This window comes from Bidens hawaiensis, unplaced genomic scaffold, assembly GCF_021521415.1.
Source record: "Bidens hawaiensis isolate Kalapana, Puna unplaced genomic scaffold, B.hawaiensis_p1.1 tig00002273_1, whole genome shotgun sequence".
Taxonomy (NCBI): Eukaryota; Viridiplantae; Streptophyta; class Magnoliopsida; order Asterales; family Asteraceae; genus Bidens; species Bidens hawaiensis.
In genome coordinates, this window is record NW_027491121.1 from 1894439 (window position 1) to 1966527 (window position 72089).

General features: G+C 36.8%; 1 protein-coding gene across 1 annotated transcript; it reads left to right on the forward strand.

Annotated features, from left to right (window-relative positions):
- The first annotated feature begins 27167 nt into the window (after window positions 1-27167).
- Window positions 27168-34205, forward strand: LOC143614398 (uncharacterized). The gene is made up of 14 exons (XM_077087850.1): window positions 27168-27322; window positions 28285-28664; window positions 29554-29728; window positions 29832-29915; window positions 30002-30243; window positions 30339-30558; window positions 30656-30735; window positions 31291-31375; window positions 31466-31597; window positions 31815-31928; window positions 32033-32080; window positions 32797-32881; window positions 33034-33090; window positions 33960-34205. Exons 2-14 carry the CDS (start codon window positions 28447-28449, stop codon window positions 34058-34060), a joined length of 1641 nt encoding a protein of 546 aa, XP_076943965.1. The 5' UTR covers window positions 27168-27322; window positions 28285-28446; the 3' UTR covers window positions 34061-34205.
- Window positions 34206-72089: the final 37884 nt, after the last annotated feature.

A 72089-nucleotide genomic window follows, 5' to 3' on the forward strand; every position in this document is an offset into this window, starting at 1 on the left:
GATATCAAATGTTCCTGGTGTAATCCTTCCTATAGCTGAAGTTCCTACTGATAGCCACAAGATATCCCGGTTCGTGCCATCGATTAGCGACGTGCAGATCCCAAAACGGTTTCAAACCCCAAATATGAAACTGTATGATAGCTCGACGGATCCTGAGGAACACGTCGCACAATACAGAGAACGTATGGAGATCAATCCAATCCCAATGGAAATCAAGGAAGCATGTCTTTGCAAAGGGTTTGGGTCTACCTTAACTGGGGCAGCCATGAAATGGCTACTGAGTATTCCCCCTAACACTATCAATTCATTTTCTCATTTAGTTAACATGTTTAATAACCAGTTTTCTTGTAGTAGAACTTTTGAGAAAATGACAGGTGATCTTTATAGGGTTACCCAGAATCCTGGGGAATCCTTGAGAGATTTTATTACCAGGTTTAGTAAGGAGTCGTTGGAAATCCCGAACCTAAACCCAGCTTCAGCAGTGGAAGCTCTCAAGTTGGGGTTAGAGAAGGGCTCCTCTTTCTATGATGATCTCGTTATGACTCCATGCAGATCATTAGATGAAGCAAGAATCAGAGCTCTGAGGTTTATCAGGCTAGAAGACGACAAGAAAAATTCTAAGGTCGATATCCCGAAGTATGATCAGATGAACAGGAAATTTGAATCCCCGGGAAAGTCTTTTCGAGCAAAGCCTTACCACAAGCCTGATAACCCCAGGATTAATGCAGTAGATGAAGAAGATGACGAAGAATATCCTAAAATCTCTTAATATTGTTTTTCTGTTGATATTGGTGGATTAATGTGTGCCATGTAGGATTAGGTGAAAAATCCAGGTGGCCAAGGAAGATGGAGAAACCAGGAGTATGGAAAGACAAATCAAAATGGTGTGCCTTCCACGAAGACTTTGGGCACTTGACTGATGATTGCATTGCACTCAGAAGGGAGATCAGCTATCTTCTCAGCAAGGACCACCTGAAAGAGCTACTTGGCAAGAAGAAGGGAAGAGAACAGGATCCCGAGAAAATTCCTGAAAAGCCGACTACTCCACCAACAGATGCAAGAACAATCATGTTAATATCCGGAGGATCCGACATCTGTGGAACCTAATATTCTGCTGCAAAGAGAAATGATGACCAAAGAAAATTAGAAGTGGTTGACAGGCCAACAAAGACATCTATTCTCACTCAAGAAAGGATTGTATCCTTCGATGAAAGTGATAGAGCCGATGTTCAGGATCCTCATCATGATAGTTTGGTAACAACTTTATATGTGGCTAACCATTATGTACGCAGGATCCTCATAGATGGCGGAAGCTCTGTCAACATTAATTAGACGTGCTGAAAAAGATGAATATTCCTGAGGATGAGATCGTCCTCCTCAGTATTGGTTGGATTCAGTGGAGAAACTAAAAACACTATTGGGGAGATTAAGCTCCCAATATATGTCGAAGGGGTAAATAAAATGCAAAAATTTTGTGTTATTGACTGTTTATCTTGTTGCAATATTATATTAGGCAGGCCTTGGATACATGATATGAAAGCAGTTCCCTCCACTTATCACCAATGTGTAAAACTCCCAAGTCCGTGGGGAGTTATCAAAATCATGAGTGACCAACAAGACGCCAAGAATTGCTACACCTCTTCCATGAAGTGTACTGCCAAACCCCAGCAGGCGTAGCAATTACAGAAGCCAGAACGAGGCGTAATGGAGGCCAGGGAAAAAGAAATTAAAGAAGTACCTTTTTATCCCGAGGATCCTGAAGCCAAAGTGCTGATAGGAACTAGCATTCCTGAGGATATTGAGTCAAAATTGCTCGATTTCCTCAAGTCAAGGCTATCAACATTTGCTTGGAAACATGAAGATATGACAGGTATTTCCAAAGATATTATAACACATAAACTTGGAATTGATAACTCTTTCAGGCCAATCCATCAAAAGAGAAGAAAGTTTGCACCTGAAAGAAACATAATCATTCAAGAGGAAGTAGAAAGACTCTTGAAGGCAAAAATGATTAGGGAAGTTCAATATCCCCGATGGTTAGCAAATGTGGTGGTTGTACAGAAAAAGAATGGCAAATGGAGAGTTTGCGTAGATTTCACAGACTTGAATAAGGCTTGTCCTAAAGATCCATTCCCTCTACCACACATTGATTCAATGGTGGATGCTACAGCTGGTCATGAGATGCTGACATTTATGGACGCATCCTCAGGATTTCAGCAAATCCAGATGGAGCCCTCAGATCAAGAAGATACGGCCTTCATGACTCCCACATGCATTTATTGTTATATTGTTATGCCCTTTGGACTTAGAAATGCAGGTGCAACCTATCAGAGGTTAGTTAACATGATGTTCAAAGAACAACTGGGGGACACAATGGAGGTCTATATTGATGATATGGTGGTGAAGTCCAAGAAAGCTGAAGATCACCTTTAAGATCTCAAGACAACATTTGATATCCTCGACAAATACAACATGAAGCTGAATCCTTCGAAATGCCATTTCGGAGTGAAGGCTGGCAAATTCTTGGGATACATGGTCACCAAAAGGGGGATAGAGGCGAGTCCGGAATAGATACAAGCTATCCTGAATCTAAAATCGCTAGAATCAGTTAAGGATGTTCAAAGGCTGACCGGCAGGATAGCGGCAATCAACATATTCATATCCAAATCCTCAGAAAAGTGCAAAGAATTTTATGATATCCTGAAGAAAAACAAGAAGTTCGAGTGGACCAGTAAGCATGAGGAAGCTTTAGCATCCTTAAAAGCTTATATTTCTTCTGCTCCTCTACTGGTAAAACCCGATGAAGGTGAATCTCTATCTCTATATCTTGATGTATCAAATAATGCTATAAGTGCAGTTTTGACGAAGGATCTCGAAGGTCAGCAACACCCCATATATTATGTAAGTAAAAGTCTTTTGGATGCTGAAACCAGGTATTCTTATCTTGAGAAATTAATTTTAGCCCTTATTATGGCATCTACTAAACTTACACATTATTTTGAAACTCACCCTATATGTGTTATGATGTGCGAAAATATATATATAAATAAAACATAAGTCGCAACTAAGCTTTAAAAACCAAACAATCTATCCTAGTTCACACAAACGGCAAGTGTACCGATCGCGTATAGCACAGATAAGGAAAGTCCGGATATCGAACTCGAAGACACGTGAAAACGTTTTTAATTACTAAACTCTAACTAAGACTCACCAAAATAATACTTAAATTGATTTTAGAATATTTAAGATTTATTAAACTACTTACTTAATTAAAAGAAAACTGTTAACAAAACTCTTTGAGAAAACTTCGGTTTAAATTCAATATAAAGAACGTCTACCTAGGAATGAATCATGTTGAAAGAAATAACAAGACAACGGATTGAAAATATTCAAGACACCGGTTATAAAAGATGACACAACTAAAACTTGTTTAAGAAAGTCAAATTATCTCTCAGTCTCTCTAACAATCTCTAACTTATTTTAATTGATTTTAAAGAATAAACCGGAAAACAATTATTAACGTGTTCAAATGACGACTCACCTCTCGGTCTCACCGACACACTATCCTAATGGAAACGAATACTACGCAACCAAGGATAGAGGAACAATTTAACTTAACCCAAATTAAACCAACTAATTGCACATAAACACTCAAACTTGACAAGACAAAAACCCGCTCTCGCGCGGTCTTAATTCTAACAAGTAAAAGCAACGAGACAATATTACTTCTTATCACCTCTCGGTCTCAAATAAGGTGTATTTTAACTGATTCTAGATGATTATATTACCCACTTATCCCTACGGTTGTACTTCCCGCAAATAAACCCAAAACACCAAGTAAAGAGCTTAACAAGCAATCAATTAATCAAAACCGATTCAATTAACTAATGCAAGAGGATAATAAGTAATAACAAATAAAACACAGCCATCACACACAATCTAATTTATGGTTTAGTTAAACTTTACATCAATAATTTAAGTCTTGAACATTAACAATCCATTAAACAAGTTAAAACCATTCAACAATCATCTATCCTAGGTAGAACAAGCAAGTTTAGCTACTCATTAATTTTGGACAGCCATGCATTCTCAAGAGAAACACCATAAACATCATCATAAACATTATAAAACTCATTCAAGATCCAAACTCAATCAATAACAAGACAAACAATCAATCAATTGCAAAACAATTCCAATCAAAAGATTAAATCAACTAAATTAGGGTTCTTGAACAAAAAAGAAAGTTTAAAGATTGTTTTACTAAGTATTATGGCTGAGATTAGGGGTGTTATTGATGCCTAGCTACCGCCCAAGATCCTCCTTAGCCTCCTCCAGCCGTCACAAGATCAACAGCCGCCAGCCGCTTCTCTTTTTTTCTTTCTTTTTCCGGCTGCTACTGTAGCTGCGATCGCAGCTGCTGCCCCAAGTTAGGGTTTGTGTATTTTCGGGATTAATTGATGAATTATGGCAGATTTCCCTTGTTATTATCATAATATAATATAATACAAGGCTTTTAAGATGTGGGCTTGGGTCGGGCCTTGATTAAACTTTGACACTTAAACCCTCCAAGTTCTCTTTTTCTTGCCTTTTTTCCACATCTTTCCATAACCTACACAAAACATTTCAACTTTGTAAAACTTTGCACTTAACCCCCTAAACTTACATAAATTTGATATTAAATCATTAAAACATTATAAAATTGTAAGGAAATATAAGTGTGTTATTCAACACATCATGTTAAAACTAACTATCCTATTAAGTCTGTTTTGAGAAAACCAGAAATGTCAGGTAGAATGGCAAAATGGGCAATAAAGCTAAGTGCATATGAACCTAGGACTGCTATCAAATCCCAAGCATTAGCAGACTTTGTGGCTGATTTCACCAGTGAACTTAAAGAAAAGGCAGACTTGGAAGTCCAAGAACTTGAAGAAACCAAAGATAAGTGGACTCTATATACTGATGGTGCTTAAAATGTTAGAGGAACAGGTATCGGGATTCTGCTGAAATCACCACAAGGGGACATTATACCTCAATCCATATCCTGCGAATTTCAAGCCACAAATAATGAGGCAGAATATGAAGCTTTAATAGCAGGATTACAACTAGCAATCGACATGAAAATCAGGCTTATTCAAGTACATGTTGATTCATTATTATTAACTAATCATTTTAATGGTTCATATACTGTTAGAGAAGAAAGACTAATGAAATATCTAGAGCTAGTCAAAAAACTAGCAAAGAGTTTAGAAATATTTGATATTTCGCAGGTACCTAGGGAAGAGAATGTTGAAGCAGACACCCTGGCATATTTAGCCTCATCCTTCAGGATACCAAAAGGTGTCAAGATCCCTATCGTACACATCCTGAGCCCAGCAATAGAAGAGCAAGGTGTTAATGAAATATCAAAAGACAACGAAGATGTGGGAGTCAAGAATCCTGAGGATAATGAAGATTCTTGGGTTATCCCAATCAGGAAATATATTCAGGATGGAGTTATCCCCAATGGTGAAAACCTAAGAGCTTTTCGCACAAAGGTAATCCCATATACTATAATGAATGATATATTATACAGAAAATCTCTTGCAGGACCATATCTTAGGTGCTTGGAGAAGGCAGAAGCTCAAGAAGTTCTTCAAGATATCCATGATGGAGATTGTGGGAACCACACTGGGGGCAGAGCTCTATTCTCCAAAATCCTGAGGATGGGGTATTTCTGGCCAACGATGAAGAGGGATGCTATGAATTATTCTCAGAAATGTGATGCATGCCAAAGACATAGCAACATTTTGCACCAGCCAGCAGAACCATTATATCCTATTATATCCCCTTGGCCTTTCATGAAGTGGAGGATGGATATCATGGGGAAATTACCCAGAGCTTCAGGAGGAAAAGTCTTTATGTTGGCTATGACAGATTATTTCTCGAAGTGGATCGAAGCGGAAGCCTTTGTTCAAGTCAGAGAGAAAGAAGTTATCTCGTTCATCAAGCGCAATAGACCAGATTTGGGATCCCGGCGGAGATAGTATGTGACAATGGTTCGCAATTCATCGGCAAGAGAACAACTAACTTCTGTGCCAGTTGGGGAATCAAGATGATCACATCAACACCTGTCCACCCTCAGGCTAATGGACAGGCTGAATCAAGCAACAAAATCATTATCAATAACCTGAAGAAAAAGTTGGGGTCTAAGAAAGGAAAGTGGGCCGAGGAACTACCTTTTGTTCTTTGGGCAGATAGAACCACTTCTAAGAATGCTACTGGTCAGACTCCTTTCTCATTAGTGTTTGGAGCTGAAGCAGTTATCCCCACAAAGATGGTTATCCCGACGGCCAGAATCACTCATCAAAATCCTGAAGATAACACTCGTAGCCTACTTGAAGATTTAGAGGCAGTAGAAGAACTCCGGGATTTGGCAAAGATCAGAATGGCTTCTTATCAACAGAAGATAGAAAAGTCCTATAACAAGAATAACAGAGTTCGGAGATTTCAAGAAGGGGATTTGGTTCTCCGAAAAGCTTTTCAAAATACTACAATCCTACAGATGGGAAGCTCGCACCAAAGTGGGAAGGTCCTTACCTGATCGATTCGGAAGCAGGAAAGGGGGCATACAAGTTGTCTACTTTGGATGGTGACTTACTACCAAGGGCTTGGAATACTATACATCTCAAAAAATATTTCATGTAAGATTTCTATCCCGAGGATAACTGTTATACTAAACAGTCAAGGTATGTACTCCAACCTATACTTTTATTCGTTTTTTAATATTATTATTTTTCAAACATGGTACTGATATAAGCATCGAAGGGGTGTTAGCAAGGCTAACACCCACCCATCACTTAGAGTTGACTGTTTTGTAGATATGAGGGATTCCCATATGGAATAAAGTTTCTAACGGCCCTGTCGCCAGCTTATTCCTAAGGTATAAGAGGTTTTCACCTCTTCTAAGGTTTAAGGGATTTTCATCTCTTCTTAAGGTCGATCGTAACGCACGTTTATTTAGCCTTAGTTTGAGAGGCGGGGCCAGCACATGAAATATAGTGACTTGTTACCTCGTTATCCTCGGCTATTGGTTTGAATCTTGAGGTTTAAGGGATCTTCATCTCTTCTTAAGACGCCTGTAGCGCACGATTTATTCGGCCTTAGTTTGAGAGGCGGGGCCAGCACATGAAATATAGTGACTTGTTACCTCGTTATCCTCGGCTATTGGTTTGAATCACAAGTTTATGGTAGACGTACCATAATCTAAGGTTTAATAGATTTACATCTCTTCTGAAGGGCCTCGTCGCCATTTCTTACTTAAGGTTTAAGAGATTTACGTCTCTTCTGAAGGGCCTTGTCGCCAGTTTATTTAGGTCTTGTCGCCAGTTTATTTAGGCCTTGTCGCCAGATTATTTAGGCCTTGTCGCCAGAATTTCTAAAAATATTTTTCAGGATAATGCTCATGTCACAATCCTATTGCTATATCCTCAGGATTAGGAGAATATCCTAAACGGTGGTCTTATTGCAAGGATAAGACGGTCTAGACAATTTTCAAATTAGTTGATGCACGGTTCTGGTATGATTTACAATTTGCAAGAATCTTATCTTTCATATTATTTAAAGTTTATGACTTAATATTGGTTTGCTGATAAAACTTAAACTATTACTAAGAGATTTTTCATGAGACTTAGATTTTTCTAAAAACAGAAAAAGTAAAAAGCATCTGATATAATTCATAAAAAGTTATACTAATATTATTATGCAGAAAAAAGATAGTCTGGGTTTCACTCAAAACAGAACTCATCCACTCAAACTATCATAATTGTTTTTAATGCTGAAAAGTAAAAGACAGTTTGGGCTTCGTCCTGAACCAGGATCCCTCCACCCAAACCACTATCCTGAGCATACGACATTATCCTTACATGACCATAACAGAAATTGTTCAAAACAAACATTCAAAACACATAAAAACCACCTGGAAACCAGGTTCAAGCCTTTCCTCCCTCAGCATCATCACCTTCCTTCTTCTCCAAATCCTTTGTCTCCCCAGCCTTAGTCTCCTTCATACCTTCGCCAGTTCCATCATCATTGATCACTCCGGAAGTCCCAACCGTCTCATCCTCTTCAATATTCTCCCCCCTTAGCACCTTGAGTTTCTTCTTCCAAGCTCCAGAATTCCAAGACTCCATCACATGACCCTTCGCTTGTACCTCCTCAGACATCTTGATCATAGACTCCAGAATGCTAGCAGCTGCACACTTCTTAGCATCTTCAAGAAACTCATTTTTCTCTGACTCAAATGAGGCTCTGAGATCCGAAATCTCTTTGTCCTTCTTTTTGAGCAGTAGGTCCTTAATGCTAATAGCTTTCAGGAGATCGGCGAGCTTGGCTTCGGCCTCTTTCTTGGACAATTCGGCATCTTGAGACATCTGACGGTAACTTTCAGTTTTCTGTTATTCCCAGATTAATGTTAGTTTTTCTGCAGATTACTATTTTCAGGATAAGCAAAAGTTACTTACTGTTCCAAGAAAGTTAGAAAGAGCTTGAAGCTTTTCTACAGCATCAGAAGTGGTCATATCAGCAAAGGGCTCAGTTTCAACCGAAGTGTTGGCTTTCCTCTTCTTTTGTGCGAAACTTTTTTGGCGAGTAGTTGGGATTCTCACCGAAGGGGAAAGCGTCTTAGAATGTTCTTACTTCACTACAGGCCATCTTCAATAAAATCATCCAAATCCACCAAGCTAAAAGACTTTGGCTTCGTCATCCCTACACAATGATTCATCAAGTTATGTTCAAGATAACAAAATTCCTGAAAAACCTAAAATCCCCAAAACACTTACCAGAGGTCATACTCTCAGCAGGTTTCTCAGCAACCGCGCTTGTTTCTCCTGTTTCTTCCTCTAACCAAAATTCCCTTTCCTCTGTCGGAACCTTGAACAACGCCATATCCTTTTCTCTGTATCCTTCCTGAGCTTTATCAAATCCTCAAAAACCACTGTAAAAAAAAAAAAAAAAAAAAAAAAAAAAAAAACCCATGTTAGAGTAAATCGTTTACAAAAAGAAGTTCTATCCTACAAATTTCCTACCTTTATGAACCCATTTGGTAGGCAAGTTCATCCCATCAGGAATAGAAACCCGGCGAACGAAAAAGAAGTATTTTTTTCCAATCAGGGTCACTACCGGACACCTTGGGAATCATATAAACACGGCTGGACTTGGATTGAAGACAATAGCGAAAGGATCCGTGGGTTCGAAGGTTGTAAGTTGCGGCAAGCTCAGGCACACCAATAGATAGTCCACGGGTTTTGTTCAGATGGTCAACTGTTGCCAAAACCCTCCACACCATTGGCATGACTTGTGAATACGAGAAGCCGGTTACATCGAAGAACTCTTGGATAAGTGGGGGAAACGGATACGAAAGGCCAATCGAAAAGGGGTAATATAAAAAGCAAACCCAGGTTTTTGAAGAAAAGTCAGCCTTGACTCGAGAGTCGTAAGGTCTGATGACGGCGTCAACGGGCAACAGACCTGAATCTTTTAGAGACCTAATGTCAGGATCTTTAAAAATGCATTGATCTTCGTCGGTGGCCGGAATTAGGGCTTGATCAACGAAATCTTCCGAGGTTTTGAAAGGAAAAGGTTTGAGCGCTCGAGGGGTTCTTTTCCTCATAATTTGTGTCAAGATCGAAAGAAGAATTTCAAGAAATTAAAAAGACGGAGATGAGAACTAACCTGGATTTGATATCGGTGGAAGAGGATTATGGTGAAGAAGTTGGGAAATGGCTTTAATTATAACCTAGAAGGACGGCTGTAGAGTCTCCTCGATTCCCGCGCACGTCATTTCACATATCAGATATATCATTATTTTTTAAATTTAAATTTTTTACAGCTGTCACGCAGTAAAAATTGGGGGCAATTGTTGGGTGTGATTTTTATCCTCGGAATTGAGCTTAACTTAAAGATATTGACTCAAGCGGTTATTCTGAGGAAGGTATGTTGACTAATTCAATTGTCCTATATTATCTAACTGTTTTGCAGATAAGATCACATGTTAAATATGTTTATGAGAACGTGGATTGCAACGGAATATAACTTGAACTTCGTCAACCGACAAATGTGGAAGCTAACAGCTTGTTGAAGACTTAGTCTAGGGTTTCTGGATTTTTCAGGATAACAGTTGTAATCTTTTGTTATATATTGAGCTGATAATATCAGTAGGTCACACACACTTTTCACGATCTAGCTTACTAACAATCTCTGTAACACTTAGTATTCGATCACTTATCAGCTCCAACCTCTGTAATCATCCATTTTTGATATTAATAAACTTGACGGTGATAGTTTTCACAGTCCGGGGTTTTTTGTGCCGGAGATCATAATAATCAAGCGTGATTCGACCAAAAGTTAAGCTCATAATCTTTAATCGAAGAGATTCGACTAAAGATTACGTTGTAAACTCTTGACCGAAACGAAGATTATCATAATCAAGGGTTTTTTCCCTCGTAATCATATCCTCGTGTTCAATCTTTTTACTATTAAGAACCCCGCCTCACACACTAATTTGATTAAAAGTTAGCTTGTTAATTTTTGACCGAAACAAGTTTTACTTTCACCATTTGTTAAAAAACCGAATTTGAATAAATTAACAATTTGACTAAATTTGACCATTTATATTAAATAGGTTTAAATAACATTTACATATATAAACATAATTCTCATTCCTAATTTAACTAACTTTTTCAACCCTTTTTAATTTTTTAATACTATCCATAACTTAAACATAATTATAAAAATTTAATTGATTTGACTATATTAATGTTTTTCAAAACAGTTTTGAATTTAAATGATTGACTATTAATGTTTTCTATAACACCCAGGTTATTTAAATTATGGAATAATAAAAGTCACATTTAATCATGCATTATGAATTACGTATACTGTTTAATATGATTTCTTTAATGTTTATTACGATCTGATATTAGTATTCACGTAATGTGAGATATAATTTATTAGGTTACAACCTACTATTTTGAAGAGCATGAGGTTTTTCAAATGCATCAATATCATATGTAATTCAAATGTTGTATTGGCGGTTTCAAAGTAAGCAATTTCAAAGTATATGAAAACTTTGAATGATTATATTGTAGTATTGTTTAAAAATGTTTGTCAAAACATGCTCTAGTCACATATCGAAACATGTTCGGGAAAATGCGGGTTCCGAGTAAAATGATTTTAGTTCAAATGCGCATTTAAGTTAACGAATATTTCCTTATTATAATTTTTTAATTACCGCGTTTAAATTAAGGTAACCAATAAATTATTATTATTAATTAATAAATATATTTATGTTTTTATAGATATTCTTATAATACGGGTATTAGTTAGGTTAACCAAATATTAATTATTAATTAATGTATTTCTGATTTATTAAAATTTCTATAATTTTCATGTTTTTATTAAGGTAAACAAAAATTAATTAGTATTTAATGTATTTTCGTTTTTTTATACAACCATATAAATCCGTAATTTAAACTTTTAATTAAGGTCACCAAATCGTGTTTAAAGTTATTGAACAAAGTATGATCTATAAGTTTATGAGGTTAAGAGTGAATTTGTAGCTATAAGTGAAGCAAATAACATTTTGTCCTTTTTAAATTTTGATGATTGTCTGCAGATTAAAGAATGGGCAAAGACACATGGTATCAATAATCCTAAAGCCAGACACTTTAATTCTTATTCACTAAGAGGTTATTTTAAATGTTTGTTTTTTTAGTTTAACACTTTTTGACATTTGTTGCTTAAATTTTTGCTTAACATTCATAACACATTTAAACTTGATTAAATACGAAATTTGACCAATTAGCTACAAACTTTTAAAGCTTTCCATACTTTTCAATATTAATAAACTTTTTCATTTTCCTATATTTGACAATTTTTTTAATTATGCCTAAATATAAAAATTAATGTTTAAAATTAACACACCATTTTATTATTTCAAAAATAATAAAACTTTTCATATTTTTTAGAAGTTGACTAATTAACCAATTTGATTTTAAAATTTTTATAATTATGTCAAAATTATTTATTACAATACAACTGTACTAAGTATTTTTTTTTTTTGAAATCTATTAATATTATTTTATTCATAAAAGTGAACCATAACTTTGGATTTGATAGATCTAACTATAAAGTCATTGAATGTCTCTTATACAAAAGTTAAAATAAAAATTCTTTTATAATGATGTGTATATTTATTGATTACAGTTTTATTTAATTATATGTTTTTGTTCATATACAAAGCATGTATGTATGATTTAACTTCATTAAAAATTTTATTAACGAACACTATAATTATGATTTGTCAAATTCTAAAAATATAATCTAGTTGTAGTGGTATCCCAATATCAACAAACATTACTTGACTAATTCTCAATGATATCTAAAAGATTTTTATAATTTTCAATCTCAAGAAAGTTTAAATTTTTTTTATTTGACCAATTTTTAATTATGTTTAAATGTTAAGATGCATGCCTAAAATAAACCATTAATATTTCGATAACCATTATATAATCATAGCAAATTGTCTCTTACACCTAACAAAATTCAAATAAGAGCATGTCATGAGCAATATTTAACGAAGAAGTAGCTCAAAAGAAAGTGTATGGAATATGTATAATTTACCGAAACAAATATGACATTTTAAAGTTAAAGGTTAGATATTTTGATTAAAAAGTGGATTTTTTTTCAAGATGGTAAGTTATTAACCATATATTTTTTTCGAGTTTAACATTTGTTAGAAGTAATTCGAATTTGCAGCAGCCATGTCCACGAGATTCGCAATACAAGGTTTATCATTCATTTCAAAGTTTATATTATTTGTATAAATGAGACAAATGTTATGGGTTATTAGTTTACTTGTAATTGGTATCATATTATCCGTTTATGTTATTAGATTAAATATATTTTGGTATATTGTTAGTTTATACTAGCTGGAATATTATGAATTTGTATAAATGACACGGGTTTGAAAAATTTAAGTATTTTCTTTTACAAGTTCTTATGTTGTTACTTTTATAAATTTAATCGTGTGTAACACACATAATTGAGTTTCTTATATATGTCTATATTTATACGCTAATTATTACATTTACACATTATTTTTTTAGTTCTACATAAGTCTCTATATATTTATTTTAACATAAACTCATTATGACATACATTAACATTTTAGTTTAATACTTAATCACATTCCATGGTTTGTTTTGTTTTTCAAGTTATAAAGCAAAATACTTTTGTTTTTGGACAGATATTTTGAAGTTTATGCTGAGATAATACAGTTAATCTCTAATCTTTTCATGACTTTGCTAATATACTCAAGTTTGTGTAACTATTAACTTTTTATGTACACAATGTGAGTATCTAATATTTTGGTTAGGCCATCCGAACGTTAATATATTATTGTCTATTTATAAAATTTTATGATTGTCTATATAGATTTTGTTATTAATCTATTTCAACCCGTGTGTAACACGGGTACTATCCTAGTTAATAATATAAAAGATAATAGACGACTTGTCAACTTAAATGGATTAAACTTGTTTGATTCAGTTATATGCTGATAAATGTGAGGTGTTGGTAACAAACAAATACATGGCAAGTTAATATTTTATATCTAGAAGTTCATTTGTTAGACAAAGTCACAAAACCCATTTCATTAATCACACTATTATGCATGAATAAGTAAGACAACATATTGGTTATTTCTTGTATATATATAAACTTGTCATATTGATGATATATTACATAAGAGGACATTTTGGTAATTTCGTTTCACACTTAAAAGTAAGGGTTTAGAGTTATTTGAGAATTGAGACCAAACAAAATCCTAAAGTAATGGCACATATATGATACTAGGTTTAGACTCGTGTAATACACGAGATTTGTCAACATTTAATTTAATAATAATAAACTAAATTATTTGAAAAAAAATTATAGGTAAGAACTAAGAACACAAATACAAATATACTCAAATATATATTGAGATATTTTACTCTTTGACATGAGATGTATATTTGCATGGAAACCAAATTAATTATTAATTTTCAAATATTATTTACAGTTTTACTTAATATATATATATATATATATATATATATATATAGAAAGTTGGTTATTTTCTCTTCAATCAGCGGATTATGATAATAACTAATAATAAATAAAATCCTAGAATCAAATATCTAGATAGTTTTAATGGGTCATAACAACTAAACCCAAGACCCATGGATACCATGGATTAATGAGAATAAAGATTAGAAATAAGAATGAATACGGTTATGACACATCATCTCGAGTATTTTTGTTTATTAGTTAAGTAAGAAGTAAGATAAGATTAAATATAGAAAATTGGTTATTTTCTCCTCAATCAGCGAATTATGATAATAACTAATAATAAATAAAATCCTATAATAAAATATCCAGATAATTTTAATGAGTCATAACAACTAAACCCATGACCCATGGATTAATGATAATGAAGATTAGAAATAAGAATGAATACAATTATGACACATCATCTCGAGTATTTTTATTTATTAGTTAAGTAAGAAGTAAGATATCTATGAACCCCTCTAAAAATGTTTACATTAAAACTTATAAAAACAAACCAATATGATTTTTAGCTTCTTTTAGAATAACCATAGATAAATACCAAAATCATTGTCAAAAAGACATATAATCATTGATCCAAATAATGGTTATTCATGGGGTTTGGAGTATGGTTTAAGTTATTAATATTATTGTACCCTTGTCTTGTGATTATTGTACCCTTGTCTTGTGCGTTGTTGTGTCCCCTTAATTTCCTCAGTAGTACTAGTAAGTGTGACATTTCCATTTCACGGCTTGAAATTTTCAAAACAACCAAATTAAATTCTTTTCGAAAATAATCTTATAAATATTATCTATTTTAAATTTTAAAATCAATAAAATGGCATTTATTTTTAAAGCTAAACATTTATGAAATCTGTTTGGACAGTTTGGGGACCATATAAAGCTAATATACACCTAGCAGATTATATGGTTTTAAAGGCAGTGATATAATAACTAGTTTTTGTCCCACATATTACGGGGGTTGTGTTTCCTTTTCATGTTTAATATTCATATTTTTTTGCATTTTAATTTTATTTATTATAAAAAAATTAATAATATAGTTAGGATTTGATGATGAAAAAGTATCACAAATAACTGACATGTTATAACCTGTTTATAAACTATGAGTTTGGTGAGACCCATGACTCTCTTATTTTTTTACTATAAAATTGTTTCTTATTATAAATAATATATGTTTCTTAAAAAATTGAATATTAATATTTGGTATATCCCTATTTTATAGGATTTGCATATCAAAATACTTTGTGAGATTTATTTTTAGAATAGTGAGATGTTATATCCCGTTTAAGGTTATCTGGGTATGGTGAGACCTATACCGTGAATTCGGGTAAAATGCATGAGAAGTTTTCATTTACAAATAAAACAATATGGTGGCTTGAGTAAATGTAAGAAACAACCATAGAGCTTTTTAAATGTTTTGTTTATTTACGGGGTTGTTTTATATTATTTGTTTCTAATATTTATTTATTTTTTGAATATTTATTTTTTATTGTATGAAAGTTAATAATATATATATGATTTGATGATAAATTATTTCACAAATAAACAAGATGCTATAATTCGACATAAAAGTTATATGATTTTGATGAGACCCAAGACCCAATTATTTTTTTTACTATAAAATTAGTTTTTTAATTATAAATAATATATATCTTTTTTAAATAAATCATATATCAGTTTTTAGTATATCCCTACTTTCTAGGATTTTTATATCAAATATTTGGTGAGATTATTTTTTAATTTAATGAGATGTTATAACCTGTTTAAAAAATATTTGGGTTTGATTAGACCCATACCCATAAATTCGGGTCAAATGCATGAGAAGCCTCCATTTAAAAATCAAGGAAATCTGGCGACTCCAAAAAAAGGGGGAGCAACTACATTGCGACACATAGGATTTTTATGTTTTCGTTTATATGTATTATAGATTATATCCTGTTTTCAAAAGATATTATTAAAAATGCCATGACTGAAAAATATTGTGTTTATTTCTCAACTCATTTAAAGATAATATATATTTCTATGACTTTAAAAGGGTGAGGCTGACATATCCACTACTAACCAATTATAATTTATACATCACCCCTGAACTTTTATTTTCTCTTAACATTTGTAATTTGCATGTTATTCTCTCTTATTTTATTTTATAATTCTCTCATAATATCAAATAAAAAACTATTAAATTTTTATTTTTGTTTTACAATTTTTTTTATATATTTTTGTTATTGATTTTATTATTTTATTTCTTTAAGATCTTATTAAAAGTTTGTTTATTTTTTTACATGCATTAAAAAGTTTTGTATGTTTTCTCTAGCTAGTTTTTTAATTTTTTATATTTTTTATAAAATGTACTCAAAACAATTTGATTTTTTTGTTAGGTATCGATACATGCGATTAATGTTACATGATAAATGTGCCAAATGTGTTTATCGAGTTGTATGCTATTTAACCATTTTATTTATAAAAAATAATATGATTTTTTATAAAAGAATATAAACTATCTCTTAATTTAAAAAAAAACGCTCTTAAAAAAATTAAAACAAGTCTAGAAAAAAAAAATATTTATTAGAACAAAAAAAACAACGTGGTTTAGATAAGAAAAAGACATTTTTCTAAGTAAGAAAAAATATGCTTTTATTAAGGGCTTTTAAATATACATAAAAAGATAAATAGAAAAAAAATTGTTAAATAAAAAAAACAAAAAATGCTTTTATAAAAATAATAATGATAATAAAAGATAACAAAATGACAAAAGAAACAAGAAAATGGTTTAAATCGTATTAATGTAAAAACTTGAGGGAGATAGTATGTTTAGTAAAAATGGATGAGAAGGAGGTACGTTTAGCAGCACCCCTTTAAAAACCAGTTTATTAAAGTATATCGTTTTAGAATCTAGACTTGTAAACTACTCCATCTCACCATTTGTCTCACAATCACTCTAAGATTTATGAAGCGAAGCGTGTCTGATAGTGGGTGAAATAAGTTGGACTCGTTGTTTTAGACGAGTATCTCAAATTCTCGATAGAGGCCAGGATGATATATTTGTGTGTTTATGTCGTACCGTTATCCGGTATCTATTTGTATGGTCATGAATTTAATCTGTCAAAAGTGCCTATACTATGGTAAAAAAAAAAAATAGTCAATTATCCAAAATATACAAGAAGAGAAATGGAACTGGATCTCATTTATCGTCTTCACTAAGGAGGAGGGAAAATAACTTCAAACAAAATGGTTTGAAATTTCTTTTTATAAAGTTGGGCCAGCCCGAATGGGCCAATATGTACTTGACTTTCTTTCTTTTTTTCCTTTTAATGGCCATTTGATTTAGGGTTGATCGTGATCGGGACAAGCTGAACCGAGCAAAGATTTGCTCGTTGCTTGACTCATTTACAACCGAGCCACGCCAAACGGCTAAAATTCAAACCAAGCGAAAATTGAAACAAATCAAAATCGAATCGAGCATTTTTCGATCGAACATCGAGCGATTTTCGAGCATTATTTATTTCTTTGTTCACTCTAAAACTTTCAATAAGAATCCTAAAAGAAACAAGTTTGAATGCTGTAAATAATATATTTTGTAAACAAATTAGTATGTTTAAACAAACATGTAATATTTTGAAAATTTTTATGAGAGAGAAGTTTGAAGTGAGAAATAACTAACATGTAAACAAACTCCTAGTATTATGAAAACTTGAATCGAACAAATGAAACTATAAAATTGACGGAATATTAAAATTTTAAAAAGGTTTAAAAAGTTGTATGCTTATATTTTATGTGTGTTGTCTATATATTTATATATTTGTTCATATATAATATATAATAAATTAAAAATATTCGAGCTGAACCGAACCGAGCAGACCTTTTCTCGTTGATGGCTCATTTACAAACCGAACCAAGTAGAGTGGCTCGTTTACAATCGAGCAACAAAATGAGCGAGTATTTTCCGAGCAATTTTCAAGCGAGCGATGGGCGAGTTTGAGCGACGTGTTGTTTGGACATCCCTAATGTGATTATGATGGACCATTGGCCCACTTGATTATCTTCATTCTCTAAGTTTGTACTAGGGGGTGTTTGGCTGACACGTCATGAAGGGAAGCTCCTACAACAATCTGCCCAATGAACATGAATCGGAGACCACCTTTAAAAGAAAATCCATCATAGACGAGAATACCTACCCCTCATACCCAACCTACTTGAACCCAAGACCTTTCTTTTTAAAATGAAGTCTTTGAGTTTCCTATCTCAAACATTTTGGTTGGGGATCATTGACGAATATGTATTTTAACTAATATAGGGTATACATAGTTATATTTTTAGAAAATATGCATATAAGGAAAACCTAGAAAAAAATAGGGAATTTAAGTTGCTTTAGACCGATATCTCTCATTTGACGAGAAAAGATCATGAAAAAGCTTAAAAATTAAATTAACAAATTAGGAAAAAAAATACGGAAATAATGGGTTGTGTTCTTGTTATTTATCTTTGTTTTTATTTATTTTAATGTTTTAATACTAATGTCTTACTTATTTAATAATTAAAAACAAATAATGTTAAGAGTTTAAAATAATTAATGGATTAAAAATATTTCTAAACACAGGGGCTAAAATGCATTATACAAAAGACAGGAGTAAAGTATTGCATTGTATTTAATATTTATAGCAAACTCCAAGGGGTGTTCATAAAATATAACTTTTAAGTAAAAGAATTTTTGTCTCCAAAAGATCGTATATCGTGAGATGGTTGAAATAATCGTGAATGCGCGTGGATTGAAAGTCATGTGATGAATGGAAAAAGAGAGGTCCAAAGGCAAAAGATGACGACTTTAATGAACCGGAGATTCTATACCAAATTATCTAAACATTTTATTTATTCTTTAAGGTAGATAATATAAAGAAAAATAAATAAATACTTTTAATATTGTATTGTAGATTAGTGACTCACTGTATCTAAGTGAATATTCGTTTGTTCATCTTCAATTTTTGGTTTTAGGCTTTTGTAGGAGAGTGGGCATTATGTGAAACGTTATATGAGTGAAGATAGAAGAATTTTTTTTTAGTGATATGGACAATTGATTTTATCTGAATTTGGTTTTGAGACTCACTATTGTGAGTGCTTTTAGATGTTAGCGTGCACAGTATGGAAGCGCCAGCGGTGACGAGACGGGAGCATGCTTGCTAACAAGAACATTGTCCCGTCCATGGGGTTCTGCTAAAATATAAAAGCTTGACCGTTGAGAAATAAAAATTAATTATTTTAAAAGCAGTCGAAGTCCTATATATACCAAACTCGAGTCTTGATTTTTTTTCATCAATCTTATAATCCCACTTTCTAGACCAAGGATCTCATTAAAATCTCATTATCTAGTTTATCATCAAGTTCATCGTCTAGTGATACAAATGTTCGTAACTGTCAATTTCGCTCTACAATTGTTCAAGCATCATTACGTCATTAACTAGTTGAAGATACCGCAAGGGTAAGAGTTTGTGTATTTAGAGATTGTGAAGCCTCATTTGATCGTCTTATGTAGGATTATTTCGTTGGTACTACAACTTTGGATTATTAGAGTTTTAGGAGAAGGATTCATATGCAATAAAGTTTGTGGCATGGAGGAAAAGAACTTTGAATATTTTCATACAAGTTGGGATGGTTGATGGAAAAGAAGGAACTTTGAATATTTTCATACAAGTGGAGATGCTTGACGGAAAAGAAGTTTTACGAAATTACAAAAGTGCACATCAGCGATATGCCAAACTAGCATACATGAATGCCCCCAAACCCTATAACGAGTACTTGAATATGCCCAAAATTTTATTTTTGAAAGTCTACAATACATTTGTAAGTGTGTTATTTAGTTTTATGAAAAATAATATTTGTGTAGACCAACTACTAACACACATGACTTTTGTACGAAAAACATGAACAAACATGGATTCCATAGAATGCTAGATAGCTAGCATTGACTATGCACATTAGGCTTGAAAAAATTGCCTAATAGAATAAAAAGGTCAATGCATGAAAGGTGAGCGCAAGCAGCCTATCATTATCCTTGAATGTAACATCCCCAAAATTTTAGTCTAAATTTGACAACTTAGTAAAGTTGAAGGATCAAAATTATTCTCTAAAATAAGTAATGAGAAAATTTAAATAAAGAAAATAAAATCATTCTATAAGAAAATAAAAATATTCAATAAATAAAAAGATGGAATATGGAAATTCCATCCCACATTGAAAGATGTAAGAAAGTGGAAGTATTCCACATGGGTATAAATGTAACACCCTTGGTAAACACAACATCGTCTCATTCTTAGGCAAATCCCACATCGGCCGTGGACAAGAGAGATCTTTGGTTCATAAGTAAATGTCCTGCCTCTTCAATCACCAACGCGTTTTGGGCTTAGTTGGCTGTGGAACACATGAAAACTCCACGGTTAAGCGTGCTTAGATGGAAGTAATACTAGGATGGGTGACCTTCTGGGAAGTCTCCATCTGGGCAACCAAAAACAAATCCGTGAGCTCTTCGTGGGCAGAGCGGACAATATTGGTGGTGCGAGGGGCCGGTTGTTACAATAAATAAGTAAGTAAAGAATCCATCCCACATGGAAAGTGGTAAAGATTTGGAAGCTCTTTATAAAGAGATAAACTTCCATAGTAATATTCTATTATGCCTAGCATACACCTAGTTGTCCTAGCGGAGGATGCGAAGCACCCGACGCGCACGGGCACTGGCTCGGGTGAAGGGCGATGGGCGCAATGTGGCGCTTTGATGGCGCACTTTGCACTTCGCACCCCCGCATCGCCGCGAGCCGCATTAGTATTTTTGGACAATGGGAGTTAAACCCAGAATTAACAAGCTACCAAAAGACAAGGGACCAAAAGTGAAAGATTGGATTCAGGTTCCCATCGCACTACGCGATGAGCCCAGAACACAGGTCATCGCGTATCGCGATGGACCTTGATGAATTAGCAAGACACGTGTCAGCGTGTAGTATGGCGGTGGAGAAAATACGGCGCCTCGATACACGACGGGATCACCAAGACCCATCGCGAGACCCATCGCGTATCGCGATGGGTTGCAAATTCAGCCTATAAAAGGGGGGCTCACGGCTCATTTATTCCTCACACCAAATTTTCTCTCTCTAGAATATTTTCTCACACTACCTCGATTTCAGTGCCACATACCGACTTGACTCGAAGTACGTGCCCTCGCACCCCCGCATCGCCGCGAGCCGCATTAGTATTTTTGGACAATGGGAGTTAAACCCAGAATTAACAAGCTACCAAAAGACAAGGGACCAAAAGTGAAAGATTGGATTCAGCTTCCCATCGCACTACGCGATGAGCCCAGAACACAGGTCATCGCGTATCGCGATGGACCTTGATGAATTAGCAAGACACGTGTCAGCGTGTAGTATGGCGGTGGAGAAAATACGGCGCCTCGATACACGACGGGATCACCAAGACCCATCGCGAGACCCATCGCGTATCGCGATGGGTTGCAAATTCAGCCTATAAAAGGGGGGCTCACGGCTCATTTATTCCTCACACCAAATTTTCTCTCTCTAGAATATTTTCTCACACTACCTCGATTTCAGTGCCACATACCGACTTGACTCGAAGTACGTGCCCCCGCACCCCCGCATCGCAGCGAGCCGCATTAGTATTTTTGGACAATGGGAGTTAAACCCAGAATTAACAAGCTACCAAAAGACAAGGGACCAAAAGTGAAAGATTGGATTCAGGTTCCCATCGCACTACGCGATGAGCCCAGAACACAGGTCATCGCGTATCGCGATGGACCTTGATGAATTAGCAAGACACGTGTCAGCGTGTAGTATGGCGGTGGAGAAAATACGGCGCCTCGATACACGACGGGATCACCAAGACCCATCGCGAGACCCATCGCGTATCGCGATGGGTTGCAAATTCAGCCTATAAAAGGGGGGCTCACGGCTCATTTATTCCTCACACCAAATTTTCTCTCTCTAGAATATTTTCTCACACTACCTCGATTTCAGTGCCACATACCGACTTGACTCGAAGTACGTGCCGACGAGTCTTGACGACCAGCACACCTCGTTTTGCATGCCGAATCTCGTAAAGCGTGCCAAGCTCCGAAGTTTCGTCAATCTGAACCATAGTACACAAGGTAGAGTAGAAGTACTACTCGTACAAGCTTAGACATATATAAACTCCGAATACCCGTGTAAGGTATGGGTTCTGCCTAAGTCAGGGGTATAGCCCAAACCTTTATCATAATTATGTTTACATAAGTTTTAAACATACAAAGGATTATAGTAATATTTCTTTACAATTAAGAAACACAGAATTTTGCATTCATAAGGATATATAGTTTTTTCTTGATTAAGAAACGTAACATTTTATATACAAGGAATATAGTTAATATATTGTTTCTTCATGATTAAGAAACATAATATTTTACATACAAATGTAGCAGTCAATGAATGTTTCTTCTTGAAAAAGAAACAAATTATAGATGTTTCTTCATGAAGAAGAAACTTATAATATGATTTGGTAAACAAACAGAAATACTACAGGTCTAAATATTTTATTCAAACAAATGATCATTTAAGGTTTAAAAGCTATCAAAACCAGACTAAAGGTCTATAGCCGGATCAAAAGACAATACGGATATTTATATACCTATTTTATTATAGGTCAATCAATCAATCAGTCATTCAATCAATCAATCATTCACAGTTAAGGTTTCAAACGCACACCGAATGTACAGGTGAATACGTTAACCTTTTACAATCAGTCAAAACAAATTTATACTCGATAAGATGAACGGGTGTTTGTCTTAACAAGTCAGTCAATGTTTACATGAGATTACGTGATCTCTAAAACATTATAATACAAAGTAGAAAATAAAATAAACTCAGATCGATTACACATGTGTCTGGATCCAAGCATAACTGTTCAACCTAAACAGTCAAAGGCTACGTGGCCGCGGGCTAACGGTCATAACTAGTTTCCATTAAGGGCTACATGGCTCGGGAACAATTGTGTGTGTAGGGTAGTGGTACATAGACCGTAAGTAGAAATGCTTCCGCTGAGCTTGTCTAGAAAACTACATTTGTATTTTAATGTCATTCAAATGTTTTATAGAGTCATACGTGTTCACCAGCATATAGCTGACGTATTTTTCCCACATTTCAGGGAAACATATTAGCACAGATAGCAAGACATTATAGACATTCATGGAGTTAGATACTTGCAAGGTAATGATGGCTCAGTTTTAAATTATTAAAATATTATAATAAGATTTAAACATGATTAATAAATCAAAAACTTGGGTATTTATTATCCGAGAAGTTTTCAATAATTAATAATTTATTATAACCAAAGTCTTCCGCTATTAATAAACCGCAACTCTGATGTATTTACAAAACATGTACCAACTTGTGGTCACACGCCTAGGCCCTAAACCGGGGTGTGACATCGAAGTTGTGATCTCACAAGATTTATGGATTTGACATTCATTCTTTGGTGTTAGCGATTCCAACAATGACCTCAATGTTTTCCATAAATTTCCTTTAAGGTTGTAAAATGTCGGTGGGCTATAGTAAAACTCCATGCACGGTCAAAACATCAATCTAATTAGAAACATATGTACGCCTTGTCACACCCCACCATAACCAACCATTGGATGGATGTGCGAGACGAGGTTGGTACCAATTTATAAGTCACGTCGTAATTCTTATATGGTGTTAACATTACAAAGTAAGAAAACATTTTAGATAAGCATGCTTAAAACATTGTTTAATATTCCCATAATACACCTTAACAAAATGTTTGTCTAAGTTAATACTTAATAGTTATAAGGTCGTTTACAAGGTAACACAAAATCCGTCATTTCAAAAGTTGTTGTCTTTGATTAGATTTTATAGAAAAATCTGATTATATTCAAAACATGAGCCATCCGCTTTGAAATCCAGGGTATCAAAAGCCTACTAGCTTTGGTTCCCACCAAACATCATCCAAGTTAAAAAAGAATACGTTAGCGATAAACTGCTGCATACAGTTAATGGACACAATTTATAGATTATGCTTGAAGTATGTTTATATGCATGCAAAGTAAAACAACTTGGTAATATACTATCGATAGCCTAAACAAACAACACCCCAATTTCAGCCTGAGTAACTAACTATACACACCAGTCTATCAGAGCACCTAGAGGTTTCACTTATGCCTACAACTGAGTCATACACACATCTAATGAGTTATTTTTTTAATACTATACAAATAACTTTTATTACATAAAACAGGTATCTACAAAATAAAAACATAACTTAAAGATAATATATTTTTTTGGACGACTGCTTAAAGATAATATTAGTTGAAACTTTTATTGAGTGCTCTACGGAAACAGTTATTAAGATCAAAACGTACTCTATTTTAAAAACAACTCGACTTTCGTCGCAGTTTATATTGGAATGTATTGGAAAAATAATATGCATTACTTTTTAAAGAATACGAATAATTCGAGAAAACAACTGGCCATGTGTCTTCATTTGATTGGATGAATGACCACTTTTCCAATTCAATCTCACTTTTGTGACGCTCTCATGGCTCACATAACATTCACATACAACAACCGATGTGATGTTATATTAGCTTTATAAATATGATGCATATAAATGACACATGGTATAACATTTTCAAGACACTCTCACGGGATATTTATTTTTGTTCATCCTTAATGCATGGTTTATCTATTTATTTATACAGAATTTAGGTTATTATTATCTAACCAAAAAGAAAAACTACCTCATCTCAACTAACAAATGGGGCAAACAGTAATTTCATTTAATAATGATAATCGAAATATTAATTTATTTAATTCATCTTGTTGAAATGATGAAACTTGAAAGTAAAGCGCTTGTAATTTATTAAAGAAGTCAAACTAAAAGTGACATGAGAGTGGAAACATGACCGCATTGCATGTATAAAAAATAAAGCAAACCATATAAAAATAGCCATGGACCATGACAGTTTTACTTTCCTTTGATTACATAACTATTTTAAAATTTTAATATTGTTGTAATATTTTTTCTAAAAATTGTAATGTAATTGACCTTTTAGTTCAATGATACGTGGGTGATAGTTAAAACTTAGGATTATTAAGGTCTTAAGTTTGAAACTCAATTTAAGGGGGATTTCCCACACTGTTTGTTTTCTACCTTGATGATGTTATTGGACGAGTCATCAAAATCAGTATGGATGATTAACATTTTGTCTCGAGAAGGCTCACTCAAGTATTGAGGTTAGTTCTAAACACTGTTAACAAAACAAGAAATGGGTAAATAATCTAAAACACATCAAGTTAACAATAACTTTTTTTTAATTAACGACTGATATATTAAAAAAACCCTAGCAAGATACCAGAATGAAAAAAATAAATAAAAATAAAATCTTACTAGATATTTTCTTTTTAATATCAAAGATAATTAAAATAAAAGTGTGTATCTTTTTGGAATTGTCATTTTCAGTTAAGATAATCAAATCAAATACTCAAATTATGATTTGAGCATGACAATCTTATATTTGGTAAAAATTAGTCGTTGCTTGATTATTTTTATCTATGCTATTATAAAAAAATAATATAAATATTATAATTAAAATAGGTACATTAGATAATAAAATAAACACACAAGATTTGTATACATGTTGAGATGGCTCAAGTTGAGTCAAGTCTTATAAATAATGATAAATTGCTTGTTAATTAGGTAAATGAAATTTTCTCAATTAAGACTCAACCAATGTTGTAAAAGTAGATCTACAAGGCTGAGTACTTCACGAGTACTCGCTACAAGGTATGACGTTGAGGGAAGTTTCTTTAACTCCGCCTATTTAATTATAATCGATCAAAGGTCGTCAACCTAGTCAGAATCATATCTAGTCGGCCAACTTTGGCTAATTTTGACTTAAAAAATAACACATAATTCATAAGTCTATAATACTAAAAAAAGAATATCACTTTTTTTTAACTATTAATTAGCAAATTTTAAAATAAATGAGTATTAAAAATGTATTTATCTTATTTATATTGATATTCACTATTTTTTGTTATAAATATTAGTAAACTTATAATATTTGACAGATATATAATATCCAAAAATTAGTTTTCTTTATATTTATCATTTCCGAGTACTCTTCGAGTACACCCAACTCCCTAGTCAGCCGCTTAGGATCCGCCAAAAGACTTTTGCAACCTTGAACTCAACACATATGAAAGAACTTAGTAACGCCACCATTTAAGACAAAATGAATCATCTGTGTTAGTTATTGCTTTGATAATAAAGTGAGTGACGATAAGAGACTTATGTAAAAGTGAAAATAAGTTGAAATTTTGAGGAAATTTTATGTACTTTTAGAGGAAAAAAGTATTTACACATTAATAGTTCTGTCATGTGACACTGAGGAATGTGTGAACAATATCGTAATAATAAGTTTCACACTCTAAAGTTGTTTCTACAACTAATAAATCATAACAGATCCCCTAATCAAACCTCTGAGAAATAACCGATCTTTATCACTTTATAAATCTCTTTACAGCTGGAATACAATACAACAATATTATTCTAATTTCGAACAAGTAATTTTTTTTATTAGATTCAAGTTATTTTTTTGATACCACTTGAATGATCACTTCCTTAAGCAAAATGTCAAAAAAAATTAAATAACCCACTCACAAAACATTAAATACAAAATCATAACCAAACGAATTAAATAGCAAAGTAAACAATAATAGTTGTATTCAACATCTTTTAACTTTTCTTGTAAAAACATTAACTTTTCATTAATTAATAAACGCGTCAATTTGACTGAATTAACCAAAAACCCTAAATAAATTAATTTTTCACTCACTTTAACTCTTTATCACAAAACAAAAGTAGTAACAATAATAATAATAATAACAATAATAATGAATAAATTACCTTTCCAGCATTTATATATTTATTATTTATGAGTCTATAAAAACCCCCATATCTCGTGACTAATTTGGAGACACGATACATCCCGCGAGACAATCACCAACAAAACAACTGCTTTGCTTTCAAAATGATTTCGTTCCATTTTCAACTGCTTAAAACCTGAAGAAGAAGAAGAAGAAGATTCATTCATTCACTTCCGATTCCTAGGGTTTCATATTCACCGGTAATTAACTAATTATAATATAATATAATATAATACTCTCTCAACTTCTCTTTAATTATCTTAATTACTCCTACTTAGGGTTTCAATTATCGATAATCAGGTGTTTATACTCGTTATGCTTAGTTAAGAGGTTTAATTTTGTTGAATTCACGGTGCATTTGGTGTTTATTTTACTGCTGCGTGTGTTTGATCTGAAGGTTACGGAAACGGCGCCGTTTTGTGGAAACTAGCTTTGGATTGGATTTGGATTTTGGAATGTAATGGTAATTAGCTTGTCAGTCTTGCCGATTTACGGATTGCTGATGCTATTAAATTTTTTAGCCTGTGTTTAGTTTATTGGAGATTATTATTAGTATGTGTGTATGTTTTGTAGGTTTAGGTTGTGAGGAAATTGTGGAAGCTAGGTCTGAATTGGATTTGGAATGTGTCGGTAATTAGCTTGTCGGTTTTGGCGATTTATGGCCGAAGTGAGTCAATTGGTGATATTATAATTTTTTTTAAATGGTAGATGAAATACTTATCTAGAGATTGTGTTTAATGTTTGGAGATTGTTAGTATGTGTGCTTCGTGGTGATTATTGTGTATATGTTTTGGTACTTGGTTGGATTAAGCGGTTTTTTGCAGATGAATTGTGTTTTTGTGTATATGGTTGAATCAGTTAACATATAGATACTTAGGGTTTTGATTATTGCAAATTCGGTTTTGTACTCGTTATGTTCAGTCAACAGGTTTGATTTTGTTGAATTCATGGTGCATTTGGTTGTTCTTTGTGTTGATCTGATGATTATGTGGAAGTTGTAGAAACTACCTCTGAATTGGATTTTGAATGTCTCGTTAATTATCTGGAGATTATTATACTCTGTGTGCTTTATGTTGATTATTGTGTATATTTTTTGGTACTTAATTGGATCAAGCAGTTACTGAAGATGAATTGGATGCTAATTCTTTCTTTAATGTAACAGGGAAATGGATTTGTCTACTGAATCGGAAATGTATCGTTAGTTTGTTCTGCTTGACAATTTAATTTTTGATGTTCTTGGAAGGAGAAAAGATAGAATCGGTGATTTGTTACTTTCCGTTGTAGTTGAGTATCAATCAGAAGGAAGTGTTGGTTGACTATACAGATGGATTTTGCAAAAAAGTGGTGTAAAAAGTTGAAACCGAAAGAAAAACCTAAATCTTCCCCGAAAATGGAAGTTAGGAGTAATGGAAAAGAAGGGTTAAGAGTAACAAGTGATGAAGCGCCTTCAAATGCTACTAAACAGAAAGTTGAAGCTGCAAAACAGTACATAGAAAAACACTACAAGGAGCAAATGAAGAATCTTAACGAGCGAAGGGAACGGTATGTGATTTTGCATTGGTTATTTTGTTTGAGTGTTAACTAATGAAATCCACTCATTGTTAGGTTTACTCACATTTAAATAACTTTGTCGCGACTTGCGATCTTCTTGCATAATACTAAATCATAGCCTCAATATATATACGTGCTCCTATAAACGGAAAAAAAAAGATTTTTGTGCTTACCATTATTGAGGTTCAAAATGCATTTTCAAATTGATTGATTACCTGTTATGTAAGGGTCATCCACTTATTATCAGGCTTTCCTACATTTAACTAAGTTTGTCGTGACTCGCGATCTTTGTACATGATACTAAATAATAGCCCCAATATTCACGCATGCTTATATATATTGAAAATATGTGTTATCTATTATTGAGGTTTAAAATGCATTTTCAAATTGATTGATTACCTGTAATGTAACGGTCATCCACTCATTATGAGGCTTACTTACATTTGACTAAGTTTGTCGCGACTCTCAATCTTTGTGCATTTAACTAAGTTTGTCGCGACTCTATGTGTGTTACTATAAGGAGAAATGGGATTTTTATGTTCTCTATCATTGAGGTTTAAAATGCATTTTCAAGTTGATTGGTTACGTGTAATATAGTGAGCATCTATATTTGCATTATGCAACTTTTGATGTGTATTTGATCTGAATAAGTAAATGATAAATTACTGATACAAATAGAACTTTATAGTTTATACGAATGTGATTAAGATTTCATTTGTCTTATAGGTTTGCCAACTAAATGTTGTTGCAACCATATAAATGTTTATTGTTTCAGAGTTAGGGTTACAGTTCATATCTTAAACCTACTTTTATGACAATATATGCATATTTTGAAACCATAATACTAAAAACGCTAACAATAATCCATTTTTTGACGTAGGCGGAATGTTCTTCAGAAGAAATTGGCTGATTCAGAGGTCTCTGAAGAAGAGCAAAACAATTTACTAAAGCATCTGGAGAAAAAGGAGACAGAATATATGCGCATTCAGAGGCATAAAATGGGAGCTGATGATTTTGAACCATTAACGATGATAGGAAAGGGTGCATTTGGTGAGGTAAATAATATTATAATCTTATTCTTTACACAACTATACCAAAGTCAAAACTCTCAACCCTTTTTTTGACCTGTCTTCACCATTGACTTTTAATCTTTTCCAGGTTAGAATATGTAGAGAGAAGACAACTGGTAACGTTTACGCAATGAAAAAACTTAAAAAATCTGAAATGCTTCGTAGAGGCCAGGTATAAGTTTAATTGTTAAGATTTTATAATTTATAATGTTTATAATGCATCTGGTTTTTATTAGGGATTTTTTCCTTACTTTTTAGGTCGAACATGTGAAAGCAGAAAGAAACTTGCTTGCAGAAGTTGATAGCAATTGCATTGTTAAACTTTATTGTTCATTTCAAGATGAAGAATATCTTTACCTCGTAATGGAATATCTGCCAGGTGGCGATATGATGACTTTACTGATGCGAAAAGATACATTGACTGAAGATGAAGCTCGGTTTTATGTTGGTGAAACCGTTTTAGCAATTGAATCAATACACAGACATAACTACATTCATAGGTCGATACAAAAACACTGTTTTCACATAATTTTATACAAAGTTACAAACCAGCAGTAGGTTTTTAGAAAGTTTAATCTTTTTTCAACTTCTGCAGGGATATTAAACCTGACAACTTGCTGCTTGATAAATTTGGGCACATGAAATTATCAGATTTTGGATTATGTAAACCATTAGATTGTACTAATCTTCAAGAGAAAGATTTCACTGCTGCGAATAACTTAAGCGGGGCCCTTCAAAGTGACGGGCGCCCTGCTGTACCAAAACGCACTCAACAAGAGCAACTGCTGCATTGGCAACGAAACAGGAGGATGCTTGTAAGTTATATTTTATCTCATGTTTCCAAATTCATTTATATATAGTATTTTAAGAAAGAATCTTTGAGTTGCGATTTTACAAATTGTAATAATGTAGGCTTATTCGACTGTCGGCACACCTGATTATATTGCTCCTGAAGTTTTGCTGAAGAAAGGATATGGAATGGAGTGCGATTGGTATGTATCTTTTGTGTAAATAGGTCTGTAAACGAACCGATTGCTCAGTGAATTGTTCACGAACAGTTAGGTGGAAACTGGGAAGTTCTTTTATTTAATAAACGAACGAATGTGAACACATGCTTTGTTCGTTTATTTATGTTCTTTAGTTTACGTTTATTTAAGTTCGTTAATATATTCATTTAAATTTTTTTGGCACATTAAAACTTGGTCTAGTTTTAAAAACTTATTAGGCTCAATACATTGTTTTTAATGTTACTTTAGATTAGCTCAATTGTGCACTTGTGCTTGTTCATCGACATTCAGGTATGTTCGCCTGTTTCCGTTCGTGAACTGTTCATTTATACAGTTTACGGACGAACATAAAAGAACATGAGCACATTAATTCTCTTAAATAACGAACACGAAAAAGAAAACCACGTTTGTTTAATTTTTTGTGTTCAATTGTTTGTTCGGTTAAAGTTAAACGAATTTGTTTACAAGCTTTTATGCAAAAGATACACCTTTTCATATAGTTATATTTATATTAGTTGGATTTTAATTTTTCTGTTGTAGGTGGTCTCTTGGGGCTATCATGTATGAAATGCTTGTGGGTTACCCACCCTTTTATTCAGATGAGCCTATGTCTACTTGTAGAAAGGTCGACTCGTTGACTTGTTACATAAATGTTATTTATACCTTACAGTTTTGTTCTTTATTAATGTTTGTAAAATCTTTTTGTTAAATACAGATAGTTAACTGGAAAACTCATTTAAAGTTTCCCGAAGAGGCGAAATTGTCTCCCGAGGCAAAAGATTTAATCTGTAAACTTCTGTGCAATGTTGAAAAAAGGCTCGGAACCAAAGGAGCTCACGAAATTAAGGTGATGTGTGGTTTAACTTTGATTTTAATAGAGAGATTAATGTTAGTGTTATGTAGTTTGACTTATGTTGACTTGAGTTTGTTAGATGAGGTGTTAGATCTAACTAACTTGTGTTAGCTCTCAGCTCTATATATGTATGTAGTCTTTAGTTTCCTTGTAACACAACACACAACTAATGAATTACCTACTTTTGTCTTTCTACTCTCTCACTACACAGGCACACCCATGGTTCAAGGGTATAGAATGGGAAAAATTGTATCAAATTGAAGCTGCATTTATTCCGGAAGTTAATGGCGAGCTGGATACCCAAAATTTTGAGAAGTTCGAAGAGGTGGATTCTTTAGTTGGTGCAAAGCTGCAGTTTTTAACTTTATTATGTTCTTAAGTGTTTTTTTTGCTTACTTTTCTGTTATTCGTGTAATACTACTATTGCAGGGTGAAAACCAAGTTCCTTCCTCAACAAAATCGGGCCCTTGGAGGAAGGTTAGTAATCTTAATATTTATTGTGTCAGCTATATTAAGATAATAATACTAATCTAAATCTTTAAGTAAACCATTATAGGCCATATGCGTATTATGCAATATAGAATAGAATTTATGAAGATTTCAACCTTTTGGATTTGTTCTCTTTTTAGCGAAATTTGTTGATTTTGACCCATTTGATTTGTTTTGAGATAATAACACAAGCGTAATCGACCCGTTCATGAGTTTTTAAGGGTCAGTATTGTCATTTCTGACAAAGTTTATTATATATTACTCAAAACACAGCAACAAGAATGAAGAATATCATCTATATTTGTCCTTCCTATTTTTTATTTAAAAAGTTATTTCAGAACCGATCATATCCGAATTTGTAACCATCGAACATAAAGAGGAAGAAATTTGAATCACTTTGCATCATAAGAGGCATAACCTAAATAGGAATAGTATAGTATGCAGACACAAATGATGGAAGTAAATATTGAACGCTTGTTCCGACGGATTATTTTTTCTAGAATTTGGAACTTTATCATTGTTCAAACTCCCGTCTTTTCCATTTTCGGTAACAAGTAATTTTGAATCATCAAAGTTTTTAGATTGTACTTTGTGGATTCTCTTGATGTTTGTTGTCTTATGTTATTAGTATTATGAAATATTTTTCTTTTTTGGTATTTTGTGTTATAACTTACATATATTCTTTAATCTTTTGGCAACTGCAGATGCTTTCTTCCAAAGATGTCAACTTTATGGGGTACACATACAAAAACTTCGAAATTGTAAATGAACATGAAGTCCCAGGAATCGGTACGTTCATTTGCATCTCATTTCTTATCCTAAAAAGTTTATTCCTAGAATAAAGCAATAGAATTATTTATGAATGCCAAAACTTTAATTCTTATGTAACTGATACAACTTTCATCGGTCTTAATTGATTATTTTCCAAAAATTATTTTCAGCTGAGTTGAAGAAGAAGAGTACAAAACCTAAAAGGCCAACAGTGAAGTCACTTTTTAGTAAGACCTCTATCTTCACCACTCTCCTCTCTGAACAATTTTAGTTATACATTAATAATAATAATCATATGGTTGTTGAAATAAATGATAAATTAGCTTTTATGTATTAGAAATTCGAAATACACTTTGGGCAACTTTCTAACTATGCTTGTAAGCGTATCGAACCTTAACCGATAATGCGCTGGAAGTATGTTTATCTAATAAGCAAGCGAACATGAACATATATTTTTGTTCACTCATTTAAACGAACGAAGATGGACACTTGTCTTGTTCATTTATGTTTGTGAATGTTCGTTTGTTTATGTTTATTTAATGTTCACTAGTTGTCTTTTGTTTTGGTTCGTTCATTTATTTAAGTTCGTTTACATATTCAATATAAACAATTATGTTCATTACAATTTAGTGTAATTCTATGAAACTAAAATGTCACTCCTTACAACTTAGTTTAATTGTATTGAAACTAAAATATAGCAGTTCTTACAATTTATTTCAGTTTTATTATATTTTAGCCTCACTGATTGATGTTCACGTTTACTTTTAACTGGTGTTTGTTCGTTTATGTTTGTTCATTTATCAATATTCGTTCGTGTTCATTTACATTCGTGAACCGTTTGTTTATGCTATTTGCAAACACACATAAGCCAACACGAACATGAAATCCCCGTTCGTTCAATTGTTCATGTTCGATTGGTTGTTCAGATAAAGTTAAACAAATGAACGTGAACATGTCCCGTTTGTTTAAAAGTCTATTTTTAATTGTTTGACCTGTTGCCATATAGGCTAATTTATTGTGATTGACCCATTAATAAGTCAACTTGTCAAAGTTAATATCTTTACTTATTTGCTTCAATTTGTGTGTTTTCTTGCAGAAGAAGAGACAGATTCAACTTCCTCTCAACAAACTCAAGGAAGCTTTCTCAACCTCCTACCCCGACAGCTAGAAGTTTCCAAAGAAACCGAGTCCACATGAACCATTACTGATCTGTTAATAAACAGTCACGTAGCCAATAGTTATAAAATTAAATTAAATCAAAAAGATGTGTTTTTTACAACCGGACAACTTTTTATTACCTGTGGGTAAATACAGAATGAAAGACGGTTTTCAGTTTGTTCAATTACAAGACGAAAATGATTTGTTTGAAATTATGATTGATTGTTGCGCTTTCGTTTTGTTTTGCTTTTTGGGTTGTAAATTGGTTTCCTGGATTGTGTATATCTGTTTTAGTTTTGCTTTGTTGTAATGGGTGTGTAACTTATGCGGTTGTCATATAAGTTGCTGGTTGATTAATCATTATGTTTTGACTTATCTGATATCGCTCTGTTATTGAACCATTTTGATGATGGTCTATAAAGGTTAGGGATGGGCTAATTGACCGATTGATAGAAGAAGCATAGTCAAAATAACTGGAGAATGTAAAACCGATTGTAGGATGATTGTGAACAACTGCTATTGACTATTAACTTTTGCATATTAGAGCCATAAGAACTATCGAAATATATGGCAACATTTTTAGTGGATTAGACTAGGAACCACCATTTAACCGTACTGTTTTGAATTTTTTTGAATTGTTGGTGGTCGGCTGGACTTGCTACTTCGCTCATTTAGTACGATGGACCACAGTCGAGAGTGGTTTCTACCATAATTTGAAGCCTTGAAGGTAATCGACCAAATCCTTGTTTACTTGTTCACTACATGGCGCACCGTAGCAGTTACTTATGTGTTTCTAAAGTTATTTTCTTTTCACCAAAACTTGTTAGACTCTAATTTTTGTGATTGTGTGTGCTTTTTAACATTTAAAGGAGAACGAAGAAACAAAAATGGATTCATGAAGGTTTAATTACTGAATCGCTTGGAAATGTTAGAATTTCAAGAAACTTATTTTCTTTCAAGAAATGGATTCGAAATGATTCTCTTTATGAGAAACTGTATAAATATAAATGTGTTTCATCATATTCCCACGTGTTAGGATCCTAATTTGAGAAGATATCATATATCTATAAAGGACCCAATTCTAGAATTTATTTATGCCAAATGTGAGTTTTTTCTGTTTTAGACGATTTTTCTCGATCTTAGAATTTGTCTTCTGACAACCATCTTTATTTCATGTTATATATGGATTTTCTCTTAACTCAAGATACGATGTTTACAAAACCTTTACAAACTTAGTTATTATGACTGAACATCAATTTTATGCTAAATTCAAAACTGTCCAAACGAATTAGGTTGGTGAATTTTGACCTTTCATAAGTTTTTTCACCTTCCTTGGGTTGTTCACAAACTCTCTTGCCCGCATACTAGTGAATGTAATGGTTTTGTTGAACGTCACCACTCACCAATCCACCTGATCACCATGTTGTTGAAACTAGTCATACTCTTCTAGTTCAATCTTTTCTTACTCAACGGTGTTGGCCTTTTCCTTTGACATCGTTACCTATTTTCATAAATTGTATGTCGTACTCATGAACATCCTCCAACACATCACCCATTCGAGACTTGCTGGAGATTCACTAAGTATTTTTCCCTAAAGCAAAGCCGTTCATGCGGTGATTCTCACTTTGTGTACGTTGGTGTATTTAGCAAGTATGAAATGATATGATTTTCAACATTTACGGGTATTTATGGAGAAGATAATTAAAGAGTACTAGCTTCTTGTGGATTATACATAGAACCAAGCTTAATTTCTTACTTTGGGACAATTGGTGTAAGTTTATATTTCATTTCATTTCATGGGGAAAGTTAACGTATAAATTAAATTAACGTGCTAACTGTGAAAATCAAGTAGTGTAATTATATATACATTTAGTGTAATAATGTAATTACATCTTAGTGTAATTACACTATGTTGTACATATAACTACACTACTTAATTCTCACAATTAGCACGTTAATTTAATTTGTATTTAATCCAAACCCTTCATTTCATTGTACCTTACAACATATTCTTTTGTCGTCTAGGAAAAAATTAACTGAAATTGAAGACTCATTTTCTTTTTTTCTTTCTAAATGCAACGCTACAATCGCACAACTATGATTAATAAGAGATATTTAATGGTTATTTGAAAAATCTAACAATATATATTCAAAGGTAAGTTGTATTTTAATAATTTAAAGTTTAACTTATTGACAGATCATAATCTCATAATGACATCTTAATAATACAACACTCTAAGCTTATATTTTAGTTGCAAAGACAACCCCACTCGCATTATCATGTATAACAAATTTACATTTGACTTCCAACCGGTTTTACTAAGAATGATGACTATGAGTGAAATGGGAAACATACACTACTAGAAAAAAGGGCTTGTATGACATGCGCACAATGACATGTGTCAATTTATGACGTGGAATTGTGCGAGTCGTTAAAACAATGTCATAATTTTTGAATAATTTTTGAAAATTAAAAGATTTATGACGGTCATTTTTGTGTGTCATAAAACTAGTGTCAAAAATTGCAAAAATAAGTTTGTCATATTTGCGAGTCATATTTCACTCAAAAATTAAAAACTTAGCACCCGCTAAATATAATACCCTAGACCCATTTAATTTAACCTAATAAATTACAGAGAAAATTCCAATTTGCCTCCCTGAAAAATATCGTCGCGAGATGGATTGACCACTGAAAAAGAATTTGTGCATGTTGCGCCCATGTATTTCTCAGGCGGGTTTTTTTGTCTCCTACCGTTAATTGACCTTTCTTTGACATGTTAAAAAATGTTGAAATGACCGTTTTACCCCTGAACCTATACTTAATTATAAAAATTATATTGCAGAATCATGTAGATGATGGGGTTCGAACCCCCAACCTTTAGTTTAACAACACACAAAACCTATCATGTGAGCTAATATGATATTTTGTATAGTTGTATAATATGAAATATATATTACCACTTTATCACTTCATTAAAGGTTTATCATCATCATCATTTCCAGATTTATTAACACATCAACATCATCATCATATCTTCATCATCTCAAGTTCATTATCATCTCCAGATTTATTAACACTTATCAAAGATTTTGAGCCTCATTTTTCATCTTCGATTACGATCAAGAAAAGAATCATAACAATACAATAATGTAATTACAAAACAATTAAGATCTAAATAAATATTTATCCAAAAATTCAATAATAGCAAATATGACACAAGAATTAATAATTATTAGTTAATTTTTTGAAATAGAAAAAGAAAAAAAATTAAGATCTAAATCAATATTCTTCTCTCTGACTTCGTATGGCCCTAATAATACTAAATCCCCAAATCAACTCATACTCGATTCTTCAACTTATTAATAACCCCATCATCTTCTTATTCGATCGGATATTAATAATCATTTGGATGGATAATATGATGAGTGGCTATTGTTGATCCGGTGAATTTGGGATCGTGAGGTGCGGCGGCGGGCGGCGGAGTACTGGCGGCCGGGTCAACGGCAGGTTTCAATGTGGATCTGGGTGGGTGTAATTGGGTTATTCCGGTGAATTTGGGATCGTGAGATGCGGCGGCGGGCGGCGGAGTACCGGCGGCTGGGTCGACGACAAGTTTCGATATGGATCTGGGTGGGTGTAATTGGGTTATTCTGTATTGGTGGCAGAATTCCGTCGGCGTCCGGGTCGACGGCAGTCCCAGAGCTTCAATTCCGTCGTTGTTTGTAATCATGATCGTCGGCAGTTCGTCACCATTCTTACCACCTTCCATTAATTAGTTAATTGAGTTTGCAGATTTTAATCGAAAGGAATCAGGGATGGAGATTGGAACAGCAAGTGATTATTGGAATTGGAATATTATTATTGGAATGGAATTATCAAATATAGATATGGAAGGATCGTGTATGGGTGAGCAATATTATTATTATTATTATTGTTGTTGTTGTTGTTGTTGTTAAGAGATGATTACCAAAATGCCCTTGGAATCCGTCGGTCAACTGACTGTAGGAGACAAAAAAAACCCGCCCGAGAAATACATGGGCGCAACATGCGCAAATTCTTTTTCAGTGGTCAATTCATCTCGCGACGATATTATTCAACCACCTTCTCAACCAGCCCACAAATCAAGCGTCATACCCAAATTCAGAAACCGGTACTTTAACAGCTAGTACATCCGCCTGCCGAACCATCGTCACCAAGGGTTCCCAAATGTAACCCGACAACAGCATATGACGGCGAAAACCAAATAGTCAGAATCAAATCGGCCTATGCGATGGTACCGGAGGTCGAACGGTGGAGGTGTAGAGAAAAGTGAGAGAGCAACAATAGACTACCGACAATCGCCGCTCCACCGCCATCGTTTCTGCCGCCATAAGGTGAAAAAAACTAATGGAATGAGACATCGGAGGAATACAGACTTGTTAACCAGTTTCAACCCGAACTGAAACCGATCGTAAACCGGTTTCAAATTTTGTTGACCAAACTGAACATGTTTAGGGATTGAAACCGGTTTGTGCACCTCTAAATAATTCTTTGGCCAGAGAAAGAACACCTCATTGGTGATGAAACGACACCCGAAGACATAATCACCATCAGTCTTCATTAGCCACCGAGTGGGGATGTAAGTAACCAACATATTAATTATTTACTCTCTAACGCAACACAACATTAGACGAATTTTTAGATTATTAATGTCAAAGGTACAATTTAACAGGTCTCAATCATCTGAAATCCACGGCTGCAATAGAAGGCTTCATAAACCCAACTTTTCGTTGCCATCCATGACCATGTCAACAGGTATTGTGTCCCATAAAACTATATATATACAGGAAAAAAAAACCATCTAGATAGATAGCATACAAATGAAATTTATGTTCTGGTACTTCTTACAGAATTAAATGGCTAAATGCTATTAGTTTTTGTTTTATAATTGCAAACAAATCAAATGGAAATCTAAGAACAAAAAAAATAGATCACTGTACTATTATTGTAATAGGTCTTGATGCTCTTGCCAAAAAAATTCATGATGATCACAATCAATCAACTTGGGTGAGTTTATTTATGTTATATATCTCACATCTTTTATATTATATCAGTATCATATGTTTTCTTATTTCTTATTGTATTATCATTTTTTATGTTTTTTTGGCAGTTTGTGGTTGGTTCAAGCAGGCTAGACTTCCTAGCAAAAGTACTGATGGTTAGCTCAGCCATTCTTTAGGAGGATATTTTCCATGTAAATACGTGTTAAAAGTAAGTTTACCATCATGTTTGTGAGTGTATAATGTAAATAAATTTCAAATCTTTGATTCCAGGTGTTGTTAATTTATGAAAACATCCTGAGCGTGTGCAACGTCAAATTTTGTTGGGATCTGTAGGATTTACATCAGAAACATAAAGTTTTGGCGGGATTTGCTGGATTTACATCAGAAACGGATCATAAGCTAGAATATAAACCAAAATCTGAGCAACATGGAAAGGAGCTCTGGAGATTTAACCATAGTTATCAAGGCTATGAAGTTTTAAAGCAGGGCATGGAGATTTTACCATAGTCAACAGGGGCAAAATTGGTAACTTTATCTGGATGGATATCTCATTAGATTTTAAAACCATACTTAAATTTTATTTGTAGCTTCCCTGCACACTTGCACAATTATGCATAGGCATTAGGCATTAGGCAGCCTCATATATCATATTATTTGATATATTTCATTATTTTATTTGTAGGGCAATGGTATTGTATGCTGTAAAAACCGGATCCAACATGCGGGTAAAAGTCAATTGGGTCAACTGCAGGGTAAGAAGTTTATCTGTTTTGTATTTTTGACAGCATGTTATAAGCTTAAAACTTGGACATCTTTGATCAAGTCTATTATATTCTTGTTTATAAATAACTACAAACCTTAATTATGTCTTATAATAATATTGTTGTAATTTTTTAGTGTCCGACTCAGCTGGAAGCGAGTATGGTTATTACGTCTTAAATTTCATGAAGAAGATCGTTCATGAAGGACTTCAAATCCTCGTTAATAAAAATGTAAGTAAAATTTATTTGTTTTATTATTGTTTGTAATTATTCCAAACCGTGAACCAAACCGTAGAAATTTTAAATCGTGCCAAACCAATTCGTTATTAACGGTTTGGTTCCGATTTGGGCTCGTTGGCTTTTATGCAACATGTCCAAAATAAGATAAGATATGATACATGTAAGTAAAGCTTTAAAAACTTTGCAGAATTAAACCACCTGTCAAACACAAGCTTTCACAATCACAAACAAACTTTTAAAAAGTAAGAATGTTGCGAACAATGAATATGTATATCACTCAAATTTGTAGAAACATAAACTGCAGTGCTAGGAATATTAAAAGTTTTAGATTATAATTTAAAAAATGCACAAATTTAGATTGAAATATGTTTTTAGGTGTATTTATGTAAATTTCAACGGTTCGGGGTTTCAGTGATTTATAAACAAAAACCGAAACTAACGGTTTGGCTCATGGTTTGACCTAACGTTTTTTCGTTTAATTTTCAACTTAGGTTGGGGGAGGCAAACACGAATACTCGGAGGCGGATTTCGATGCGGTTCGAGAAGATTGGTCGGCATATACGACATTTTATATTTCGTTAGTGATATGCATTATATTAAATATTAATCGATACTTTTGTTAACTTGGGGATTATATGTAACATTTTGATTTTGGATGTTTAATCTAGAAATGAAATGTATAGTTTTGCTTCTATATTTTGAGTCATTAATTTAAATATTATTAATTATGCGAAACAAAAAAAATTAAATAATTAAAAGTTATATGATGACATGCATAAATGCATGTCGTTAATTGGTGTCGTAAATACCAGTATTGAAAGCGCGTCATAAATGCATGTCAATAACGGGTGTCACAAATGAATGTCATTAAAAATGTGTCATGAAATATGACACACGGGAAGCCTGTCATATTCAATTTATGATAGGGGTTTCAATGACACATTTGCGTGTCTAAGAGCCCTTTAATGACACACAATGCCTGTCATTGAAGGTCTTTTTTCTAGTAGTGATATGTTCTTTTGTATAAGTGAAATCAAGAAAGTCAAGTGTAAATTTATAACTATTAGGCGAGTAAGATGCCATTAAAAACAAAATTGTAAATTTAGCCATTTAAGAATGTCAATGTCAACTTACATGTACAAATTATTATCATTCAGTCGATTATAGTTTAAATTATCATAATCCAGTTTGCCTTAATAAAAAAACTAAGGAACTTCAAATTGGTTCGACCAAATTCTTGTTTAACTGTTCACTACATGGCACAACCACTCTAATTTTTGTTATTGTTTGTTTTTTAACATTTAAAGTATGATTGTCTTTATAAGAAATCGTATAAATGTGTATCATCATGTTATTACATGTCAGGATCGTAAGAGAAAACAACATATATCCATATAAATGAATTCGATTTTATATTTTGTTTTAGCCAGATTGTGACTTTTTTCTGTTTTAGACATAAACGTAAATTTTTTCTCGATTTTAGAACTTTTCTTCTTACAACCACTGTTATTTCATGTTATATGTTGATCAATTTTCCTGTTATATATGGATTTTTCTCGTAACTTAAGAGTTGTTTATAACACCTTTACAAACTTAGTTGCCATGACTAGACGTCAACTTTGTGCTAATATTAAAACCGTCGAAACAAATTAGCTAGGTTGGTGAATTTCGACTTGTGATAGGTTTTTCACCTTCCTTGGATAGTTCACAAACTCTCTTTCCCGCACACTAGTGGTGGAAGTGATTTGGATCGAGTAATATTATCTATGGATACTCTTCTTGATCAGGGCCAGCCCAACCATGATGGCCTAAAGCAAATATAAAAATCCGAGACCTTTATAATTTTATTGTGAATTCGTACTTTTCTACATATTATTCCTCTTGGTTTCACTATTATTTAAATGAATAAGTTAGATATAAAACTAAAATAGTCACCTTTCTATTTAGAGGTTTTACTTTATAACATAAACTATTACATGTCAATATTAGATTTGTATCATAAACAAAACCAACCAGGTTGCAATTGTTTTAAAAACACGACACGAAATTACTTGATTAGAGATGCTATAAACATCTTGTGGACAACACCACACACTCAAACATATTTTAACATAGATGTTTAGAATTATAATGACAAAATATCATCATAATTTTAAGAAAAGATAAATTAGCGTAAAGTTTGATTTTAATCTTTAAAATTTTTGCTACAACCGAATACAAATCTATATATTCAGGTTGTTAAATTAATCTTATAATCTTCATTTTAAGATAAATGAAATACACTTAAATGCTGGAAATTATTATAGAATGAATACTTTTATCTTTGATAAGATATAAAAAACAAAATTTGTGTGGAATAAATCTCGATCGCAGGTCAATCAGAATACTCAGAATACCCATTGCAATTTACCACCACGATAAAGCAACATCGTTTATTAGGTTCATCAACTTAATAATTATATATGGATGACATAGTTCTTTTTTTTATATAAACCGAGGCCCAAAAATTGTGGAGGCCCAAAGCCTTAGCTTGGGTTGCTTATGCATACATGGCCGCCCTGTTTTTGATTTCTTGGCAATAATTCTTAATAAAAACTTGAGTTAAGTGTCATTTTAGTACATGTGGTTTGTCAGATTACCCAAATTTGGTACCATTTTTTAATTTATTGCAAGTGGCTACCCGACTTTTCTAAAACTTGCAAATTTAGTACCTTTTTATAATCCCGTTTATATTAGTCCGTTAAGTCAGGGGCTCTTTTGTAATTTCGTTTTTTTAATTTATTTTTCCTTCTTTTAAACGACACCCCCTGCCCCCCCCCCCCTATATCCATAAAACCTAAATCCCCAAATCATAAAACAAATTCAAACCCTAATCCACAAATCAAGCCATTTCTCCCCAAATTCGTCGATCATGGTGGTTTGTTCGTGTGGATCCGTACCAGATCGGACAACTAGACCGGCTTAAGAAGCTCGATCTGTCAAACAACGAACTCTTCGGTTCAGTCCCAGACGATTTATCATGATTTGAAGCGGATTCGTTTAGTGGAAACGGTAATTTATGCGGTCCACCGGTTAGTTCAAAATGTAATCGTTTGAATAAAAAAAATCTGGCCTTTATTATCGCCGAGGGCGTTGTCGGTGCTGCGGTGTCGTTGATGTTAGGGTTTGCGATCTGGTGGTGGTTTTTTCTCCGGTCGGGTAAAAACGGTAAAAGTTACGGAGGTGAGAGTGGAACAGGCGGTGATGACCGGAGTAACTGGGTCGATAAGTTACGAGCGTATCGGTTGATTCAGGTGTCGTCGTTTCAGAAACCAATTATTATTAAGATTAAGTTGAGTGATATATTTGCTGCAACTAATAGTTTTAATCATAATAATGTTGAGATCACAACAAGAACCGATGTATGTTATAAAGCTATATTGAGTTGTTTAAAAGAAAAGAAAAAATAAATTAAAAAAACGAAATTACAAAAGAGCCCCTGACTTAATGGACTAATATAAACGGGGTTATAAAAAAGTACTAAATTTGTAAGTTTTAGAAAAGTCGGGTAGCCACTTGCAATAAATTAAAAAATGGTACCAAAGTTGCGTAATCGGACAAACCACAGGTATTAAAACGACACTTAACTCTAAAAACTTTAAGAATCACTAAAAAACTATTTTGTGCATTTAAAATTACAATGTGTCGTGTGTGTGTTTTTTTTTGTAAAGAGAAATCTGCATTTTGTCTCCCTGGTTTATGGAACGATTCTACAGGTTTGACACTGAAAATGATTTTACAAACTCTGGACCATCGTGATATTTGGGCTGGTCGCTCCGACTCCTCGCCGTCAGTTGACCGTGAGTTGACTGACAAAAAACTGTGAAATTACCTTTTTACCCCTGAGTCTATAATTAAACCTAAAAGTAAATATCCCTGTTTCGTGTAGTGGGTGAGGTTCGAACCCCGGACCCCCGGTTTAACAACAAACAACACAAACCAGTTGGACTGAGCTACCATTTAATAAAACTACACAATATCTAATATATATTAAGCACCTGAAAATAGTAGTTTCTTGTATATACAGAATGTGCTGTATATGTGTATATATACTGTGTATATTGTATGTATGTATGCTGTATATATATATATACTTTGTATATATATATTGTATGTATGCTGTATATATTGTGTATATATATGTATATATAACACACAATATATTGTGTGTATGCTGTATATATATATTATGTATATATGTATATATATTGTATGAACGCTTTATATATTGTGTGTATGTATGTATGCTGTATATATATATACTCTGTATATATATATATATATTGTATGTATGCTGTATATATATATACTCTGTATGTATATGTATATATACTGTCGTTTAACAAACTTTTAGTTAAAAATCGACGAAACAGGTCGTTTTTTAGTAAACTTTTGGTTCAAAAACGACGAAACGGCTCGTTTTTTAGTACACTTTTGGTTCAAAAACGACGAAACGGGTCGTTTTTTAACAAACTTTTGGTTTAAAAACGACGAAACGGGTCGTTTTTTAACAAACTTTTGGTTTAAAAACGACGAAACGGCTCGTTTTTTAACAAACTTTTGGTTTAAAAACGACGAAACGGCTCGTTTTTTAACAAACTTTTTGTTAAAAAGCGACGAAACGGCTCGTTTTTTTAACAAACTTTTGGTTTAAAAACGACGAAACGGGTCGTTTTTTAACGAACTTTTGGTTTAAAAACGACGAAACGGCTCGTTTTTTTAACAAACTTTTGGTTTAAAAACGACGAAACGGGTCGTTTTTTAACAAACTTTTGGTTTAAAAACGACGAAACGGCTCGTTTTTTAACAAACTTTTTGTTAAAAAGCGACGAAACGGCTCGTTTTTTTAACAAACTTTTGGTTTAAAAACGACGAAACGGGTCGTTTTTTAACAAACTTTTTGTTAAAAATCGACGAAACGGCTCGTTTTTTAACAAACTTTTGGTTTATAAACGACGAAACGGGTCGTTTTTGAAAACAATAACGTAAACTTAGGAGTGTTATTTGTCAAATTACTGGTATGAATTATTATTTTTATTATTATTATTATTATTATTGTTATTATTATTATTATTATCTAGATTGTAGTTTAGATTATTAGAATCTAATTTGCCTTGTTTAAACATTAATAAGACACTTGGAATTGGTTCAGACATGAATGTAAACCGCATAGTTTCGTTTAAAAGTCAACCTAACTACCGAAGATAAGGACTTAGATGCAGCCATCGTAATAATTGAGTTGTTGATCAATTTGATGGAGGCCGTAACCCATATTTAATGTTGTAAGGCGATTGATAACAAAGAGTGTTTTGACCCACGAAATCCTAAAATAATAAAGTTGTCATGTTACTGCGTGGGTTTCTAAGGCTAAGGGTAATGGGGCTTGGTTGAGCCCCAAGTGATCCAAGCAAAATCTGACACATAGGCGATGACATGACCATGAATCAAGCCCCTCAACCAAGCCTCAGAGGGTGTAGTGGTCTAGGTGATCAGGGGCTTGATCCAGTTTTTTATTTATTTAATTATTTTAAATAATACATTAAATAATAATATAAAACATTACATTAATAATAATATAAAACATTACGTTGATACTAGTCTAATACAAGATTATCGGGTCTTTTATCCCACAAATGCTCGACCAACTCATGCCAAACGTTGCCGTGTAACTTACGGCTCTTGATGATATTTATGTTGTCGAGTCGTTCATTGGTGATCGTCGATTATTGTCTTGGAATATCACCTTGGTAGTTTTGACAAATAGCTTTACTATCGTCTTCTAGTATCATGTTATGTAGGATTATACACGTGATAACGACTTCCGTTATCTTCTCCCTTGTCCAAAATCTTATTAGATTCGCCAACATTGCCCATCTTTTCTTTAGGACTCCAAACGCCCTTTCAATATCTTTCCTTGCCAATTCTTGTTTCTTTGTGAAGTACTTTCGTTTATCAGAAACTGGAGACGCGTAAGCTTGAACAAGTATCCCCCATTCGTTGTAAATATCATCAACGAGGTAGTACCCGTACTTGAAATGTTCTCCATTTGCAAAAAAAGCTTGAGGGGGTTCAACCCCGTCGATATGGTTATCGATTATCGGTGACTGATCGATAACATTGAGGTCATTATTAAACCCGGCAACCCCAAAGAACGCATGCCAAATCCAAAGATCCTGTGACGCCACCGCCTCAAGTACAATAGTAGGGCCGGGGTGATCACCTCGATGGAATTGACCTCGCCAAGCAGTGGGACACATAGCCCAACCAACATGCATACAATCAAGGCTACCGAGCATCCCGGGAAAACCATGCTTTTCACCGTGCACCTCGTATATGCGTTGGATATCATACATTGTTGGTCTACGTAAGTATCTCCGCTTGTATAGCGATATGACCCCTAAATATAATTATTAAAGTTATATAAGTTATGTAAATATTTGAAAAATATATAAACAAACGTAAAAAAATATACACCTCTACAAAAGTGGTTAAGCGCATCGCGTCTGGTCCTTTTAGCCATTTGTAGATATACTCGTCCAACATGTCCAATCCAACACCATACGCTAGTTGCCGAAGAGCGGCGGTAATTTTTTGAGTAGCCGTGAACCCGAGCTTACCTCTAGTGTCATCCCTTTATTGAAAATACTTAAAGTGCTCCGGCAAGTCATTTGCTAGACGCATGAATAATCGTCTAGTCATTCGAAAACGGGTTCTAAAACTATCCTCACCATATGTGGGATTGGGACTAAAATAGTGACGTATCAAAGTTTCGTTTGCGGTCTTTCGATCACGAATACGCGGTTGGCGGAACAATGGGGCTCGGGGGCGATTTTGATCTCTCAAAAAGCTTACCGTCGTTTGAACCGTTTGACAAATGAGTTCGTCTTCTTCGGTAGAATAGGAAGACGAAGACGATGACGACGATGCCATTTATAAATATATAAATAGAAGTTTTGATAGAGAGAATGTGTGGTTTGAGTTTTTATAGAAAGTGTGGATTTGTATTTATAGGTAAAAAAAAATCAAATATATTTGAGTGGCCAACGGTAAGGTTGACCAGTCAACGAGGCTCCAACGGTTACTTTTCCCCCGCGGTCACACCCACGCCGGACGTCCGCACCCCTGAACACTTGATGGGTGTAGTTGTGTTCGCGAGCCACCTCACCGGCCACCTGGACCGCGCTCCGTCCTTCGCGAGCCATTACCCAAAGTCTAAGAAACTCTAATTTCTATCAAATATGATTAACGAGTTGTAATTTATCATGTCAACAAAACTTGTGAAAAAACAACTATTCGTTGTATAAATGAACCGAGTTCGGTTGTAAAGGAGCTAGGGTCAGTTGGCTCTCTAATTTCACTCATTTAAGTTAAATTTGATTCTAATGTTTTATCTTACGCCATTTTTATTCTTTGTAGCGCCAATTTTATCTTACGTATAATACTCTCGTACCGATAAGTACTGTCTTGATGATATTCTATTGATTTGAGGGTAGGAATTTGTTAAACCTAGCTAGATGATACATATATATTCTTTATTTGTGTTGAACTTTATCTTAATCGTAGTTATGTTATATATTTGGTAGTTAACTTAAACAAGGCTTTTCACAGCGCAGTTATTTCTCAAGCTTAATTGTTATCATCCCACATCCCAAGTTAGGGTTAAGAAACACAGACCCGTTGATCCGAAATTGTTATAAAATCACAAGGTATAAGAAAAAGAGTAAATTAATTAAGCACTTAATTCAGAAAATCTGATATTATATATATGCGCTCATTATAGATGGATATATATTATATCAACTTAACTATTGACGCCATATATGTCAACTGTATATTAACAAAAATAATAATTGATCTCGTGAAATTAGGATTAATGTAACCTACTGCATATGACGCAATAACATGCTTAAAAACTATAATTAACATGCTTACTTAGAAATAATAATTAATTATACAAAGAATTGTGATAACAACATGAATTTAAGTTTAAGGTGTGCTACCTTCTTAATTAGATTTCTAAAATTATACGTATGTGGCATATAGTAGTATTATAGTTACACAAAAACTATTGTATACTAAAAGCTCTTATTATATTTTTGGTTTCTAAATTTTTGATCAAGAACTAAATTAATCGTTCGATCTGTAGAATCGGTATAGAACCACTCATTATCTGGACTAAATACAATAGACCTCACCGATCCCAAATGGCCCCATTCGGTAAAGAACAACAAACAACAAAAATAAATGAGGAAAATATGGAATAAACAATATATATAGACAACTTGAAAATATACCAATATATTGTTGCCCCTTCTGAATAGATATGATGTGTGACGGTTAGTTGTTGGGCTTTGTTAATATCATTTATGATTTTACCAAGCTATGCACGTTGTGTAATTGCATTACTGCAATATCCTACATCGGGAGGAGAAGGAAATCTTCTTTACAAGGAGAAGGATACATTTTCTATCGTGACCCAATAATGGTTTGTTGATGAAGAGGTAGGTCCCAGCAGGGCTCAGTTGGTCCCGCATGACTCACCTTGAACAGGGATGTCTGCGCAAAGACCATCTACTCCCGCAGGACCCACCATGCTCAGAGAAGCCTACGCGCAGTATGCAAGCTGCATACGCAGGGAAAAGCCTCCCAATGGTAAAGTAACCCGCCTGTTCCCGCAGTTGCGGATACAAGCCATCAGGGAAGGCTACCCGCACAGCATAGCTACACGCATAAGGCTTAACACTTACAAATATTCAGTGTCACCTGAAAGAATGAGCAAAGGCGGGAGGGGGAAAACTCCCGCCAAAATGGGCCAGTCCGTATGATGGAGGATCTTTTGCGTGATACCTGACGAGGTAAAGACAAAAGATCTGACCAAGAATGCGACAGCTCACTGACAGCAGCGTGGCAGACAGCACGCCACAGCACTGTGACCAATAGCCGCCGCCTGCCCACCAACTCCTGCCAGACCACGTGCCTAGCCTGCAGTTGGTAGAAGACGAAGAGTGCACGACACGCCTGCTCTGTGTCAGCCGCTACCTATCCACCACTCACAGGTAGGGCACGTGCATAGGTTACAGTTGGTAGCGTGTTGGGCCGGCTAAACCCCTTGGAAACCCACCTTCGGCTATAAAAGACAGCAAATGGTATTATCATTTCATCATCTACTATCTCGTATAACTTACTTGATAATTGCTCTAATAGTATTCATATACTTTTATATTTAAAGAGCAATATAGACTGATTCTCACGCCGGAGGGTGGTCACAAGGAGGAACCCCCCCCCCTTCTCAGTGACGAGCTCACGGTGTCTGTTTTGCAGGTTCCCTGAAGTACAACTTACTCTGCTGGACCTAACCTTCGAGGGAAACATTACTTAGCCCCCAGATTACCCATAATCTGCCCGGGGTCACTTAGTGTTTCTTCATTGGCGCCATCCGTGCATAAAGCTAGAACTACATCTTTCTCCAGTTTTTCAAAACTTCCAAGATGACTAGAGAAATTCCGGTAACCACAACCCCAGCCACTGGGGTAAACACCGGCAACACAATGTTTACAAACACTACCCCAGCCACCCAAGCTGGGGCAAGTGAAGTACATTTTACGAACACTACCCCAGTCACTCATGTAGGGGCAAGTGGAGTAAATATTCCACTGGGATTCACTGATGCCCAGCTGGAAAAACGAACTCGAGCCCCTCGCCAAACACTTGATCAAGTGAAGGCATGGGCCGAGGCACGTCAAAGAGAATTTCAGGCTGAGTTGGACGAACGCTTGCGTTCAGTCCAACAAGCTGAGGAATTCGGTAGTACTCGCCAGCACCTCAACATGAGTAGTGAGTACGAGTACTCAGACGACGAGAGGGAAGACTCCGACACCGACGCGAACCCTCGCCATAGGGCGAAAGGGAAGCGTAAGGAAACGGATCCCCAGCCAAAAAGGAATTTTGGGGAAGCATTCCAACCAGTCACGGAAAAAAGCTCGCGTGACTTCTCCAAGGCCTTTAGACCTACTGCCACAAACGCAGGAAGGTCAAAATTTGCAAGGGACATTGCAGAAGCAATCGCCCCGAGGAGTGCCAAACAAATGTCCAACATTGGCACATACGATGGTCTATCCGACCCAGATGACCATCTGAACAGGTTCATTGCGGGGGCAACCGTCAGTAACTGGACGGAACCCACGTGGTGCTACATGTTCCAGATGACTCTGGTAGGAGCAGCCAGAGCATGGTTCGACCGTTTACCGGTCCACCACATTTATGACTGGGCAGACTTCCAGAACAAGTTCAGTCAACAGTTTAGTCAACAGAGGAAGCACACTGAGGAGCAGTGGACGATCCTCAACTGTGTGAGAGAAGAGGATGAATCCTTACTGGACTTCATCACCCGCTTCAACTCCAAGAAGCTGAGTCTGGGCAACATCAGCGAAGACCTCGTTCGCGCCGCTTTCATTCAGGGCGCTGAGTACCCAGAACTTATCCGCACTCTGACAGGTAAAGACGGCATGCCATCCACATGGGATGCCATAATGACGGCAGCCAAACGCTTTGCCGAAACGGAGAAACAGCTGGGAAGAGATCTCCCCCAGAATACAAACCTCTACACACAGAGGACAAGGGAGAACAATGTGAGAACCGCCCGGCTAAACAAAAAGAGGCGGCAAGGTATTTGGCAGTCAAGGATAAACTTTGACACCCCCTCAAGCTCTCGCCCTCTGGTTGGCGGAAGGGACAACACGCACCCTTCGAACCGGAAAAACCGTTGGACGCCACTCACCAAGAGCGTCACGGAGATATTTGCCACGGAAAAACTGCCATGGCCAAAAGCCCCAGCGATCCGACAGAAACCCAATGCGGATCAAAGCAAGTCTTGTGACTTCCATGGGACAAAGGGCCATAGCACTGAGGAGTGCACATCCTTGAGGGACATCGTCGAGACATTCGTCAAGGATGGGAGGCTCGCACACCTCGTGGCATCTATCAAGAAGGGAGGAAGGAACGACAACAGGTACAGGGGTAACGGACGAAAGCCCGTCGACATCAGCATCAACATGGTCCATGGTAAGGTCAGAGGAAGAAAGAGACCGATGACCGAACCATGCGCATGGAAGGAAGCAGAAGTGCGCTTCCCGCGAGTGCCGGGAGGCCCAAACAAAGAAGGCCCCATTGTCATTAAAAGCCAGCTGGGGCACTACATCACCTCCCGCACCCTCGTTGACAATGGCGCATCGTCGACAGTGATGTACAGGCAGTTCTTCGACAAGCTAGACGATGAAGACAAGGAACGCCTGGAGACGGTCTACGCTTCAATGGAAGGGTTTGACGGCAGCATGAACACTCCCTTGGGCACCCTATCTTTCCCCGTCACTCTCACCGATGGGAATTATTCACGCACGGAGGATGTGGATTTTGTTGTAATGAAAAAACCACATCATACGTATGACATCCTATTCGGGAGAGACGGGATGGCAAGATTCAACGCCGTGGTATCCTCAGTCCACGGCATGATGGGATGGCCAACAACTGAAGGCGTAGCGATGATCACGGGCATTCCCCAGGTATGCATCGCATCTGTCTCCTCTAAACCCAAACCGAAGATGGCCAAACAAACCATCACTGAACCTGAAAAGTGGGCATTCAATGGGAAATATCCCGATCAGGCCGTTACCATTGGCCCGACAATTGTTGATCCAACACGCACCTTACTCAAGCGCTTACTGCAGCGAAACGCAGACATCTTCGCGTGGACACCAGCCGACATGACTGGTGTACCCCGGAGTAAGGCATAGCATAAGCTCAAATGCGATCCGGCCGTTACGCCGATCGTACAAAAGCGCAGAGTAATGGGGCCCGAGCAAACCAACGCGTGCAGAACCCAAGTCAAGGAACTCCTTGACGCGGGCATCGTGCGCGTTAGCAAATATCAAACATGGGTTGCAAATCCCGTAATGGTACCGAAGAATAACAAACAATGGCGCATGTGCATAGATTTCAAAGATTTGAATAAAGCATGCCCCAAAGATTGTTATCCGTTGCCAGAAATTGATCTCAAGGTGGATTCGGTGGCACCATTTCGCCTTAAATGCTTCTTGGATGCGTATAAGGGGTACCATCAAATCCACATGGCTGTAGATGACCAGGACAAAACCGCCTTTCGGACGCCCGATGGCACATTTTGTTATAAAATGATGCCATTCGGACTTAAGAACGCGGGGTCCACGTACCAACGACTAATGGACAAAGAGTTTCACGCCCAAATTGGGAGAAACTTGGAAGTCTATATGGATGATTTGGTCATCAAAAGCCCCGAGCCAGAGGCGATGTTGAAAGACATTGACGAAACTTTCAACACGCTCAGAAAGATAAACATGAAGCTCAACCCGAGCAAGTGTTCATTTGGGGTGGAAGAAGGGAAGTTCTTGGGAGTCATTATTACTAAAGATGGCTTCAGAGCGAACCCTGAAAAGGTCGAAGCCATTGTCAAAATGGAATCACCTACCACCATAAAACAGGCTCAAACACTGAATGGACGACTAGTCGCGCTTAACCGCTTTTTGGCAAACCACGCGGATAGGTCGTTCCCTTTTGTGTCAACGCTAAGAAATTGTTTAAAGAAAACGCACTTCCGCTGGACACCAGAAGCGGAAGCAGCTTTTCAGGAGATTCGATCACGCCTGATCGAACTCCCAACACTCACAGCACCACAAGCGGGGGAGGAGTTAATCCTATACCTCTCCGCAACAGATAGAGCAACCGGGGCAGTCCTGCTTGTAGAACGAAAAGGCATCCAGATGCCAATCTATTATGTTAGCCGCGTGCTGGCAGACGCGGAAACCCGGTACTCTACCCTGGAAAAACTAGTCTTGGCACTTATACACGCTTCACGCAGGTTGAGACGATATTTCCAGGGTCACCCAATCACTATTCTCACCAACTTCAAACTCTCAAATGTTCTAGGCAAACCCGAGTTATCGGGACGTCTAGCCAAATGGGCAATTGAATTGGGAGAATATGCGATTCAATACAAGCCGAGACCAGCCATTAAAGGCCAGGTCCTGGCTGATTTTATTGCAGAAGTCCCCGCTTCACGGGAGAAAGAGTGTCAGGAGGAGGTTCAACCCTCCCCAGCACACGAAATCAATGAGGTCTGGCGACTCTACACTGATGGAGCAGCTAGTAACGAGGGTTCAGGCGCAGGGTTAAAATTAACAAATCCAGCAGGCCAGGAATATACTTATGCTATTCGGCTGGATTTTCCAAGTACGAATAACGAAGCTGAATATGAAGCATTCCTGGCCGGATTGAGGATTGCGCGTAAAATGGGTGTAAAAAATTTGGAAGCCCATGTAGATTCCATGCTAGTGGCAAACCAAATAAACGGGACGTACACGGCTGTGAACGACACAATGGCCCTGTACCTTGCCCAGGCCAAAGCCATCATGCGCGATTTTAATGATTGTAAAGTGATACACGTCAAGCGCAGCGAAAACAAATCTGCGGATGCGTTAAGCAAGCTTGCATCACTGGCCTTCACCCACTTGGGAAAGGACATCCGCGTTGAACTCCTCGAAACACCATCAGTCCCGCACAAGGAAATTTGTGTCATCCAAACCGGTACAGAAACATGGATGACCCCAATAATAAAATACCTTGAAGCAGGAACGTTACCAGAGTCAAAGTCACAGGCAAGAAAACTACGCTGTAAAGCACTGAATTATCAGCTGGTCAATGACACCCTTTACAGACGTAACTTTCTTGGCCCATTGTTAAGATGCGTAGACAACCAAGATGCTGACTACCTCCTAAGGGAGGTTCACGAAGGCATCTGTGGAGTACACGCAGGCCCCCGCGCTGTGGTAGCCAAGCTAAACAACGCGGGATACTTCTGGCCGGGGATGCATATGGACGCGTTGGCATACATCAGAAAATGCAGATCTTGCCAGCTTTACGCACCCAACACGCATCGCCCGAAAAATGAACTTGTTCCTGTCACTTCCTCGTGGCCATTTCAGAAGTGGGCCATTGACGTGACAGGCCCATTTCCTACAGCAGCTGGGAATGTTCAGTTCCTAGTGGTAGCCATTGACTACTTCACCAAATGGATAGAAGCGAAACCTTTAGCCCAAACAACCGCAAAGCATATCAAAAAATTCATTTGGGAATTTATTATTTGTCGTTTTGGGCTTCCACAGAATTTGGTAAGCGATAATGGCACCAACTTTGCTGACAAGAAGCTACAGCAGTGGCTGAAAGAACTTCAAATCACCCACACCTTTACCTCAGTGGCACACCCGCAAGGTAACGGTGAGGTGGAAAGAGCAAATAAGAGCATCGTCGAAGGCATAAAGAGAAGACTCTTGGAACATAGATCCGGTTGGGTGGACGAGCTTCCACACGTCCTTTGGGCAAACAGAACGCTGAAGAAGACCAGTACGGGAGAAACCCCGTTCAGTCTCACTTATGGCACTGAAGCCATGATCCCAGTCGAAATCGGTCTACCCTCACCAAGGGTCTTAATCCAACCAGAAGACAATGATGCGGAAAGACGGTTAGACCTTATGCTAACCGAAGAGCGCAGAGACTTAGCCGCCGTGTGTGAAGAAAACTACAAACGACAAATGCAAAAATACTACAACACGCGGGTAAAACTCTGCAATTTCAATGAAGGAGACTACATACTGCGTAACAACGAGGCTTCGAACCAACAACGCCCAGGAAAGTTGGCCCCGATTTGGGAAGGGCCATACGTTATCAAAGAAGTTCTGGGAAAGGGCGCATACCGGCTCGAAAGGCTCGATGGCACTCCCATCCCTAGAACATGGAATGGAGCTCAATTACGCAAATGTTATATGTAGATCAATTCCAACTTGTAAAGAAAAGGCCTAGAGCCACTTCTAATGGAAATGATTCTCCTTTCATGATGTATTGATAGCTTGTAACCTATGAACTTCCCTTACGGGAAGAAGTAGTTGCGTGTGGAAGGCGGCAATACCCGCATAAACACAACGCCAAAATGTTAAAAAGTTCTAAGGAAAACCTACACGCAGGTCAGATGTAGGTATAGTTTAGCCATCCTTGTAAGTGCAAGTGACGGTCTTACCCGCACAATCACAAACAAGGAAGCCAAACTTAACTTACCATCTACCACGTTAAAAGGTTAACTTATGAACACTTAAAAAAGGATAAGAAAAACCTACACGCGGTCAGATGAAGGCAAAAGTTCAGCCATCCTACCAAGTGCAAGTGACGGTTATACCCGCACAATCACGAAGGAGGAAGCAAAACTCTAACCCATCATCAACCACGTTCACAGGTTAACTTATTCTAAACACTTGGAAAATTGCTAATTTAAACTAAGTATGCAAGTCATAAGTTTATAAAGCAAAGAATCCAATGAAAGGAATAACAATCGTATATTTCAATGATATATTACAACAGTGGCCGGGTAACTACCCGCCTAAAAGAAATCTATACAAAGCTAAGTCTATCCTAGCAGTGGGAAGGGATCTTCAGGATCAGGCTTCAGGACCACCTCCGCTTGGACCAGCACCGTCAGAGCGCGGCTGTCCAAGGAAAGTCTTAAGGATGTTTAGCCCATCATCAGCAGCAGCAGCTTCATTCACCTTCTCCACCACCGGATGCGGGAAGGCAGCGTACTGGTTCACTGCTTGGTCATAAGCAGCTGCAGTGTTAACATTGAATAAAGGGAAGTTGGAGGGCGGAAAGCCTCTCTCAGCAAACCCTAGACCAAGCAGGAAGCCAGTCTTCTCCCCATCCTCATGAGAAGCGTTGAGGGCTGCGCTCATTGCATCGTCGTAAGAGGTCTCTGAAAGGACCCGACGCACAACCTACAAAAGAAAATTACAAGTTAGAACATTTTCTAATTACAAGTAGAAAGAGAAGAAAAAAAAGAGGATACCTAAGGCAACGCTTCTCGAAGCAGCCATTGGAGGGTAGCTTGACTTTCTTTGTAAGCACGTTCGGCTCCGCTTTTATCAAGGTTGGCAAGTTGAACTTCCTTGGCGGCAGCTTCTTCGACGCTTTTGAGTTTCCTTTCAGTGCGGTCAAGCACCCCCCTCTGGTCAAGGATCTCCTGCAGCTTCTTGGCATCTTCCATTGCCAAGGCGTCATGAGCATGCTGAAGAGCCTTTAATTTACATTTAAGCTGCTCATTCTCTTCGCGAAGTGGCTCAGCAACAGCTTCAGCCTTGGCAGCCCTCTCAGTTGAGTTTCGCGCAGTCTCCTTGGCCAGCCGAAGCTGTTCATTCACAGCTTGGGCAGCCTTGGAGCGGGCCTCGAGTCGCGCCTGGACTTCAACCTCGAGGGCCTTGAATGCCTTCTCCTTCTCGGTTGCGGCAGCGGCCAACTGCCGGTTCTCCTCCCGAAGAGCCCGCGCTTCAGATACATCTTTGGCGCGCGCTGCTTTTAACTTGTCGTTTTCACGACAAAGCAGCTCGACGCGGGGCTGCGTCCGGGCCTGGAGAACCCGAAGCTCATTGGTTAGCCTACCCTCTTGGTAGCTAGCCATGGCTTCCCCCAACGCACCATGAGGAGCAGCGTGGCGAGCCCAGTCCACGCACTCCACAGGGGTGCGAAGGGTTGTTCCTCGGCGTATGTTCCATCTTGGAACATACACTTCATTGGAATCCGACACTGCAAAAGAAACAAAGGCAGTTAGGAAAAGATGATAAAAATATATAAGGGAAAAAGAACCCTACGTACCTGTAGGGTCAATAACAGGCCGATAGCCGCCAGACCCATCACCTGAACCTAAAGGAAATCCATCCAACAGGTCAGGCAGACGGGAAGGTGGCATAGATCGGCGGGAAGCCCGGCGCATACCTGATGGTTCGGCCGTCGGTGCCGGGGGCGCAGGCATAGTGGCAGCCGCTGTGGTTGCCATTGTTGGCGCCGCCTCCTCAGCAGCAGTAACCGCCGGCTCCGTGAGAGATGCTGTAAAAATTGCACTCACAGCCGGCGGAGACATCTTCTCAGCCGGAACAGCCTCAGGAAGGCTGGAACCAGCGGAAGCAGGCGCAGGCGCCTGGGTCGACGCCTCGGGAAGGCTGACCGAGCCTACCGTCATTGGCGGGGGAATACTCGCTCCAAATCCACCCTGGAATGCATTAACATCCACACCTGCACAAACAAAAGTGTTAGAAAAATTTATTTGAAATAAATTTAGACAAGAATCATGATGGTACTTACGGGGTCTCTTGAGCTTGAACGTACGGACGAGCGGGGGCGAACCCGAGGGAACCGGCCTCTTGTCACCGGTAACCGTCGTCGTCGTTTCCTCCCCGGAGGTAACAGCTATAGCCTCCGGAGCGGTGGTCTCCTCACCACCGGGTTTCCCCGCCACTTCTGCACTATCTGATTCTGAGTCAGATAGGACTACCGGGTCGGCCGTAGAGGCGACCTTCTCCTTGCCTTTCCCGACGGCAGCCTTCTTCTTCCGCACCAGCGGAGGACCTTCTGCGGATTCCTCAGAAGAAGACATGTTAACTCCAGCAGCAGGCACAGCATTGAGGGGTTCAGGATAGAAGATAGGCTTACCTGGCCGTCGGTGGCTCAAGATCTCTTGGCCCGGCGGGTAAACCTCCACGAACCGACCCGCGGTCTGCTCTAAGATGGGCAACTCGTTCTCGTCCAGAGCACGAGTACCCATCCGCGCAGGACCATCTTCCTCCCGCGGATTCAGGAGCGACTGAAGATCGCTACCCTCTGAAATCAACAAGAAAGTTAGAAAAAATCGAAGTCAGCAAAAAGAAACAAGACATACCATAAGGGACAGAGTTCGAACCATATTCGAGGACGATCGGAACCTTATCCGCATTCGCCGCCTTCCACACCCGGCTCATCCCCAGCATCACCATCGCCGACTCCGGAAAACGGAAAACCGGGGACTGGACCCGGGATATCTTCGCGAACCATTCCGCCTCCTCATAGTTGATGGCGGGAAGGTTCGGAAGCGTCTGGCCATTCTTGAACTTCATGGCAATGGGGATGGCTCGAGCGGATATGAAGAAGAACTCTCTTCTCCATGAGCGAAGACTCCGCTCGGTGGTACAAATCTTTAAACCCTTGATACGGGTTGTAAGAGTGTACCACCCTTGGATGCACCTCCAAGTATAGAAGGTCATCAGGCGGTCAACGAGGGGCTCAAGGCCCAGTATCCGGCACACCCACTCAAAGTGCCGGACCTTGGCAATGGCCATGGGGTGCACCTCTGTCAGGTGCACACCGTGCCTCTCTAGGACACGGTACACAAACTTTGTCAACGGAAACCTAAGGTTCCCGTAGACAAAGAATGCAGCATAAACCCCGATCTTGCCACTAGGGGCATCGTACACAGTATGGTGGGGCTCAGGAAACTCAGGCTCGAGAGACTCGAGCATGAACTTCCTGACGATATACTGGTACAGCTCGACAGGAAGAGAACACTGGCATTCGCCAGCAGTCTTCTGATCATCAGCATCGTGAGAAGACATGGTGGAAGAAAGAAGAGATTTCAGAGTAATGCTTTACCGAAAAAGAGAAATTCGCCGGAAATTACTGGAGAAGAAGAGATGAAAGTGGAAAGTGTGAATTGCAAATAACCCTCTCCCCCTTTATATAGTAATCGCAATTAATGCGATGAATTTAATACGGAAGAGAGAGAAATCAAAGGTGCAATGAAACTATGACGCGTGGCAAAGGCAAGCTGGCAACAGCTGTCAAAAGGACGTGTGCCAGAGATTTCGCGGCTACGCGCCCGAAATCCCGTGCCCACGCGCCTGAAAAAGCAACTGGAATGACCACATAATGTCATGTCGCCATAACTTCTGGCACGTCCTGACACAGTCAGAAGAAACCGTCGCACGACGTTTGAGGTATTGGGTTGTTATCCATCCACCAACTCTTCAAATTTCAAAATTTAAAAATTTGAAGACTAAGGTTCAAAAAAGTAAGCGGGAAAATACCCCTTACCTTGGCAAACAAGTAACCATAAGCCGGGTGTGGGTACAGTGTAAAGGCAAAACCCTTCACATACCTAACACCCGCAGGGAATTGAAGCCAAAATATTTGGCAACCAAGTAACCATAAGACGGGTGCGGGTACAGTGTAAAGGCAAAACCCTTCACATACCTAGCACCCGCAGGGAATGGACGCCAGGAATACCTTGGAAGTAAAGTAACCGTAAGACGGATGCAGGTACAGTGTAAAGGCAAAACCCTTCACATACCTAGCACCCGCTGAGAATTGAAACCAGGAAGGATCTTCTGGGCAATGCTTGTGAAAACGGAAATAATATCCCCGCATAGCGGGAACATCGAGTACTACGTTGTTTGAGGCTCCAAGATGGAATTGGTGGTTTAAACATAATTGATCACTATGTTCAAAAACTACCAGAACCACAGGGAGAATCCGCACAACTAAGACTCAATGCTCCTGACTTGCGAGGAGGTTACAGACCTACCCGCATCATACCCAAAGACCAAGCAGGAAACTCGGGAATTTCTGCAAGTGACAAGGACTTCCGCGGGAAGAACCCCCATGGAAAACCTTACAAAAACCCCTTTTCAAAACCCTTTGCTTAAGTCCAAAAGTTCACCTCACTTTATTAGAAATTCGTGAGAAGAACATTGGACTGGGGGGACTTGAAGAGGTAGGTCCCAGCAGGGCTCAGTTGGTCCCGCATGACTCACCTTGAACAGGGATGTCTGCGCAAAGACCATCTACTCCCGCAGGACCCACCATGCTCAGAGAAGCCTACGCGCAGTATGCAAGCTGCATACGCAGGGAAAAGCCTCCCAATGGTAAAGTAACCCGCCTGTTCCCGCAGTTGCGGATACAAGCCATCAGGGAAGGCTACCCGCACAGCATAGCTACACGCATAAGGCTTAACACTTACAAATATTCAGTGTCACCTGAAAGAATGAGCAAAGGCGGGAGGGGGAAAACTCCCGCCAAAATGGGCCAGTCCGTATGATGGAGGATCTTTTGCGTGATACCTGACGAGGTAAAGACAAAAGATCTGACCAAGAATGCGACAGCTCACTGACAGCAGCGTGGCAGACAGCACGCCACAGCACTGTGACCAATAGCCGCCGCCTGCCCACCAACTCCTGCCAGACCACGTGCCTAGCCTGCAGTTGGTAGAAGACGAAGAGTGCACGGCACGCCTGCTCTGTGTCAGCCGCTACCTATCCACCACTCACAGGTAGGGCACGTGCATAGGTTACAGTTGGTAGCGTGTTGGGCCGGCTAAACCCCTTGGAAACCCACCTTCGGCTATAAAAGACAGCAAATGGTATTATCATTTCATCATCTACTATCTCGTATAACTTACTTGATAATTGCTCTAATAGTATTCATATACTTTTATATTTAAAGAGCAATATAGACTGATTCTCACGCCGGAGGGTGGTCACAAGGAGGAACCCCCCCCCTTCTCAGTGACGAGCTCACGGTGTCTGTTTTGCAGGTTCCCTGAAGTACAACTTACTCTGCTGGACCTAACCTTCGAGGGAAACATTACTTAGCCCCCAGATTACCCATAATCTGCCCGGGGTCACTTAGTGTTTCTTCAGTTGATGTGGTGAAAACAGTCAATTAAATATTAACTAAATTAAACAAGTAATAAAAAAAACTAGACTTAAGACTCAACTACACAAAACATCGGCAAGTGAACCGATCAATTGTACTAAAGCTAAGTAAGTCCGGAATATCGAACCCATAGGACTCTATAAATTACGTTAGTTAACTAATTAGACTCGACTTACGACACGACTATTTATTATTAATTTTTTAAGGGGGTTTTTAAACTAATATTAACTAAGAAAGTAAATAAACAAGTAAATTAGAAAACAAGCAATAAATCATAAGATCGAAACCAATAAGAGAAGGAATCTACCTAGGTAAGAATCACATGCGTCAACAATCATCAAGCAATGGACAACAAATATGATATGGAAACTGATTTCTAAATATATTCATCTAACAAACCCTAAAGGACCCTAGGTGTTCAATCCTTCTAAACTGTTCCATGTTTGTTTAATTAGTGTTAGGGGTTTTGTTTGTCGGGTTAAAACGAATCAAACCCATGTAAAAATTACCTTCGATGGTGCCGGAAATATGATGGACGGAGCTTGGCCGGAATAGGATATGGGTGAACGAATGAGAGGTTATAAACAGTTTGCTTGTGAGATATTATGTTCGAAACAGGGTTAGGAGATGATTATCGTCCTATTTATAATGCAAATATGATTAATTCGTGTTAATGGTGGTTTTATTATAATCCGATTAGTGCTAGATTAATACGCGTTAAATGGATCGTAAATGACGAAATAAATTAGATAATAATGTTTAGGAGTTGTGGAGACTTCGTTTAGTATGTTTAACGGATCAAAACGAGTTATAAACGGTGTATTTGGTGTTGTCGGTGCCGAAATTCCGGCAGCCGGACCTTGGTCGGAAAACCAAACGGGAAGAAGGGGGGAGGGCTAGTTGGGTTGGGATTTTATATTATTATTATTATTATTGTAAATTAAATTTACCTTTTGGCCCCTAGACTTTTGAAACGATGTAAAACTAATTTTAACTTAATTTACTCCTTAACCCTTAACTTTATAAATATATATATAATTAGATAGAAAACTTTTTATACTTTAATATTTTTGATTTGTTTACGTTATATACTCGAATAGTTTGAATCTTGATTATTTTATAGACCTTTAAGGCTCGGAGATCCATTAATCGAAAAATACGAATAGAAAATGAACATAAACGAACTTTAAATCCTTGAATATGATATAAATTGATAACTTTCAAAAACAAGTACATTGAAATGACAAAACGAGTCGGTTCAACAAAAACAAATACAAATACGAATACGAAAAATTGACAAATGTCACACTTTCCCCTCATCTACAAGCTCATCGTCTCCATCTTTCCCAATTTCTCTACTAACTATCTCCGGACCAAAAACCCTACCGCTACTAGTGGAGATGGCTTTCAATTGAGCAGTCGGATTAGTTTGAGGGATACCCGAAAACTGACCTGGTGGCCTTTATTCTAAACGACGAGCAATATCACCAACAGTCCTTTGAATATCAAGAATAGCAGATTGTTGATTCTTAAAAAGGAGGTCATGCTCGGAGAACTTCTTTTGTGTAGCCTGGTCTCTTTCCAGGATTTGCTTCATTATCTCTTCCAAACGCCCAATTCCACCGTTCAAATCCTGCACATTATTTGAACATTAATACCATCGGTGTTATTATTATTGAAATACCGACCTTGTCCTTGATTATAAGAATTTTGAAATACGGGTGGGGCACCCGACGGACGCCAATTAGCATTATTTTGATTCGGGTTCTTGTAGGTGTTCCAACTCTGACTTTTGTTATTATAGGTGTTGGGAAACCTATTCTTACCAGCAACAAAATCGACCTGTTGATTCATCGCCGGGCACTCCAACGTGCCATGTCCACCCCTACAAAACTCACACCTGTCCACCTTGGCCTTCATCTCCTTAACCTCTCTAGTTAGTGATTCCAAAGCAGCAGCCACACTAATATCCAGATTAACCTGGTGTACACCTCGAGCGGGCGATGATGTAATAGTGACGGGAGTGGAATTCTCGCGATGTGGATCTTTGGCATAATCGGATTGAGCAAAGCTCTCAAACATCTCGTTACATTCGGTGACATTCTTCTTTGCCAGTATACTTCCTCCCGCGGCCGTGTCGAACCGAACCTGGGTTTCGTAGTTCAACCCATTGTAAAATTTTTCCGTGAGAGCCCATGGTGTGAGACCATTCTGTGAGAAACGGGCTAGCATGTTCTGAAAACGCTACCAAGCATGACAATATTTCCCCCCCGGTTCTATGTGAAAAGAATGAATTTGATCACGAAGAACAACCGCTTTAGCAGGTGAGAAGTACTTCTTAGTAAAAGCTGAACGTAACGCATCCCAAGTAGTGAACGTGCCAGGTGGTTGAGTGTCAAGCCAAAGAGTAGCTTTACCTGCAAGTGAAAACGGAAATAGATGTAAGAAAATAGCATCTTCAGTAGCATCTTATAAATTGAAAGTTTTCAAAACGCGGTAAAGTCGGTTAATGTGAGCCGATGCATCCTCGTCATCACGCCCATGAAATTGATTAGTTTGAACGATGTTGTTCATGATGTATGACGGAATTTGCCACGAGTTGAGATTGTTGATTGCGGGAATGACGATGTATGACTGGTTTCCGGCTAAACCATCGAAGGCTTGAGCAGCAATTGTTCTATCGTCGGCCATTTGAACTTGAATTCTAGGACTTTCAGGTGGTGAACTATGTGGTAATGACTTTGGTGCAGAACTGGCTTTTGACGGTGGTTTCTCTGCTGATGCGCTAGCTTCGGTTTTGAACGGAGAAAAATCTAGATTATCCAGCGGTGGTCCCTGCGAACGAAGATTTGACATAAATCTGAAAAACACAACGGACCAAGTGAGTAGACTAAAAATAAAAAAATAAAACAAAAATAAACTAAAATTTAATTAGACTTCTACGACTCAAACGAAAATAAAACAAATAGCACGTATGTATCAAATAAGTCCAATTAATGCTAAGAACGCAATTGCCAAGAGTCCCCGACAATGAGGCGAAAAACTTGATGTGGTGAAAACAGTCAATTAAATATTAACTAAATTAAACAAGTAATAAACAAAACTAGACTTAAGACTCAACTACACAAAACACCGGCAAGTGAACCGATCAATTGTACTAAAGCTAAGTAAGTCCGGAACATCGAACCCACAAGACTCTATAAATTACGTTAATTAACTAATTAGACTCGACTTACGACACGACTATTTATTATTAATGTTTTAAGGGGGTTTTTAAACTAATATTAAACTAAGAAAGTAAATAAACAAGTAAACTAGAAAACAAGCAATAAAACATAAGATCGAAACCAATAAGAGAAGGAATCTACCTAGGTAAGAATCCCATGCATCAACAATCATCAAGCAATGAACAACAAATATGATATGGAAACTGATTTCTAAATATATTCATCTAACAAACCCTAAAGGACCCTCAATCGCATCAAGTAAAATCGCATCAAGTAAAATCCTAAAGAATGAATATTAGATTATTAAGCAATTGGTTAAATTGATTTCCTAACAGTCATCAATTAGGGTTAATTAATAGTATCTAAAGCAAACAATCTTACGAAACACTAAACCCTAGATAACTTGATAAACTAAACACGACATCATGAACAAGGATCAACACAATAACCAAGCAAGAATACTGTCACTAATCTAACCTAGAATGCGATTGACCAAGACACATGAACAACTCCTCACCTACAGCTATTGGAATTTAGCAGAACATTCAAAATCCTAATCAATGATTAACAAGCTTCTATGATCTAATAGGCCTATTCAATCATAATAATCAAACACCAAGTAATGATTAAACATAAACCCTAAATCTAAAGAACACAATCAAGAGATAAAAGATCTATGTCAAGCAATAGTTAACAATCAACCAAGATAATAAACATTCATATGCATCATGAAAGCAAAATCAAGTCTTTACTTTTAAATCAACAAAACCATAATCAAATCATTATCCAAAGCAAGAATCAAGCGTCAAACATGTTCATCAAACCTAGGTAGACATGAAGTCTACCCTAGAATCATTATTAAAAACAATCCTAAACAAATATTAAAAACGAAGATGAAAGACATGATAATGAACAAGGAATCAATGTTAGAGCGATAAAACCCTTGGTAATTAATCCTTGAACACCTCCTTGAAAGCCTTCTTGATCCTCTTTGATTCCTAGCTTCAAAGCACCTTCAAGAACTTGGTTTCTCTCTCAAAATCGGCTGGAATAACTTTTGTTTTCGGCTAGGTTTATAATGATATATATATATATAACGAGCTGGGCCTTAAATTTGCGAAAATAGCTGACCAGGATGCCTAGGCTCCGCGCGACGGACCTTGGCCTTCCTGGTCGCACGGCGCGGCGTGTGCTAGGGGGGGGGCTCCGAAATTTTGGTTTTTTATTTATTGCTTAATCTTGTTAAATCTCTTCCTTGAACTCCAAGCAACAATAGGAACCTTCTAGAACTTCTTTTCCTTAACTCTCAAGCCATAATTCTATAAAGAAAATAAATCAAACACTAAGTGAAGCAATCATGTAATCATTGACGAGCAAAACGAACTTAAACTTCATATGAAATGATAGAAAGAATTAGAGTTTAATCATGCAAGATACCAAAAGAATTAAAACATGATAAATATAAATAAACTTGACTCAAGACCTAAATTAATAAAAGATAAACGAAACACGAACTAAACCGAACTCAAAACATTAAATAAACACAACTTTACAAGGGATTCGAGATGTATAAATAGATGTATATCATTCGTCTCGGCAAAGTGGACAATATCATGATACGGTTACGCGGGGCTGTTACAATTAATTTGTGTGTATTTTATTTTCGTAGGGTGGCAAATATATGATAATACACAAGCAACGGGAGCGGTTTGTGTAGACTCAAGATAATACAAGATACCAGCCATCGTACGTACAAATACACCTATTGTAGTGAAAATTTGTGTTTTTGGCACTTGACATATATATTGCTTACAGAGTAAAGATCAGCAGTGGTGGATCTAGGAATTTTTTCAAGTGGGTTTACTGTTCGGGTTAGCTCGACTGTTCGGGTTAGCTCGACGGTTCGGATCGGTTCGACAATTCGGTTTGGTCGGTTAAGGGTTACCACATAACAAAAATACATAATAACAAAAAACAAACATCCTTATTATAAACTGAAAAAAAATACATAATATCTCTTAGTATTCATAACTATTTGGCTTTGCGGCGCGTTTAATCGGATACTTTTACATGTTAAAATGCTGATTTTTGTTATTAAGCCAGTACCGGTTATTAATTAAAAAATGTGAAGAGTCATAATTTACTTTAGCTGGGTATATACCTGCCTATGATGAAAATATATTGACTTCAAATATAATATGGAATTCAATGATTTAAGTTGCATTCAGAAAAATCATATGCATAGACTAAGTTATTCAAAACAGAATATATAAAGGGCTGCATCTAGTTAAATTAGGAGAGAATCGAACCCAAGTAGTTAAACTAAGAATGTAAGGAGTTTACCACCACACCATAGTACCACTTTGTCTATGGGTTCACTTACAATTTACATATGGGCATTTTCATATTTTATATAGGCATTCTATATAAAATCCGAAACTCAGTGGGTTCCTGTGAACCCGCAATCAAATACATAGACCCGCCCCAAAAAATCAGTTCAATTTGGATTATTATGGCTACTAATTAGTATAAAAGATACGAAACGCAATTATATTTATGTTTATATATAGCAAAACTTGATGAACATACAAGCGTAATAAAGCTCAAACTCATAAATCCTTTTTAGTAAATGTACGTATTATGAGTAAAGTTTTTTTTTTTAAAATAAGAGATAGTATAAGTTTCAAATATGTAAAAAAAAGTTAATATTAAATTAATAATTTTTGAAGCATAAATTTTAGGAATGGTAAATATTATTATAAATTTATTAAAAAGAGTGAGATTTAATATTAATATGGCATGTGACAAAACTTGTATCTTTATATTAGATGATATATATTTAAAGATTCCGTGGCCCTAAATAATGATCATGTTGAGCTAAGATTGTTCAAATAGCTCTAACCTTTCTAGACAATAGCGTGCTGAATTCATCTCAGTTATAAACAACTTGGCCTTTGTGGCTTTGTAGATCTTTGAATTCGACTCGGTTGCTCGACTAATGAAGTTTTTTTTTGCAGGATATAGGGTATGTTTGATTGAGAGCTTTTAAGAGCTTCAAGCTTTTAAAAAAAAGTTCGAACTCAACTAAAAACCTTGTTTGATTCAAGGAGCTTGAAGCTTTTAGGTTACGAGAAAAAGCTTAAAGCTTATACATTTACTATTCTCTTCTTTAATTATGCCCATCTTGGTCATTTTATATATTTTATAAAAAGCTTCAACTACTCTGTCAAACATATAAATATATTTAGAAAGCTACAACTACCAGCTTCAAGTCACTAGCTTCTAGCTTGTTTTGCCAAACATAGCCATAGTAAGAGGTGCTTATTGAATTATTCAACCATATTGACTACTTTCATTAAAAAAAGAGAGAGAGAGGGAGACTACTACGTTGCGTACTATAGGACAAAGCCCTAAGGCCATTCGTAATGGGAAAATATAGGGGCGAAATAGGACGATTTTGGGGGGATAAGGGGCGCGGGCGGGGAGAATTGTTGCCGGAAAGGAAGAAAAAAATTATTATTTTATTCATATGACCGTTGACAACGGTCAAAAATTAAAAAAAACTTTTAATTAAAACAATATATATATATAAACATACACATTCTTCTCCATTTCATACACAATTCATACCCAAATTTTTCAAAAAATTCTAGCAAAATGAATCCTAGAAACAACCCGAATCAACCGAACCACCCATTCCCTCATTTCGGTCAATTCCATGATCGCAAAACCAACCAAACGTGAACTTACAATGAAACCCGAACAACCAAAACCAACCGAACTATCCGTTTCAATTTCCCAACCCGAACCTAAACATGTACGCCAACGACCTCATGCCCCGAAACTTAATGCCGGCGTTCGGGTCTACACAACCAGAGTCGGAGCTGGTGACGGTGCCAGAGACGCAAACGACACGGGCCTCCGGTTCAAGCCAAAAGCCGACCCATAAACACAAAAAAAAACAACCGGATGACCCGACGCCGCAACGCGATCCATACAAGCAACGGAAGGAGGAGGTGGCCCTCGCAAGGGCTTGGATCATCGTTTTGGAGGATCCCGACGTCAGTAAGTTTTTTAGTATTAACTATTTATTAAAAATGTATTTAATGTTTATTAAAAATGTATACTAACTAAGACAAGTAATTTTAATTTGTAGTTAACTTTCAAGCCAACGGGATATTTTGGAAGAAAGTATTTGAAGCTTGACTCGCGATAACTGGTAAACCCAATGACTACCGGGGAAAAGAAGCGGTTCAAGCCCACTGGAAGGGGCTTAACGCCTATTCTAAAAAATTTGCCGGGATATTTAATGTAATACCCTTGGCAAACACATCGGCCGTGGACAAGAGAGATCCTTGGTTCATAAGTAAATGTCCTGCCTCTTCAATCACCAACGCGTTTTGGGCTTAGTTGGCTGTGGAGCACATGAAAACTCAATGGTTAAGCGTGCTTAGTGTCGCACCCCCATCTTAGGCCTAGGCGTGTGACTCGATAGTTGGTACCCACATTTGTAAATAAATCAGAGTTACGATTTTTAGCGGAAGATTTTATAAAATATAAGGATTAAAATTGTAAAATATTTACATTACAAACGTCGAGACAAAAAGTCCCGATTGGGTTTACTTGTTTATATGTTTTACAAAACCACCATATTTTAATATTTACACAAAATTATCCGAGCCATCGGATTCTTAAGCCTTCGTCCTTTAGCTCTAATCTTGGTTACCTGCAAAATGTTATAAAAATACGTCAGCAACGAATGCTGGTGAATATGCTGACGCGAAAACATTTTCCTTTACTTTGTTACCCCTCGAGGGTTACGCATGCCTCAGCCCATCTTGGCTTAGGAATAAAAAAGTTAAAACATTATCATTATAAACTCGAGCCTCTACCTAGGTCACCTCAGCAAGACACCGCAGCGTCTCGACGTACTTAGGTACCATATATATACACAAGGTCATTCTCACTCGAACATACTTTGGTTCTGCCCATCGTGGCTGGAGGTCGTGACCAGGCGTGGTGCGATGTGCCCACCGCATTTAACCACATATGTAAGGATCCAGACAAACGTATACTACAGCCTGAGGGCAAGGCTTTTACTCTTATTCATAATGTTTTTAGAGACACTTAGTCTCATGTAAAGTTTTACACATAACACGTTTATTTATTTGAAATCAAGTTTGTAAAAGTGGGGCGTATTCACCTTTGATCGGGATCGGTTTCTAACACCGTCCTTGCGTTCTCTTTCTTGCTATCTCGCACATATAGTACGAGTATAACTTTTATTAGTCGGATATACAATCCGGCTTAAGACCTTTAGTCTTATTTATCTCGATGAACCTTTAGTTCAATAATCTTTTACTTTAAAACCTTTAGTTTTAAAATCAATATTTATAAACCTTTAGTTTATTATAAAAACCCGACGTTTCTTCTTTTCTAAGAAACGTATTCTTTTTCTTTTATTATTTAAGAATATCCTTATTACTTAAATAATAATCAGAACAAAAAATTATATATATATATATATATATATATATATATATATATATATATAATCACACACACATATATATATATATCTATACTTTTATATTTCTTTCTTTTCTTTTCTTTGTTATATATTTTCTTTTCATAAGCATCGAGTATAATTCCGACTTAGGGCATTAAGCCTTTATAATATTTTATTATCATTTTAGTCGGGTGGTAAGCCTTACCTTTCCTCGGCTTATGATTCCCTAGATACTCGAGCAGCACTTCTACGCCGCTTAGTCCTTTCAACACTTGATTTGATCGCCACTTTACTTCGGCACGCAAATCGAGGCACCCAATCTTCTCGGCACACACTTCGAGATGATTGTCGGGATGTAAAAGCAGCACCACCTTCTTGTTTGTAACGTCATCGGGGAGTGGTACGGATATCAAGGTATGGCACGTTTATTGAGGAATCGGGGCACAGTTTTCGAGGTGGATCGTTGGCACGAATTTCGAGGTGTAGTGAGAGAGTAGAGAGATGATTGTAAGCTGTGTTTTGGTGTGAGTTATGAAGACCCCGAACCTGCTATCTATAGGAAAAAATTTGGGTCCCATCGCGGTACGCGCCCGGCTCCTTGGCACCCGTCGCGTACCGCGACGTAGCCTTGATGAGTCGCAACGTAGGTCTGCTACGTGTCGCCACGTGGCAGACGTTGTGCCACGTGTTAACACGTGGCGGACAATATGCCACGTGTGGCCACGTGTCGGGACACGTGGCGACCGGTGTGCCACGTGTGGACACGTGGTGAAAAGGTGTCAGGCGTGTCAGGCCACGTCATCGCGGTACGCGATGACGTAGGCTCAACAGCGATCGCGTATCGCCGTTGACTCTTTCTAAAAACTTTGACCAAGCCCCGTCGCGGTACGCGACGGGCTCGTCCTTTGAATGGTCACGTAGCGCGATAGGTCATGAAATCAGATTTTTCATTTTAGCCCCTGAAGGTTGGAAATTGGCAGAATTGATCCCTTCACTTTGTAAATTTTGACATTTTTGGCCCAAAATTCCCGTGATGTTACATCCTCCCCCTTGAAATAAATCTCTTCCTCGAGATTGCTTCACGAAAACAAGTGAGGGTATTTCTTTCTCATTTCGGACTCGAGTTCCTAAGTATACTCGGGGTCCTCGGTGGGAATCCCATTTCACTTTCACAATTTTCAATGTTCGTCTTTTGAGTTTCTTTAATTTTGAATCTTCGATTTGAATTGGGCGCTCAACAAATTTTAAGTTCTTATTAATTTCAACATCTTTTAACAGCATCGAAAGAGATTCACCGGCTAAACATTTTCTCAGATTCGAGATATGGAATACGTTGTGTATCCCTTGCATTTCCTCGGGTAGTTACAATCGATATGCGACGGTACCAAATCGTTCAAGTACCTCGAAGGGTCCAACGAATCGAGGACTTAACTTTCCTTTCTTGCCGAAGCGAACCACACCCTTCCATGGCGAGACTTTCAAAATTGCTTTATCACCGACATTGAATTCTAACGGCTTATGACGGACATCGGCGTAACTCTTTTGGCGATCACGTGCCGTCTTAAGTAGTTCGCGGATTTGGATGACTTTGTCGGTAGTTTCTTGGACTATCTCGGGTCCAGATGATTATCTTCAGTTTCAGACCAACACACGGGCGTTCTACATTTTCGACCATACAACGCCTCGAACGGTGCGGCTTGAATACTTGCATGATAGCTATTGTTATATGAAAATTCCATTAGGAGTAAGTGGTCATCCCAACTTCCACCTAAGTCTATCACACAAGCTCGGAGCATATCTTCCAACGTTTGAATTATCCTTTCGCTTTGCCCATCGGTTTGCGGATGATAGGCAGTGCTAAGGTTTAACTTCGTACCAAGCGCTTGTTGGAAGCTTTTCCAGAAGTGAGAAGTCAAACGACTGTCTCGATCAGAAATAATGGACAGTGGCACTCCATGCAAAGCAACAATATTTTTAACATAGATACGAGCTAATTTGTCCATTGAATACGACTCATTGATGGGTATGAAGTGTACGGACTTTGTTAATCGATCCACAATTACCCAAATTTCATTATGTTATGGAGTCGTCTTAGGGAGTTTGGTAATGAAATCCATAGTAATCAACTCCCACTTCCATACGGGAAGTTCGGGTTGCTGAAGCAATCCCGAAGGCTTTTGGTGTTCAGCCTTGACTTTCAAACACGTCAAACAATTCGCCACATGCGAAGCGACATCTCTCTTCATTCCATTCCACCAATAGTTCGCTTTAAGGTTATGATACATTTTGTCGCTCCCGGGATGCATCGTATATTTAGACTTATGGGCTTCGTTTAATATCTTCTCACGCAATCCTCCAACAATTGGTACCCAAATTCGGTTTCCCATTCTAAGAATACCATCATCACCTTTGACTAACGAGTCAATGGTGCCATTACGTTTTTCATCAGAGATTTGGTTCTCGTTGATCGCTTGAGTTTGAGCGGATGTGATTTGGTCAACGAGATCGATTAGAAGTTCTAGCCTTAACGCCCGGACTCTTTTTGGCTTTTCGTGCTCTTTACGACTTAAGGCATCAGCCACAACTTTGGCCTTACCTTCATGATAAACTATTTCGCAATCATAGTCGTTGAGAGTCTCCATCCAGCGTCGTTGGCGCAT

What these genes read in the sequence shown, in the direction of transcription:
- LOC143614398 (XM_077087850.1), top strand. Translation starts at nt 28,447, where the DNA reads ATGGATTTTGCAAAAAAGTGGTGTAAAAAGTTGAAACCGAAAGAAAAA. An exon ending in AGACATAACTACATTCATAG is followed by an intron (nt 30,244 to 30,338) that starts GTCGATACAAAA and finishes CAACTTCTGCAG; the next exon opens with GGATATTAAACCTGACAACT. An exon ending in ATTTTGAGAAGTTCGAAGAG is followed by an intron (nt 31,929 to 32,032) that starts GTGGATTCTTTA and finishes CTACTATTGCAG; the next exon opens with GGTGAAAACCAAGTTCCTTC.